A 72,089-nucleotide genomic window follows, 5' to 3' on the forward strand; every position below is an offset into this window, starting at 1 on the left:
ATTTAAAATCCCTGTTATACCATGTATTTCTGCATTTAATTTTATCATACCGTAGCTACTGCCCCATCCACTAATTGTTTTTATTTGATAGTCTCTCTTCTTTTTTATAAATTTTTTATTCAGTAGTTTTGCATTTATTACTGTTATTCTTAAACCCGGGTCATAAAGTCCTTTCACCTCCAAGGACTTTTCTAGATTTACTTTTATTTCAATTAGTGGGGGGAATTTTAGTTTTTGGGTCCTCTTCTGATAGTTCTATGTTTAACAGTGTGTTTACTAGTTCGTTGTGTTCTTTTTTTTTCGTTTTTATACCAACACGTACTTTCAGGATAGAATCTATTCTTTTTCCCTTTTGATTCGCATATTTTACATGGAGTTTTTTCTTTGGTGCCTCCTGGCTTTTGTAACCTTGATTTATTATCTACTGATATATTTTTACTAATATTGTTTTCTTTTATTATGTGTTCTAGTCCTCTTATTTTGTTGAAAAGATCATCTACCTCCTTCAATTCTTCTCTATCTATCTTATCTGTAACAAAGTTTGGTAGACCGACGGCAATAATGTCTATAAGTAGTGATTATTAAAGGGAAATAACAAGGAATATTTAAAATTTTCTTTAATTCTTTTTTCACCAAGTCACATCCTTCGCACCCTTCTGCCTTGTTAACTATGTCATAGAGGCTCTGCTTGCAAGAACTACATTGCGCTTTTTCTTTGAAGAAAGTCAAGTGCAGGGAGATTTTGTGTTAGAGAGATTCGGGTTTGGAGCTAAAGGAATAATTGAAACTTGAAAAAAAAATTATTTTCTCATAATTTATTTGTGTTACTCATTATGATGTACTCACTGCGAGTCACAGCAACTTTGACAAAGGTAGCCTATTTTTCCTTTCTCTGAAACTTCGTTCAGCTGTCCACAAGAGATTTCTCTCCATAGAGAGTTGAAGTAATTTGTGGTTTTCATTGCGGAATGTTCTTCTGCGTTTTCACGAAGGAATGCCTTAGCTAACACTGCCACATTTAGGTAGATGTGTTCTTTAGAATTCATCATAGCAGGGTAAAGGATCGAATGTGAAAGAATTACTTCAACATAGAAAGTTGTTTGTTTGGTGTTAGTCTTCTGTTTTTTCATGAATATTGTTTCTTTCTAGAAACTTCTTCTCTGGAATCGAGTTTTGTGTCAGATAGGCTTTGATTTCTTTTACAATGTGCATAGAGCCACGGTTATTTTTTTTTTGTAAGGTCGATGAGCGATTGCTTGATTTTCATTTTATTAACCCCAAGTGTCAGTTTTTGTAAGCACTTTTTCAGGTTATTTGACACAGCCTTTTCCTTCCAATCTCTCCCGATTCCTGAGGATGACTGGTGGCCTTATTTTAAAGAAATACACGGAAATGATTGAGATAAGATGGTTTCTCTTCTTTTGAATACATATTCAATTTATCTTATTCTTACATTTTCTCAAATTCACTTAGTGAATTTGAATTATTATACCACCACTCACATTTGTCCTCTCAAACTCTAGGGTGTGCTGTTTCTAAAGATGACTAGGATCAGTCACCCATCTATTTCCCTGTTTCCTGTGTGAATTTTCAATAGGGAATCTGCCTTTATCCTGTTTGCCCCGGAATTTTCGGTTCCCGCCTCGATTTTTTCACCCGAACCTGTTTCGATCGGACAATCCTTCATGAAGAGGATAAGATTTCTTTTCGACATCGATCTGGACCGTTGCTGATGTCTTCAAATTCATGAAGATACATAACACTAAACAGCACTTACCTTTATGAAACAAGGCACATGAATTTTTGAAATTACTTAACGCTCAACTATCTGCTCAAGGTTTTCTGTGGTTCACCTTGAGACTGTGGGCAAATGCCAGATGGTGAAAAAGGGAGTCGTCAAATTTTTAGAGTCACAGCTCCAACTCACCTTCGAGCACTGACTGCTAGATCACTTTTTCAATTGTTATATCTTTTCCGAGTCGGGACGACTCTTTTCCTCGGGGGGAGTAGTCTTACAAAGGGTGAAATCACCCGTCTTGCCCCCTTTTGATGATCTAGTAGTCATCATAGATGAAAGACATTTATAAACCTCTTATGTCTTTCAAAAAGAATAAGGTTGCTGCGTCAACCAACATTATTGTAATAACAGTCTTGTTTCAGACTCAAAACGAGAAACACGTATGTTGCTATTAAAGCTTTTTCACGACATTTATTTACGCCTTTGATTTTGGCTTGATAATCAAACTCACGAATCCATATTTATTTCCGTAACGTCTAAGAACGTTACAATATATAATATTTTTTATTATATTTAATTTATTGCATTAAACAGTTACAAAACTTGTTTTTAGCAAGGGGAAATACATAAATAAAGTACAATATATTAAGATATTCAAAATAGTGATCAATATAATAAGCAGTCTTATTAGACGTTTAAAATTTGAGTCCGCTTTGTAAATAAAGGACATAAAAACCGTGTTGGGCTAGTTGATCATTGGATAGCAGCTGGAACGTACAAAGTAAACTTCCAAACAATTATTAAAGCCTACTATTCTTTGATTTGTTATCCCAGATTTAGGGCCCAGTCTCCTAATCTCATAATTGACCCCACATAGTTTGCTATCGCGAGCAGTTCCTTGGCATTTGTCGACGCTAGCAGCCTGTCGGTGGTTTCCAGTTTTTGAAGCAAATCTTGAAGGTGGAATTTTCTCAAGGCAGAAAGTATTGGGCAGGAGCTCATGAAATGGTAAAGGTTGTCAGCTTCCTGTAAATTACATAGTGGGCACTGAGTATTTGGCGAGAATTTAATATAATGTTTGTTCAGAATTAAGTAGCAGTTGTATTTATTCGCGAATCTCAGCTATGTAAGTATACGCTTAGTTGGAAGTGGCATTTTCAATAACAGGTATTAAATGGTGTATACTGGTTAGGTCTTGACACTTGAAACTCTAGCCAACTGGAGCATCTTGATGCGTTTAGGTCTTTGTGTAACAGAATTGCACGATACCGCTGAAAGAAGCTGTCTATTCTTGCTTCCCAAATGAGCGGATCTTGAATATCAAAAACGTCGAGCGCGTCACATTCAGTTGAAAATTCTCTCAGCTGGGAAGCCCAGTTGAAGTGCGAAGGGAATAAAGTATTTCTGGCTAAATTCGAATCAAGCATACTTTATGCAGACAGGTATCTCTCGCTTTTAGGGTTCTGATTAGCCATCTCCACAGACAGAGCATAGCTCTGCATGCAATCGGAGCGAGGCCTAACTCTAGTCAAACAGCCCAGTCAGCCGAATTTTCGCGCAGGTTGAAGAGCTTTTTGAAGTAGAAGGTTTGTACAGGCTCTAATGAATTTCTGTACCAGAGGCCCCAGGCCGAGAAGGCATACAGAAAGACCGACGCTACCATGCTATCGAATATTTTGTTGTAGGCTGCCCACGAGTCACACTTAGCTTTCGCCAATATGGGCATAGCGGCACTAAAGGCGCATTTTGCTTTGTTGAGGGCTGTTGGTAAGGGTAGCAGGCCTTTCGTCGACGATGAGATGTTGACACCCAAATATGGGTAGGTCTTAACGATCTCGAGACAAGCCCCCTCATAGATTCTGTATTGCATCGGACAGTCACAGGTTCTCCCGGCAGCTTTAAAGATGACGATCTGTGTTTTGGATTTGTTGACAGTAAGCCTGTTTGCGTCACAATATTCTTCTAGTACTCGGAGCTTGCGTAACAGGTCTCCCCGGGAGTGAGCAAAGATGACCATGTCGTCTGCGTACAGTAGCATCAGGATGTCAGTTAGTCCATTGATACTGAGCCCGAATAGACCTCTAGATCTGAAGACGCGTTCGATGTCAGCTATGTACATTAAAAACAGATCAGGACTCGGAATTTCACCCTGCAAAACGCCCTCAGTGACCTCGAACGTATCTGATTTGGTTCCATTTATTTTGACTTGTAACGTAGCTTGATCGTAGAGAAATTTGATCGTGTTGATGAATGTTGTGCTCAGTGTCAGTCAGTAGAGCTTCTCCCACAGAAGAGTGTGCGGGACCGAGTCAAACGCTCTTTGAAAGTCTACAAAGATGCCAAAAATCTCTCCCCCATCTTTATGGCGAAATTGTAGTCGGATGGAGCTGAGGAGGGTAAAAATGGCATTAGTGCACCCACGTCCTTTCCAGAAACCCAACTGACCTGCAGGAAGAAGGTTTTCTTGCTCTACCCAAGTGACTAGTCTTTTTTTAAGGACAGTTGTAAAGGCTTTGGTGATTGTGTTGATAAGGGCAATACCTCGATAATTGGCAGGGTCGGACTTGTCTCCCTTTTTATAAATCATAGTCATCTGTGAATTTACCCAAGATCTAGGCACATGTTCTTCGTTTAGTACTTTGTTGAGTAGGCTTCTTAAAACTTCCTTGTGCTCCCCACTTAGTGATTTTAATAGCTCATTTGTTACAAGGTCAGGACCCGGGGCCTTGCCCGCTTTTAGTAATGCGAGTGTGGAGTACAGTTCTGCGAGTGAGATTTCAGTGTCTAGAATATCGATCGCGATCCTTGATGCCTATGGTGATAAGAGATTTCTAGGCTTATAGACAGAAGCGTAGAAATCATTTCATGTGCTTATTGGTATGTTACAGTGCGATGCGCCCTTGTAGCTGAATTTTTTTACCACAGCCCAGAAGTTGGTTGGCACTGAAACATTGGCAAACGCGTTTTTGATACTCTGAATATGGGCTTTCTTTTTTTCTCGGCAAAGATTTTTATAAATGTTTTTGCAATTTGCAGCTTCTTGGCGTGCATTAATGTTGAAATGTTCATTTGTGCAGTTACGGAATGCTTTTCGGAAATTTTTTTCAGCTTCCTTGCATTTATTATCAAACCACGGGTTGCGTGGGGGTTTGCGTCCATCCCCGGATCTTGAGATCTTTATTAAGCCCGCCTTATCAGCAGCAACGTGTATAGAGCAAAGAAACCAATTGTAAATCGACTCCGTTGTGTCTATCGAGGTATCTGGAAGGTCTTGCGTACAAAACAAGGAGTTTTGGAAAGTCAGTGTAGCTTCATCACCAGGTGATTTTTTTATTGTGTTTGTAGTAGCACGAGAAGCACAGGTAACCGATTTTTCAAGGGCTTCAGTTATATTACTCACACAGACGGGACGATGTTCCAAGAGGGATGGTTCTAATATAACTTTGAGGTCCCCAACAAGATGCAGCGCTGAAATGTCGACCCAGACTAGATCAATTATTGAGGTACCAAGATTGTTGTACGTGGGCTGAGCCAGGGAATCTCCAGTTGTTCCTCCGTTTAAAAGTATGAAGTCGTTGTCGAGTATGAAGTCCATCAGCAGGCATCCGCTATCACATACATGTTCATTTGTCGTAGTTGAAAACGGGCTTAAAGAAAGCCCTGTGAAGAGTTCTTCTAGCCAGGGGCTTAGGGAGCCTACTCTAGCGTTAAGATCGCCACCAATAATAAATATGTCATATGAGTGCGATGATTTAATCTTATCTAGAGCTTCTTGTAACATGTCAAGTAAATAGCGCAGTTCAAGACATTTTCTTAGATATACTGAACCCAGGATCAAAACTGTTGTTCCAATTAGGACTTTGTTAGAGATCCACCAGGGGGAATCTACTAATAAGGACGAATTGCAGCCAGCGTTGATTACAGTAATCAGACTCCCGCTGGCTCTTCCTACAGCGTTAGTTCTGATGGCATCCGACCAGAAAAAATTGTAATTAGCGAGGAAAGGTGGAGTGAACTGATGAGTAATCCAGGTTTCGCGGGCTGCTATGATAGTATAGTGGTTGATTAACGATCTGTGTTCGAGATTTGAAAAACCGTGGGGATTCCAAAAAGTTATTTGTGCCAGTTCCAGAGTGCTGCTATTTGGATCTATAAAAAATTTTGTGATGTGTCTATGGCTGAGGTAGACGAGCTTGCAGGTTTCGACTGTGTGATAAAAGCATTTTTGGTGTCATCCCAAGCGTAAACCATCTGACTCGTTGTGATTGTATTACCTCGCCATATAAACTTTGTCACTTCACTCGCCAGTTTTTTAATTGTTGTTCTTATATGCCAATCTATTGTGCTCTCTTTCGCAGTACGGTCCGGGTTGATGAAAATCGAGGTGCCTGCTAATAACGATTTCTTGTGCTGAAGTTTGTAAGATTTTGATTCAGGATCAAACAGATTTCCGATAATGCGTTTGGGGTATTCTTTAATATTAATTTGAGAGCATGTTATTTTGAATTTCGAATCAGGAAAGTTTTTGACTTCGGAGACATGATCGCTAGTGAGTAGATTGGTTATGAGAGTTCTAGATCCAAACATGGCGCCGTGCCCCCCATGCCACCATGCCCCCATGCCCCCCGACCCCCCCCCCATTTTCGATGGTCATTTTTTGATTTTTTTTTTTTGATGGCGGCCATTTTGATTTTTTGGATGTCGGCCATTTTGATTTTTTGATGGCTGCCATTTTGATTTTTTGGATGGCGGCCATTTTGATTTTTTTTGATGACGGCCATTTTGGTTTTTTGATGGCAGCCATTTTGACGGCGACTATGATTTGTTTGATGGCGGCCATTTTGATTTTTTGCTTAGTCAGACGGGTGGCCATTCACACAGCGGCCATTTTGATTTTTACTTAGCCGGATGAGCAGCCATTTTGATTTTTCATCGTCCGACAGTTTGATAATATGATTTTCGCTATGACGTCATCAGCATAATCGACCGATTTTGCCGTCTGCCGAGCAGCCATTCAGACAGCGGCCATTTTGATTTTCATCGTCCGACAGTTTAATAATATGATTTTCGCTATGATGTCACCAGTTGGCTATTTTTTTTTTTGATTTTTGCCCAGTCGGATGGGCGGCCATTTTGATTTTTATCGTCAGACAGTTTGACAATGTGATTTATTTCTTGGCCGGACGAATAGCCATTTTGATTTGCGCCGTTACCCGTAAACTTTCTCGCTAATAGTTTACCTCCAGAGCGAAAATTTTACATTTGAAAAATATTAATAGAATTTATTGTAGTTATATATATATATATATATATATATATTTCAAATTACAGCTGCACTTAAAATGTTGATGGCGATTCGTAAACTTTCACGCTAATAGTTTACCCCCCAGAGCGAAAAATAATATTTTCCATGTACATCGAATACACTCTTTTGTGCTAATTGACCGGATGGTTATGCTACAATTAGATAGGCCGAGAATGTTCACTACAATTAGATAGTGTAGAGAGATATGAGTAGACAGGGAGAAACCACTGGTGTGCGCGGGCCTGAGTTCCTCTCGCCACGCGCCACCGGGCCAGCGAATAAACGGGTGTCGCCAGTTCGGCTAGAGACACACCACCTGACACATGTGCCTCATTTTCATTATACCCTACCTAGATCATAACATGGCGCAGTCGGTAGTAGGGGCCAATACATCGCGAAAAAATTGAAGAATAAAATTAACAAAAAAAAAAAAAAAAAGTGAAGACAACGTGTTAAAATAACGTCTTAGCGCATCCAGGGATTAAGAGACGAATAAACAGCAAAACGATGGCAAACGAATACAGAGGAGTTCCGCCGATGTCGATGACGGACAACGTGGGCGAAAACTGGCGAACATGGCGGGCCAGATTTGAAAACTACCTCGTCGCCTCGGAAGCGAACAAAAAATCAGAGGCCACACAATGTGCTCAGTTGCTCCACTACATCGGTGAGGACGGCTTTAAAATATTTACAACATTCACGATCCCGGACGAAGAAAAGGACAAACTCCAACCCCTTATAAAGAAATTCGAGGAACATTTTTTGCCAAAAGAAAATTTGGCGTACGAAAGGTACCAGTTCTTCTCGTATCGCCAACGTGACGGGGAAACGTTGGAACAATTCATAACGGAACTAAAGAAAAAGGCGAAGAAATGCAAGCTGGGCAGTCTGAACGACGAATTAATCAAGACGATGATTACCTGCGGAGTAGCCGACGGGTCTATAAGGGAGAAACTGCTCCAAAACGATGAGCAAACTCTCCAGGAAGCTATAGACCGCTGTCTCATCATCGAGAAATCCAAAGAGAGATCACAGGAGATGGAGCACGCTCTGACGACGACAGCATCGGTTGATGCAATCAAGGGGCGGAGTCAACGCACCGACACAGCGCAACACACTTATACAGCTAAGTCTATAACTTCGTGTACGAAATGCGGATATACTCACGCGATAAACAGATGCCCGGCGTACAATAAAATCTGTAATAACTGTAGAAAGAAAAATCACTTTGCTGAAATGTGTTTCAAAAAACAATACGGAAACGAGCGCGATCAGAAAATAAACGAAATCAATGAAGATTCAGATCACAGCGAATACCTGTTTATAGCTCAAGTCGAAACCTCAAACGTAAAAGAACGGTGGTACGCGGAGTTAGTAATAAACAATCATAGCATAGAATTTAAAATCGATACGGGCGCTGACGTGAATATTCTGCCCATGCCAATATTTAAAAAGATCAACATAGCGAAAAAAGAAATTCAAAGAACGAACACGAAATTGAATTGTTATTCGGGCGAAACTCTTAACGTGGTAGGCAAATGTAACGTCATGTGCCACAGGAAAGGCCAAAAACATGAAATTGAGTTTTTTGTAATCGACTCTAACGGAACACCTCTGTTGGGTCGAAAAACCTCGGAGGAAATAAATCTCGTTAAAAGAATTTATTCAGTCGAACAGAACAGCTACAATGAATTACGAAAACAATATGAAGACGTATTTTCTGGAATAGGTTGTCTAAGTAAACCGTATCAAATTAAGCTAAAAAAGAACGCCACGCCTGTAATACATCCTACGAGGCGAGTTCCTTTGCCGCTGCGAGACACTCTCAAACAAGCATTGGATAAACTTGAAAAAGACAAAATAATAGAAAAGAAAGAGGGTCCGTCAGAATGGGTAAACGCACTCGTGCTCGTGAGGAAACCAAACGGATCGATTCGTATTTGTATTGACCCGAAAGAGATAAATAAACAAATCGAAGTCGAGCCGCGACAAATTCCGACCTTCGAAGAAATTATAAGCAGAGCTAACGGAGCGACCGTATTCAGCAAACTTGACGCGCAAGCAGGGTTCTATCACGTCCCGTTGGACGAAAAAAGCTCGGAAATTTGCACATTCGGCACGCCTTTCGGGAGATATAAATTCAGAAGGATGCCTTTCGGCATTAAAACTGCACCGGAGGTGTTTCAGGATAGATTCAAACAAATTTTCGATTTGGAAGGCGTCGAAGTGTACATTGATGATATTTTTGTATACGGCAAAACGAAAAAAGAACACGACATTAGACTTAAGGAAGTCCTAGATGCGGCCAGGCAAAACGGCGTTCGGTTCAACATAGATAAATGCGAGTTGGGGAAAAAACAAATTAAATACATTGGTCATATAATCTCCGAGAATGGTATTGCTCCAGACAGTACAAAGATAGAAGCCATCAAAAAACTACCGGTGCCGCAGAATAAAAAAGAGTTACAAAGAATCCTCGGGATGCTAACGTACGTCAGTAAATTCGTAGTCAATTTCGCGGAGAAAACGGCTCCCCTAAGAAATGTTCTGAAAAAAGATGGGGTTTTTGAATGGAACGCGGAGCAACAGAGAGCATTCGACCAGCTAAAAGCATGCCTATCGAGCGCTCCAGTATTACAGTTCTTCGATGTAAATAAAGAGACGACACTTTCAGTCGATGCTTCGCAGGCGGGGCTAGGAGCCGTATTACTCCAAAATAGACTTCCTTGTGCGTACGCGGCGAAAGCGATGACCGATACACAAACGCGTTATGCGCAAATAGAGAAAGAGCTGTTGGCAGTTTGTTTCGGTTTAGAGCGATTCCATGATTATATTTACGGGAAAAAAATAGTCGTCGAAACGGATCATAAGCCGCTAATACCAATATTTCAAAAGCCCCTGAACAAATGTCCAGGAAGACTTCAAAGAATGTTGGTGCAAATTCAGAAATACGACATAGAGATCGTTTATCGCCCAGGCAAAGAACTCTATATAGCAGATGCTTTGTCGCGGGCTTACGATAAAAACGATAAGTTCCTAGGATGGTCACAAGAAATTGAATCACAAGTATGCTCAGTAAATTATGTAAACGCAACTCCCGAAAAGATAAAACAGCTAATTGAAAGTACCGAGAAAGACAGCGAGTTAAAAGCGTTAAAAGAAATAATCCAAAACGGTTGGCCGAACAACTCAAACAAACTGCCAGCAACGGTAAGACCGTATGCTCAATATAAAAGCGAACTTGTTATTGTAGATGGTTTAGTTTTTAAAAACGATTGTTTAGTGATCCCGCGTGAAATGCGAAATGAAATAATCGACAGAATACACTATTCCCACCAAGGAATTACTAAATATCAGAAAATCGCACGCGAATCGGTATTTTGGCCAGGTATCTCGAATCAAGTCAAACAAAAAATCGGCAGTTGTCCAATCTGTTTAAAATACTCGAACTCACAAAACAGGGAACTTCTTCAACCCCACGAAATTCCAGAACTACCATGGAACAAAATTGCGTGTGACATGTACGAGATAAATGGCCAGAAATACCTTCTCGTTGTAGACTACTATTCAAAGTATCTTGAAATAGCCGAGCTACGGCGAAACGCGACAAGCGAAAACGTGATTAGACACCTCAAAACAATGTTTGCGTCTCACGGCGTACCGGTGACCATAGTATCTGACGGAGGTACTCAATTTACATCGCAAGAATTTAAGAAATTCGCGAAAGAATGGGAGTTTGATCATGTAACATCATCTCCAACGTATGCGCAGTCCAATGGCATGGCTGAAAGACACATTCAAACGTTCAAGAAAAAAGCGAAAAAAATAATGGAAGAGAGAAAAGATGTACAAATGGCGTTGTTACAGTATCGCAACACTCCTGTAATCGGGAATCGATCGCCCGCCGAACTATTAATGTCGCGCAAACTCCGAGACAATTTGCCGAAATGTAATGAAAAATTCCTACCTAAAGTGGTACCAAACAACATAAAAAAAATGATTGTCGAAGAACAGAACAAACAAACAGAATATTATAATAGAAGGGGAGCGAAAAACCTTCCTGAAATTCCCGACAACACAGACGTCTACGCACAACTCCAACCTAACAGCCTTTGGCAACCGGCAAAAGTCATATCTCAAACAGGCAACAGACGCTACAGCATACAGACTAAAACGGGGAACATCCTCACGAGAAACAGACGATTCCTGAAACCCTTTAAAAAAACAATGGCAAAAAATAAACCTCCCTCGTCTCCTCTGGTCGCTAACGGCGACAATAAGACCTACTACATTCCTTTGGATGACGAAACAAATTCCCAAACAGATGACACCGAGACAAACTCAGATAGCGAGGGTCCTGAAACCGCACAGGCGGTCGAGCTTAACGATAGGAGCATTGCGGAATCTCAAAACGGTACCGAATCAGATCAAAGCGTAATTATAGTAGACACTTCGACCGAGGCTGACGAGACGTGGTCAGAAGCCGTGGCAATGCCTACCGCAACGATCGCACAAAGCGGTAGAGAAAGTAAACCACCAAGTAGACTACAGATAGAATAAGCTAGTATGTAAGAACATATAGGATAAGCGTGTAAAAAACTAAAAAAAAAAAAATAAAAAAAAAAAAAAAAATGTAATGTAAAAAAAAAACAAAAAAAACTTTTATGTATATATATAGCAACACATAGAATAATTACGTAGTAATTAAACTAGAAAAAGAAGGATGTAGAGAGATATGAGTAGACAGGGAGAAACCACTGGTGTGCGCGGGCCTGAGTTCCTCTCGCCACGCGCCACCGGGCCAGCGAATAAACGGGTGTCGCCAGTTCGGCTAGAGACACACCACCTGACACATGTGCCTCATTTTCATTATACCCTACCTAGATCATAACAGATAGGTCGGGGAATGTTGACGACAATCCGTAAACTTTCACTCGCGCTAATAGTTTGCTTTGACTATCACTCTCCCAAATTCTTACCTTACCCAAGTGCAACACGATTGTCATATGCGCGCAAAGAATTGCCACATTTGCGAAAAGCCGTTTACCCCTGAGGAGAAAAAGTGCCACGACCACTGTCACTTCACGGGTAAATATCGTGCTCCTGCTCATAATCGGTGTAATTTGAATTTCAGAGAGACGCACACAATTCCAATAGTTTTCCACAATTTGTCCGGTTACGATTCTCACTTTTAATAAAATCCCTCGCGTCAACTTTTCCCGGTGAAATTACCCTTCTATAATTCTTGTGAGACGAAAGCGCTAAAATCATCATGATACGTAATAACCAGTTTACCGGCGAAGAAATAATTATAGGATTCAGCGACGCGACTTCGGAGTTTTCGCTCCAAGATCTTCGGCGACTCGTTGAATGTGTCCGGAGAGCTCGTGCGCAACCGCGCAGGCAGCACAGGGTATATGTTCAGGACATAACATTAATCCGGCATTTTCAAAAATGGGGGAAATGAGGTGATCGCGATCTTTTCGGACATCGAACCAGATGACGATGAACGCGAAGCCAATTGGATCGAGCGTCGTCAGATCAGCGAGGAATAAGATACGTCCCGACGTATGATTGTGCGCCGGAAAACGTTCAACGACTGCAGCAGTGTTCGCCCTCAGAGCGAAAATAATATTTTCACCATACTTCGAATACATTCTTTTGTGCTAATCGACCGGGTGGCGACACCGCAATGAGATAGGCTGGGAATGTTGATGATGATCCGTAAACTTTTACGCTAATAGTTTACCTCCTTATTTCCCACTCGATGGGGTATATAAAACGTGGGCCTATTCCGATGATGACGCTGGTCTCATCGTCTCTTCGCGTCGTGAACTGCTCTCACTAGTGAAAAACAAGAAACCGATTGAAACGCGATGGATCTAACAAAAGTTAGCCACGTCGGCCGTCTGGAGAATCCGCCAACCAAGAAGATGTCGGAACTTGAAATTGGAGCGGCGTACAACATCACAGACTTACGGCTGGTCAAAACGAAATTTGGGGTATGTGTTCTGGCGACGATCGATGAAGATTACAACGTCTTCTTGCCACCGAGAATCGCAAGGGTCCTGCAAGAAGATTCAAATCAGCTGGCTGAAATGTGCAACATGGCTGGGCAAAATCGCCTGCAAATGAAATATCTTGGTGGGGAATTCAACAAGCTCGAATTTTCATGCGGTTATGTGCCATAAATAAACTATGCGATCACCAACCACCCACCTCTGCAAAAATTCATCCGCGAGGGGATGAAAGCAGGCGTGCTGGAGATCGAACTTTCGCCAACCGAATCCGAACGGGAATTGTAACGAATCTCGGAAATATCAACCGGTACCAGCCTCTCGCTGCGGGGCTTTCGACATTCGTTGAGCTGTCCAAGGATATTCAGCGGAAAAGGGCGGTGGTGAACGTGAAAAACAACGATGAAAGATGCCTTCTCTGGTCCATCACTGCAGCCCGCCACCCGGCCAACACCCCCACAGATAGAACTAACCATTATCGCCGCTTTATCTCCGAGTTGAACTGTACAGGCATCAAATTCCCTGCCACTCTACATGATGTGAAAAAGCTTGAGATTCCATATTGATACCTGGACAGACCGAGACCCTACCTTGGGGGTTTGTCCCAGCCCCCTGATAGCTATAGGATAAAACTGTATACGTTTAATTATTGCGAATATTTACGCTTGACGCCTCGGGCGATCCGCCATCATGCGGAAACGATTGAGACTGGATTTGACAATGTGAATTCGTATACTTAACATTTATTTATTTATTTATTCATTTATTTATTTATTTATTCATTTATTCATTCATTTATTTATTATCAATATATTGAGAAATTATTCATTCTTCTTCGTTCACCACGTGAAAAGTTTTCTGAAAATGAAAAAAAGTTTTCAGAAAACGAAAAAAAGTTTTCAGAAAATGAAAAAAACTTTTCCGAAAACTTTTTTCCCATTTGATTAACACGTAAAAAAAGTTTTCTGAAAATGAAAAAAAATGTGTAATAATCGTATGGAAAAATTGCAGATTATTATTATTATTATTATTATTTTCATGGCATCGAGTACGGCACATGTGCATGCAAAGGAGATAAGTGTGGAAATATTTGTATATTCAAATCTTTTATTGTAATTCGGAAAATACATACAAATTATGTTACATGGCTGTTTTATTTATCCTGCTATTGTGCGAACTATCAAAACCCAACCACTTCACATAGATCCGATTCCCCCGTTTGCGTAATACTTTCTCCACAAGATAGCCGTCGGGGTATTTTACTTTGCCGAGCTCCTCCTCGTAGAAGCCCCCCTCGATGGGATGATCTTGATAATCGGTAAGTTTGTACGTCGGCGGATTGGTATCTTTCACCTCACTCGCGGTGAATATTTCAGTCGTCCAATTGGGCGTATAGCCTTTTTCGAATACATTCTTGTACTTGCTGATTTAAACTCGATCGCCCGCACTGAAGGTACCGGGATGTCCCTAATTTGGGGGACACGGACCAGCCGGCGTGATACACGACTCAAATCCAGCCGAGAATTTCTTTGCCGCAAGCTCGTCCGACGCATAATTTTTTAATTATAAGCGATAGCGTTAGGCCAATCAGAGTGCATCATTTCATCTGGATTTGCCGCCACGGAAATTGCTGTTTTGTTCGTCTGGGTGAATTATTATTATTCGTTTACGAATTAAATATCGGCACCTCCCCTCTCTCCCTGTTGTACCCCTTCTCGAGCGCTGACCCCGGTATTGTTGCCGCGGCACACGCTGCCGGCCGCACACACACGGACGCACACTCATGTGTGTGAAACATAAGCGAATGCCCAGCTACACAATACTACGAAACACACATCTACAAGTGAAAATAAAAATAAATCCCCAAATAAATCAGCGGATTTAAGATTTAATGTTATAAAACACTTCCAATCATCGATGTACGCATCAAACTAGAGAATTTAGATGATTGATATGCCGGTAGGGTTCATAATTAGTCATTCAATCAATCTGAATTATGGTTTCCGAACATTTTTTGTGTCTTTGCAACATAATTTTTCCACTAGTTTGAAATTCATCATTGACATCCGATTTTTCAATAATGCGAGGGAAAAATAACTCGCTGAATTGGCGTGTCAATAGGTTTGTAAATCAATTACGATTCACCTGAGTTAACACAAAATAACTGAATAAATGAGAATTCACTGAATCACTAAAAATGATAACCGAAATCACGAGAATTATTTGAGATATGCCTCTGAGGGTTTGTCGACGTAACGTACACGTCATTTTCAATCAGACTGCCGTTCAAAACAATTTCATATGCCCACAGCTGTGATAGACTCATTATAGCATCTCGCGCAAGGTTGAAGGACCTCATTTTCTGTCTAAAAGACTATCGTCACACAAAAAATCCGCAAAATTCACTCACCCAAAGTCCTCAAAACTCTGCCTTTGCGACATGAGCGTAAGGTTTATGGGGCATTCGTATGAAGACTCATGTGATTGTCGCAACTCGCCTGACGGCTCGTAGCGACATCTACCACGCACGCTCGGAAAATATTATTTTCGCTCTGAGGGCGAACACTGCTGCAGTCGTTGAACGTTTTCCGGCGCACAATCATACGTCGGGACGTATCTTATTCCTCGCTGATCTGACGACGCTCGATCCAATTGGCTTCGCGTTCATCGTCATCTGGTTCGATGTCCGAAAAGATCGCGATCACCTCATTTCCCCCATTTTTGAAAATGCCGGATTAATGTTATGTCCTGAACATATACCCTGTGCTGCCTGCGCGGTTGCGCACGAGCTCTCCGGACACATTCAACGAGTCGCCGAAGATCTTGGAGCGAAAACTCCGAAGTCGCGTCGCTGAATCCTATAATTATTTCTTCGCCGGTAAACTGGTTATTACGTATCATGATGATTTTAGCGCTTTCGTCTCACAAGAATTATAGAAGGGTAATTTCACCGGGAAAAGTTGACGCGAGGGATTTTATTAAAAGTGAGAATCGTAACCGGACAAATTGTGGAAAACTATTGGAATTGTGTGCGTCTCTCTGAAATTCAAATTACACCGATTATGAGCAGGAGCACGATATTTACCCGTGAAGTGACAGTGGTCGTGGCACTTTTTCTCCTCAGGGGTAAACGGCTTTTCGCAAATGTGGCAATTCTTTGCGCGCATATGACAATCGTGTTGCACTTGGGTAAGGTAAGAATTTGGGAGAGTGATAGTCAAAGCAAACTATTAGCGCGAGTGAAAGTTTACGGATTGTCGTCAACATTCCCCGACCTATCTGTTATGATCTAGGTAGGGTATAATGAAAATGAGGCACATGTGTCAGGTGGTGTGTCTCTAGCCGAACTGGCGACACCCGTTTATTCGCTGGCCCGGTGGCGCGTGGCGAGAGGAACTCAGGCCCGCGCACACCAGTGGTTTCTCCCTGTCTACTCATATCTCTCTACATCCTTCTTTTTCTAGTTTAATTACTACGTAATTATTCTATGTGTTGCTATATATATACATAAAAGTTTTTTTTGTTTTTTTTTTACATTACATTTTTTTTTTTTTTTTTATTTTTTTTTTTTTAGTTTTTTACACGCTTATCCTATATGTTCTTACATACTAGCTTATTCTATCTGTAGTCTACTTGGTGGTTTACTTTCTCTACCGCTTTGTGCGATCGTTGCGGTAGGCATTGCCACGGCTTCTGACCACGTCTCGTCAGCCTCGGTCGAAGTGTCTACTATAATTACGCTTTGATCTGATTCGGTACCGTTTTGAGATTCCGCAATGCTCCTATCGTTAAGCTCGACCGCCTGTGCGGTTTCAGGACCCTCGCTATCTGAGTTTGTCTCGGTGTCATCTGTTTGGGAATTTGTTTCGTCATCCAAAGGAATGTAGTAGGTCTTATTGTCGCCGTTAGCGACCAGAGGAGACGAGGGAGGTTTATTTTTTGCCATTGTTTTTTTAAAGGGTTTCAGGAATCGTCTGTTTCTCGTGAGGATGTTCCCCGTTTTAGTCTGTATGCTGTAGCGTCTGTTGCCTGTTTGAGATATGACTTTTGCCGGTTGCCAAAGGCTGTTAGGTTGGAGTTGTGCGTAGACGTCTGTGTTGTCGGGAATTTCAGGAAGGTTTTTCGCTCCCCTTCTATTATAATATTCTGTTTGTTTGTTCTGTTCTTCGACAATCATTTTTTTTATGTTGTTTGGTACCACTTTAGGTAGGAATTTTTCATTACATTTCGGCAAATTGTCTCGGAGTTTGCGCGACATTAATAGTTCGGCGGGCGATCGATTCCCGATTACAGGAGTGTTGCGATACTGTAACAACGCCATTTGTACATCTTTTCTCTCTTCCATTATTTTTTTCGCTTTTTTCTTGAACGTTTGAATGTGTCTTTCAGCCATGCCATTGGACTGCGCATACGTTGGAGATGATGTTACATGATCAAACTCCCATTCTTTCGCGAATTTCTTAAATTCTTGCGATGTAAATTGAGTACCTCCGTCAGATACTATGGTCACCGGTACGCCGTGAGACGCAAACATTGTTTTGAGGTGTCTAATCACGTTTTCGCTTGTCGCGTTTCGCCGTAGCTCGGCTATTTCAAGATACTTTGAATAGTAGTCTACAACGAGAAGGTATTTCTGGCCATTTATCTCGTACATGTCACACGCAATTTTGTTCCATGGTAGTTCTGGAATTTCGTGGGGTTGAAGAAGTTCCCTGTTTTGTGAGTTCGAGTATTTTAAACAGATTGGACAACTGCCGATTTTTTGTTTGACTTGATTCGAGATACCTGGCCAAAATACCGATTCGCGTGCGATTTTCTGATATTTAGTAATTCCTTGGTGGGAATAGTGTATTCTGTCGATTATTTCATTTCGCATTTCACGCGGGATCACTAAACAATCGTTTTTAAAAACTAAACCATCTACAATAACAAGTTCGCTTTTATATTGAGCATACGGTCTTACCGTTGCTGGCAGTTTGTTTGAGTTGTTCGGCCAACCGTTTTGGATTATTTCTTTTAACGCTTTTAACTCGCTGTCTTTCTCGGTACTTTCAATTAGCTGTTTTATCTTTTCGGGAGTTGCGTTTACATAATTTACTGAGCATACTTGTGATTCAATTTCTTGTGACCATCCTAGGAACTTATCGTTTTTATCGTAAGCCCGCGACAAAGCATCTGCTATATAGAGTTCTTTGCCTGGGCGATAAACGATCTCTATGTCGTATTTCTGAATTTGCACCAACATTCTTTGAAGTCTTCCTGGACATTTGTTCAGGGGCTTTTGAAATATTGGTATTAGCGGCTTATGATCCGTTTCGACGACTATTTTTTTCCCGTAAATATAATCATGGAATCGCTCTAAACCGAAACAAACTGCCAACAGCTCTTTCTCTATTTGCGCATAACGCGTTTGTGTATCGGTCATCGCTTTCGCCGCGTACGCACAAGGAAGTCTATTTTGGAGTAATACGGCTCCTAGCCCCGCCTGCGAAGCATCGACTGAAAGTGTCGTCTCTTTATTTACATCGAAGAACTGTAATACTGGAGCGCTCGATAGGCATGCTTTTAGCTGGTCGAATGCTCTCTGTTGCTCCGCGTTCCATTCAAAAACCCCATCTTTTTTCAGAACATTTCTTAGGGGAGCCGTTTTCTCCGCGAAATTGACTACGAATTTACTGACGTACGTTAGCATCCCGAGGATTCTTTGTAACTCTTTTTTATTCTGCGGCACCGGTAGTTTTTTGATGGCTTCTATCTTTGTACTGTCTGGAGCAATACCATTCTCGGAGATTATATGACCAATGTATTTAATTTGTTTTTTCCCCAACTCGCATTTATCTATGTTGAACCGAACGCCGTTTTGCCTGGCCGCATCTAGGACTTCCTTAAGTCTAATGTCGTGTTCTTTTTTCGTTTTGCCGTATACAAAAATATCATCAATGTACACTTCGACGCCTTCCAAATCGAAAATTTGTTTGAATCTATCCTGAAACACCTCCGGTGCAGTTTTAATGCCGAAAGGCATCCTTCTGAATTTATATCTCCCGAAAGGCGTGCCGAATGTGCAAATTTCCGAGCTTTTTTCGTCCAACGGGACGTGATAGAACCCTGCTTGCGCGTCAAGTTTGCTGAATACGGTCGCTCCGTTAGCTCTGCTTATAATTTCTTCGAAGGTCGGAATTTGTCGCGGCTCGACTTCGATTTGTTTATTTATCTCTTTCGGGTCAATACAAATACGAATCGATCCGTTTGGTTTCCTCACGAGCACGAGTGCGTTTACCCATTCTGACGGACCCTCTTTCTTTTCTATTATTTTGTCTTTTTCAAGTTTATCCAATGCTTGTTTGAGAGTGTCTCGCAGCGGCAAAGGAACTCGCCTCGTAGGATGTATTACAGGCGTGGCGTTCTTTTTTAGCTTAATTTGATACGGTTTACTTAGACAACCTATTCCAGAAAATACGTCTTCATATTGTTTTCGTAATTCATTGTAGCTGTTCTGTTCGACTGAATAAATTCTTTTAACGAGATTTATTTCCTCCGAGGTTTTTCGACCCAACAGAGGTGTTCCGTTAGAGTCGATTACAAAAAACTCAATTTCATGTTTTTGGCCTTTCCTGTGGCACATGACGTTACATTTGCCTACCACGTTAAGAGTTTCGCCCGAATAACAATTCAATTTCGTGTTCGTTCTTTGAATTTCTTTTTTCGCTATGTTGATCTTTTTAAATATTGGCATGGGCAGAATATTCACGTCAGCGCCCGTATCGATTTTAAATTCTATGCTATGATTGTTTATTACTAACTCCGCGTACCACCGTTCTTTTACGTTTGAGGTTTCGACTTGAGCTATAAACAGGTATTCGCTGTGATCTGAATCTTCATTGATTTCGTTTATTTTCTGATCGCGCTCGTTTCCGTATTGTTTTTTGAAACACATTTCAGCAAAGTGATTTTTCTTTCTACAGTTATTACAGATTTTATTGTACGCCGGGCATCTGTTTATCGCGTGAGTATATCCGCATTTCGTACACGAAGTTATAGACTTAGCTGTATAAGTGTGTTGCGCTGTGTCGGTGCGTTGACTCCGCCCCTTGATTGCATCAACCGATGCTGTCGTCGTCAGAGCGTGCTCCATCTCCTGTGATCTCTCTTTGGATTTCTCGATGATGAGACAGCGGTCTATAGCTTCCTGGAGAGTTTGCTCATCGTTTTGGAGCAGTTTCTCCCTTATAGACCCGTCGGCTACTCCGCAGGTAATCATCGTCTTGATTAATTCGTCGTTCAGACTGCCCAGCTTGCATTTCTTCGCCTTTTTCTTTAGTTCCGTTATGAATTGTTCCAACGTTTCCCCGTCACGTTGGCGATACGAGAAGAACTGGTACCTTTCGTACGCCAAATTTTCTTTTGGCAAAAAATGTTCCTCGAATTTCTTTATAAGGGGTTGGAGTTTGTCCTTTTCTTCGTCCGGGATCGTGAATGTTGTAAATATTTTAAAGCCGTCCTCACCGATGTAGTGGAGCAACTGAGCACATTGTGTGGCCTCTGATTTTTTGTTCGCTTCCGAGGCGACGAGGTAGTTTTCAAATCTGGCCCGCCATGTTCGCCAGTTTTCGCCCACGTTGTCCGTCATCGACATCGGCGGAACTCCTCTGTATTCGTTTGCCATCGTTTTGCTGTTTATTCGTCTCTTAATCCCTGGATGCGCTAAGACGTTATTTTAACACGTTGTCTTCACTTTTTTTTTTTTTTTTTGTTAATTTTATTCTTCAATTTTTTCGCGATGTATTGGCCCCTACTACCGACTGCGCCATGTTATGATCTAGGTAGGGTATAATGAAAATGAGGCACATGTGTCAGGTGGTGTGTCTCTAGCCGAACTGGCGACACCCGTTTATTCGCTGGCCCGGTGGCGCGTGGCGAGAGGAACTCAGGCCCGCGCACACCAGTGGTTTCTCCCTGTCTACTCATATCTCTCTACACTATCTAATTGTAGTGAACATTCTCGGCCTATCTAATTGTAGCATAACCATCCGGTCAATTAGCACAAAAGAGTGTATTCGATGTACATGGAAAATATTATTTTTCGCTCTGGGGGGTAAACTATTAGCGTGAAAGTTTACGAATCGCCATCAACATTTTAAGTGCAGCTGTAATTTGAAATATATATATATATATATATATATATAACTACAATAAATTCTATTAATATTTTTCAAATGTAAAATTTTCGCTCTGGAGGTAAACTATTAGCGAGAAAGTTTACGGGTAACGGCGCAAATCAAAATGGCTATTCGTCCGGCCAAGAAATAAATCACATTGTCAAACTGTCTGACGATAAAAATCAAAATGGCCGCCCATCCGACTGGGCAAAAATCAAAAAAAAAAATAGCCAACTGGTGACATCATAGCGAAAATCATATTATTAAACTGTCGGACGATGAAAATCAAAATGGCCGCTGTCTGAATGGCTGCTCGGCAGACGGCAAAATCGGTCGATTATGCTGATGACGTCATAGCGAAAATCATATTATCAAACTGTCGGACGATGAAAAATCAAAATGGCTGCTCATCCGGCTAAGTAAAAATCAAAATGGCCGCTGTGTGAATGGCCACCCGTCTGACTAAGCAAAAAATCAAAATGGCCGCCATCAAACAAATCATAGTCGCCGTCAAAATGGCTGCCATCAAAAAACCAAAATGGCCGTCATCAAAAAAAATCAAAATGGCCGCCATCCAAAAAATCAAAATGGCAGCCATCAAAAAATCAAAATGGCCGCCATCAAAAAAAAAAATCAAAAAATGACCATCGAAAATGGGGGGGGGGGGGTCGGGGGGCATGGGGGCATGGTGGCATGGGGGGCACGCCGCCATGTTTGGATCTAGAACTCTCATAACCAATCTACTTTAGTGAAACAAGTGAAGCCTGTAATGGAAATGTTAGTTTTTTTGCTTTGCTTTACGAGCGAGTTTAGCTTACTGGTGAGAAACGAGATCTCCTCATTCATTGGGTTTGACAGCCAAGAATTGGGATTTGAGGAGGTCGAATCTGTCGGAACAGAGTTTGACTGGCTTATCTTGACCGTATTTTTTTCTAGTTCTTTAATACGACTAGTCAGATCCAACTTCGTCGTATTAAATTCTTCTTCCAATTTTTTCAGCCCAGATTTTAATTCTGTAAAAGAGGCCTGGTCCTCCTTGAAATTTTCTTTAAATTTTTCTTCAATTTCTTTGTACTGTTTATCTTGGTTTGCTCTTAGAGCAGCAATTTCTTCAGGGATTTGATCCATGTTGTCAGGATGATCGGTGGTAACCGGCGTGACAGGACTTAATTGTGTGTTAAGCTTTTTAGGTGTTTTAGACTCGATTTCAGAGTCGTCCGGGTGCTCTGTGTCCTCTAAAGATCTTTTCCTTCTCATCTTTTCCACCGTCTAATTCGTGATAAGAGTGCTGGACTGACTGGCTGTATCCAGGAGTTGCTGATCAGTCGGCCTTCCTGGCTTTGGAGTGATGTTTACTGGAGTATTTATTCGTGAGTTACCGTCGGTTGTAGGTGTACCGGGAAGAGTCGAGGTGTTGTCCACACTAGGTCCCGGGATGGCGTTGTTATCCATAAGACGAGGGCCGTACTGAAGAGTGGGTGAAACACTCTTACCTTAACCTATGAGCTGCTGTCTGGCACAGAAGAGAACGGATTGTTACAGAATCACACAGGTTTCACGAATTACATCGATTCAGAACGATGAAGCTCAATTTTGCGCATTCGGTGATACAGAAAGCTCAAATTACGATAACTTGTCACAACAGGCAAAATACCTAACTTTGAGAGCACTCTGTAATAGCTCTTTTCACTTCCGAGGTTCAGTGGCGCCGCCTATACATATAAATATATATATTTATCGAGAAGTTTATCAAAAAAATCGTAATGAGTGGAATTTTATTTCCTCCAACTTTGGTTCTCACACTTTTTTTACTCCACTATCGGTATTTTCGGATTATATATAAATCCGAAAATATAATAAAAAAAAAATAAAAAATTTCCCATGTTATTTGAATGGAAAATAAAGAAATGGATAAAGACAAACCTTACTATTGATATTGAGAGCTTATATCGGCGCCAAAATTTTTGTTTTTAGGTATACTATCAATTTTTGGACATTATAAGGAGAAAAAAAATTCTTCTCTTGAAACACCCCAATATACATATATATTGTGACGTATATTGGAAAACCCCTGAACTGAGTATACATCCGAAAATATGTATATATTTTTATCAAAAAGTTAATATATAAATATATGTATAATGTTTTTTCCCTTCGTGAAGATCGCCCAAAGTAAAAACACCATGTCGATTCGTCTAACAATATAGAGTTTATGAATAACATGATCATTCTTGATTAAAAAGATATACGACGTTTTGCTAACATCAAAATATAGAGAATCAACAATTAAATGTTTGTACTCCTCTATATTATATTGTGCTTCTCTATAAGTATGCGGTTCCAACTCTTGTAGATTTTTGTACAAGCTCGCACTCTAGTAGTTATCTAATTATCAATAAAGTTTATAATTTCTTAACACGACGTTCTTGACACGATGACTTGCGTCGGGTCTTTCTATTTTTCTCTTTATTATGAAATCTCTTTCTCTGCTTTGCTTCACTGGTCCGTCAACTGACGACCTCTCTTGACGTACAAGATTTATCGGCGTGTACACAAAGCTGACATATATATAAAATATATATATATTTTCGGATGTATACCCAGTTCGGGGGTTTTCCAATATACATTACAATATATATACATGTATATATAAATCCGAAAATATTGTTCGTGAAGTAAAAAAAGTGTGAAAACCAATGTTGAAGGAAATAAAATCCCACTTATTACGATTTTTTTGAAAAACTTGATGTTATAACTCTGCAAATATTGATCCTAGCGTAGAAATAATAATGACCCAACTTATGGGACATTAAATTTCCAACAATTTTGGATTAAACCATTTTTGCTCTAAAGTTGTAAATTTACGAGTTATGTCAGAAAAATGAAAAAATAGAACTCTGAATCAAGATGGCAGCGAACGCAATGGCGGGATTTTCCCAAAAATTGAGATTTAGACTTTCAACCACCTCCCGCCGCGAAGTTTCAAAGGAAAAAATCACTTTCCCTAATTATTTCCATTTAAGGCTATTTTTATGACTATCTCGACTACACTACTATTTACTGATATTTTACGATGCAAAAATTCAGTGATACTAGATGGCGCCACCATTAACTTTTTGACTTGTGGCTGAGCTAGCGAGGCCGGGCCACAGCCAAGCGTAAATTTCCGTGTGCCCCGTCCGCTGCACACGCATACCTATGCACAGCTTGTGTAGTACACTACACATACAGCTTGAGTGGGTTAAACCGCTGTAAGCAGCCCCGAAAGTGTCGAGTAATCCATCCATGACTTTCGACCGATATGAAGAATCGACGCTGAAATATGCAGGTAAGTATTTGAACAAAATATGTGAAATCATTTATATTTATTATAATTTGCCAGATCGTCGTATTGGCCATATGAAATGCATATCAATTCTGAATAAGTCGTGAGAATAACGACACGTAATTTGCCTGTATAACCTCAAACTTTTCATTGTTTACCTCTGATGAAAATCTCCACCGACATATAATTGCAAAACGCCAATGAGATCCATTGACAAATTATTCTGAACTACATTATTCGTTATTCTGCTTTCGACTTCACATAGAATGTTATTGTCAGACTTGCCGTCAAATGTTTGTGGATACATATTTTAGCTCCAATATTACAAAAACAAGGTTTGAATCGTGAAATATGTTACCTAGTGGAAGAAAAACTGGTTGAGGTTACTGCAGTTATAGTTTATAAATCTAATCAGAAACTTTAATTTTATGAATATTAATAATTAAATCAACATTTGCAAAGTAGTATTCCGAAACGCGACAGAAAAAATTATGTCGATTGTGATTGAGCTGGGATTGTACGACAGGATCTCTAAAGCGACTTCCCAACTCAGTTGGCATGCTGAAAGTTTTCTGTATAATGTAAAAATAGTCTTGACCTGAAAAGTTTATGTAAGAAGGATCTTGGATATGTAGGTCATCAAAACAACGATATGGTTTGTATGAACGTTTTGACCCTAATTTCAGGTCATCCTCAGGACGGTTTAATTGAATTTTTTGTATTGACAAACAAAAACCTTATTTTCACAACTTGCTGATAGGCAAAGATGCAAATGAAACAACTTGAAAAATTATTGATAACTAACCTTATAAGCGAAACACCATCACACACGATTCACTTTATTTGAATGGTAAATATATTATATAAAAACATCAACAGCGGGGTAACAATGGACATGCCCGTTATTAACACTTACTTGTATGTATACAAATTAAAAGAAAAGGCAAAGAACGAATTTTAGTCTAAACATTACCAATATTTAACGAATCCGGCTTGAAGAGGGTTTTTTTTCAATTTTCACGCTCTTTCTTTTCCAACTTTCCATCAAACTGAGTTGATCTTTAGTTAAACAACAAATTAGAAGTTGTAGTGAAAGTTGAAAGACACATGTGTTCAAAATCATGCATGATTTCCTTCCTTCACCTATCAGCAAGTTGTAGAAATAGAGTTTCTGTTTGTCAATAGGAAAAATTCAATTAAACCATCCTGAAGATGACCCGAAATTAGGGTCGAAACGTTGAAGCAAACTATATTGTTTCTTTTGATGACCTACATATCCAAAATCCTTCTTACATTTTCTGTACAATTTGACCAGTAACACTGTCGAAAGCTACAATGCTATCGTCAGAAAGTTCAACGGAGGAAAGCGGATTCATTACGAAAGAGGACATTTCTATAACACTCAATCTGCTGGGGATGTCGTACAATTCAACATACCAGAGTCGTACTCAAAGTTGAGTGCTACGATGGAAAAGAATCCGACTACCGAATTCCAAGTACAAGCAATTTTTTTAATCATCCCAATTATGATATGAAATTAAGTAACGCGATAAAACTAAAAAAGCTTAGATGACAGTTTATTTGCATACTTTATATGTTTTGTCTAAAAAATGTTATGCGCTATGTAATATGACACTAGCTGATAACAGCTGTGCTTCCTTGGAAGCGTACTGAAGATTTGTTTTTAAATTTCTAGATGAAGTACCTTCATCTTCAAAAGACTGCTGTGCCAGGTATATACTGAACATGATTGAGATCTGCAACTTATTCGCTTGAACACAGCCTGGAAGATCGAAAGGCACAAAATGAATCCAGCAAGGGCTCCAAGAAAGCACTGAGTTGAAAATGTACAAAATTGTACGAAACGATGCTACAAGACAACTTTGACGGAGTCTATAATGTGTACGGTAACACCTTAAAAATGGTGTGATGTGGGAAAACTACGACCCTAAAGACGATATTCTGCAGCTTAGAAATGCGACGAAGATGATGTGGAGTGAGTTTACAGATCTTAGTGATCATACTGGATGATAGGTAGACATAGCTCAACATACCACATAACTTATTTTCTGTATCTCATTTTCTCAAATTACAACTCATACGAGATATTGGAAAGCAATTTTCGAAATAATCGTTTCTTATTTTACAGGACGTCTGACGCTGAAGGTTGATTGATGCGTTGAGTACACGCTTGATTTCGAAATAGCGATCAGCATGACAATACAAGAAGCAAGGCATGTAGCATTATAATGTAGCAGCATAATTATTAGACTGATCCTTAAAAAAGTCATTGTTGTATTTGAACCGGCTCAGCACCTCCTAGATCGGGTAAAAAGAAATTTGAAAAAATTGGGTCAAAATTTCGGCATTCTAGTTCAATTAAAACGGGTGCCTGTGAGCATAAATTCATTTTGAGTATCGAATTTGGGCAAGAACCGCTAATAATCACCGATGATGAAAATTCTATGTGAAAAATGAACTATTCACATCCGCTATTTTAACAGTATTTCCATTGTAGTGGGGAAATGAGGAAAAAATCATAGCTTTGTATGCTGACACTCTTGAAACAATTTAATCCATGGCAGAAAAATTCTTAGAATATTGAAGATAAAAAGAGATGAATAATTTATAATTTAATCACAAATCAATCAGTCCTTATTCCCAATTCGCACTTATGATTCATCACTTGAAGTTGGCGATCGATCATCGTCATCGAGGGTTTTTGTGCATTTCCAATATTCAAAGAATTTTCTAATTTTTTTTTTATAAGCAATCTTCTGTATCTTTTTCAGATAAGCTTTCTAACGACCACTCCAATGATATATGATATTGAAGACGATTTTTCCTTGACCTTGATGACTTGTTGACTAATGTTATTCTTGGATATGAAGGTCACAACTCAAAACACTTTTTTATAGTGTTAACGTTTCAGCCCTGATGGGGGCGCTCCTCAGAACCAATTTATTTAAACCATCTGTCACGAACAAAAATGATAAAATAGTGTACAACTCCGTTATAACAAAATTAAACAGAAGTGGTTTATATAATAAGCAGGGATGTTTATGCAGATATAAATGAAAGGAATTACCTAGTGTGGGATGACACTTCCAATTACAGCAGACAGGGAACACTATTAAGTAGTGAATGCGTGTTGGTAAATAGAAACAATAAAAAACAAAAACCGAAACACACTGCGATCGCGATACGTAGTTGCCAAGACTTCATCCTTGTTGTTAATTTGATAAAATAAAACACAACAGCCGTTATAGGTTTAAATCAAGAGCACATTTACACATGTGGAACGTCCAGTGTGTAGTGGGGGGAGAGCGATATCGATAGTAGCGGTGAAACAGCGTTGGCATCAGTTGGTGGACAAAATTCCTGTCCCACTTAATGAACTTATAAAAGCATTACACATCTGTTTTAAGGCTGCCATATTCAAATTTAATCAGAATATATATGCTCAAACTTATGGTTTACCGATGGGCTCGCCGCTCTCTCCAATTTTGTCGGATTTGGTTTTGGATGATCTTTAACAATATTGTCTCAACAAACTGGACTTCAAGCCTTCCCTTCGGATGAAGTTGCAGAAATGCTATCTGTCTTCAACTGTCATCAATGTGCAAATGTGCTCTTGATTTAAACCTATAACGGCTGTTGTGTTTTATTTTATCAAATTAACAACAAGGATGAAATCTTGGGAACTACGTATCGCGATCGCAGTGCGTTTCGGTTTTTGTTTCTTATTGTTTCTATTTACCAACACGCATTCACTACTTAATAGTGTTCCCTGTCTGCTGTAATTAAAAGTGGCATCCCACACTAGGTAATTCCTCTCATTTATGTCCGCATAAACATCCCTGCTTATTATCTAAACCACTTCTGTTTAATTTTGTTATGACAGAGTTGTACATTATTTTATCATTTTTGTTCGTGACAGATGGTTTAAATTAATTGGTTCTGAGGAGGGCCCCCATCAGGGCTGAAACGTTAACACTATACAAAAGTGTTTTGAGTTGTGACCTTCATATCCAAGAATAACATTGGTCATCGATATATGATATTTGTGTTGAACTATTTATGAAAACATTTTTCTAAATTTTTGTAACTAATAGTATGTGAAATTAAAAAATTTACAAGTAATTATCCTGTACACTTCGATACTAACATAAATGCGTACTTCTGTTCTGTTTCAAAATATTGTTGAATCTATTTGATAATCCTATTATTTTTAAAGACCAGTGTAAGGCTACGTTATTATGTCGAATAGTGAAATATCTCTGTGTAAGCAATTATTACTATGAATCATCGACAAGTTTATTATTGACTTTTTCTACTGAATTGAACAAGCTGTTACATACGTTGATTGAATGTGAAGTAGTTTTCTGTTCTGGAACACAATACAGAAATGATAGCAAAAAAACTAAACATCATTACAACTGCATCAGTCTTTGATACCAAAGAGTCAATGTCCTGCATATGTCTCGTCAAAGAAAATTTCAGAAATTTGGGAGCCTGAAGGCACCATAAATGATTTTGCATATGTGTACGCTCCTGATCGCGGAAGTTCCTACGTTGGCCACCAGTCAACTCTGCCGTCGACTACAAAGATGGCACCCACGGTGGTTTACTCTTGAGTACATCATCCCAACTGCTTTGGATATTTGCCACTAGTTGGCGTAAAAGTCTATAAGCACGGTCTCTATCAATTTCTAAAAAGTTGGTGTGTCACGATCACGGTCTCACATACAGGTCTCGCAACGAACGTGGCGGGCGGTGGCACGGTCTTACATACAGGTCTGGCAACGAAGCCAGTTTCTTACAGAGCGGCGTGGTTTTCTTGCTGTCCGTGGTTTTTAGTGTTTGAAATAGCCATGTCGCGGCGCTGCTATCTAGGGATGTACGTGGGGCAGGGATGGTAGGGATGAAAATGTGCCAATAATAATATTATTATTAGGTTGGCGCTGCATTGCGCACGCGTTGATTATCCATCGCTCGATCACAACGCCGACCTGGCGGCCACAAAGTAAGATAAAGAACCGGCCGTGAAATGAACCAGCCCCACTACCTTCGTTGCCAGACCTGTATGAAAGACCGTGGGCGGTGGTCCGTTCATGTCCGAAACAAAAGTACAACTTATGGCCACAAGAGCGACGCCACGAGTTATTCATAAGATTATTATTATTATTTGGCGGAACCCTAACCAATCTTTTTGACACTCATACGCAGTCATACATGTATATGAATGTTACGGCAAAATACAGAACTGCTTTGCGCGAAATTGATTACTTTTTTGTTCGAATAATAAATACAAATTTTTATTTCATTTCTGTATTCAGGAAAGCTTCAAACCTCAAGTGAACCTGATAAACATGTATCATTATTTTCACTAATTTCTTGAAGCTTCCTTAGCCGATTGGTTCGGCGACAAGGTCCAGTGATCGGAAATTCGAATCCCATTGATAAGAATGTTAATTTTTTCAACTTTATTTAATTTCTGGTTACTATTATTTGTATGATTTTTCTGTATATATAGATCATGAGGCTTCATTTGTTTATCGAAATGTGATTATAAGTTTTCTCAAATAAATCATTTTAATATTATTTTTCTATAGCTTACCTTGTTCGACGGTTACAGTTTTTAAATTACTTCTTGGTTTTAATTGCAATAATATCTGTACATCACTATTAACTGCGGGACAAATGTGAAAGGACGAAATATATGATACATGATTGAAATTGGTGTTGGACCATTTTATTGATTGGTCAATTTTGACAATTTTTTTTTAACGTCGAATTTCTTTACAAGTTTCAAATTTTGCTGATGGGCATTCTGCCTCATCCGTAGTCGAATATAATAAACAATGGCATATGACAGAATATCGGAGGCGTGCTCAGAACATGGAAATGTGAATTTATAGGAAGACAAAACTTCATCGAGGGTACTATCAAAAACGTCGGCCAGCGACGAATGTTTCGCGAAACAAGACTCTGCGTGAGAAATAAGATTGAAAAATCGCAAGTCAGCGTGGATCAATCCTCCTCTGGATTTCAGGTCGATGAAGTGCGACACAGAAGGCCTAGTTGAAGAATCTAATCTGATCGCTTCCTGGCAAACGGTACATCTATTGTACATTTTTAACACTTGCTTGCATAGATAACCTATTGAGTCCATAAAAGTATGTTAAACAAAACCTGTAAAGGTAAAATGATGCCCAACGATGCCGAATGTCCAACCCAACAATATCTACAAGTGTAACTAAGGGGCCGTCCGTTAATCACGTAAGGCTTGAAAGGGGGGGGGGGGTTGACAAAAATCACGAAATGTCACAAGGGGGGGGGGGGGGGGGGTGTAATAAGATATCACGTGTATTTATTTTTATCATGGTCCTTAATATCAGAATAAGATAAGATTATATTTTATATCTGTACTTAGGATAATATTCTAAGATATTCTGAAAAATTTTAGATTTTTTTTAGATACTAAAAATACACGTGATGTTGGGCGGGGGGGGGGGGGGTAGTCTTAAACCTCACCACGTATCACCAAGGGGGAGAGGGGGTTGAAAAATGCTTAAAAAAAGATCACGTGATTAATGGACGGCCCCTAATACCCATACATGAAAGATTTAAAAGAGGGTAATACGAAAGGGAAAGTTCGTGCAATGCACCTCAAGCAGATTTTATTTACGTTTTAGTGAATTATATACAAAAATAATAAGCTTCGCACCTTCTGTCTGTCAGTGAATGTTTACAAGTGCAACTAATGCATGCATTGGAGGTTCAAAGGAGGGCAACACGAGAAGAATGCAGATACCTACAGCTGATTAGTATTGTTTGAGTGAAATAAATTTAAAAATGAGAGACCTGTCACGTACTCAATAATAATGTCCAGGATGGAGAATAAGGAGTAGTCATGGTCAAGATTATATTCGATGACATCATCTGCATCTCATTCGCTGTGCTCCAAGATATCGTTCAGTTTCACCTGAACCTGCTGTCGATATTCCGAAAGCTCTCCCTCAGACTTCTGGCCGTAAGCTGTCTTCAGATCGTTCAGCGATATAAGTATTTTAGGCGAGTGCTGGTCCGATACAGTGCAATTCCCAAACTTCGGAGGTTTCAAGGTGCTGTACACCGACAACAGTTTGTACAACTGTAAGAATGTTGGGCTGTTCGGGTGTTCATTGCTCCCAGCGGCTTGACGAATGGTTCCAAAGAATTTCTGAAAATATTCCGTAGACATGTAAATTTATGGAATTCCATTGTTTCATTTATAAATGTATTATGAAGAAAAGTACCTCCAAATTATCTTGATTGATTTTTCCTGTCAAAAAATATTGAAAATCAAGATTTTCGCTGAGGTAGCAGCACATATCCAGTGTCGATGTGAGAGATATTCGTAACGCCCTGGATGTTTCCTTTGTTAACGCAACAGAATGTATTCAAAGTATGTGGAAAATATTATTTTTCGCCCCTGGGGCAAACTATTAGCGCGAAAGTTTACGGGGTAACGGTGAAAAATCAAAATGGCTATTCATCCTGCCAAGAAATAAATCACATTAACAAACTGTCTGACGATAAAAATCAAAATGGCTGCTCATCCGACTGAGCAAAATTCAAAATGGCCGCCGTCAGACAGTAAAATCGGTTAATTACACTGGTGACGTCATAACGAAAATCACATTATCAAACTGTCCGAAGATGAAAAATCAAAATGGCTGCTGATCCGGCTAAGCAAAAATCAGAATGGCCGCTGTCCAAATGGCCGCTCGTCTGACTAAGCAAAAATAAAAATGGCCGTCATCAAAAAATCAAAAATGGCCGCCATCAAAAAATCAAGATGGCCGCCATCAAAATAGCTGCCGTCAAAATGGCCGCCGTCAAAATGGCCGCCGTGGGCACGTCAACCGGTTACGTCATATGGTTACGTCACCTGGTTACGTAATGTTTTGGTCTAGAACTCTCATATCCTATCTACTAATAAGCAATCGTTGTTCACAATAATTTCGATAGAATAGAATTAAACGGTAGCTTCAAAACGAGAGACGGTAGTTAACAGAGAAAATGAACGTAGGTTGGGAGAAGCGATATAATGCAAGAATTTACTTAAACTACACGTCACTGGGCGAAGTGATCTTACCCAAGTTGCAAATGACGCTACAAAAATTATTATTCTGTCAATTAAGAACGAGAGAACCTTACTGTAACCAGTAGAAAACAAGGTAACGATAGCACGGTAGATAATACGACGAATTCACCATAGATTACAACCAGTTCGAGAGATTGACATTCATTAACAATTTACAAAATCGGTAAACGATCGACTAGATAACTTTCGGTAGAATTATTCAGAAACGATAGAATCAATAATTTATAATGATTATGGATCTGAGGAATTAAACAATGAATTCCTCAACATAACTTTCGAGAGAATACGAAATACAAAATTATAAGAGAGTGAGAAATTCGGAGAGTTTACGAAATAAAGAAATACACTAAATACACCGCAGTACAAAAAAATCAAGAATAATACGCAGAACTTAATTTAACAAGATACAGAGAAATAAATAACAGGCAAAAATAATATAGAATTGCCAATAGCAATAGGAAAGAGGTGCGGTAATATTTAGAAGATGATTCTACGATCGGTTGTACTCCAAGGAACTCGATATACGATACAATAGGCACAAAAATAAATAAAAATATAATAAGCAATAACAGAAATAAAATATGAAGCACACTACTATTACAAAAAGTATGAAATGAAACGTAAAGCCAATGGGGCTCAAAATACGATAGAAAATACAGAAGCAGGCTAACAGAAATTCACGAATAATCAGAAAAGTCATAAATACAAAACAGTTAATTATTCGGCAGTTACGAGGTCGCTCAGACACGAAAATAATTAATTACTGAAATCATGCAGTCACATGGCGGCTTACTGCAACTTTAATCCGTGGACCATGATTCACACAAAACTGGCATCACACGATGCAAACAAGAAACGATAAATACAATATTAATGACCGAAATTATGCAGTCACACGGCGGCTTACTGCCACTCTAAGCCGTTGACCATGATTCACATAAAGTCGATGAATACCATAAGAAAGAATAGAAATTATGAGCAACTTCGTAACGATACAATACAAAGGCAGAAGCCTTACCTCAATCGGTGACTTCAGGCACACAACACCGAGGTTAATTTGAAATAAAACTTAGAATAATCAAAAGAAAGTTTGAAGGGAGAAAAAAACTTGAATTTATAGGTAGAAGTTAACGGTAGTGCAACGATAGAGGGTGTGGAGAAACGGTAGATAAGATAACGATAGAACGAGAGGAAAAAGGATCGGTAGCTTAAAGCGGAAGGATATACGGAGCACTCTGAGTTGTCGCTCAGCAGGTCAAACGTAGAATAGAAGGAGGTCGGAGTTCGGCTCGCCGATCTCGCGGTTGTCATGAGGTGCTTCTTCTTCCCTTTGATTGGTTGGTTAACCCCCACCGCAAATAGACCATCCCTCTGTGGTGAATATTGGTTACGGTGTGGTCATGCGTTTTCGAAGATTACCGCTAGATGTGGTGTAATGTGCTGCTCGTGATTTCGTCATTGACACCAACTCGTACGATTTAATAGCTGCTTCAGTTTACTGTCCAGGTTTGCTATCATCGGGGACTTCTTTGACAGAGGCATGCACAGGGTGCCTCTCGGTCAGAATTACCGAGTGGAGAATGACGCCTCACTGTTCACTTCCACCGGCTTTTGTACAGGCAGTAGCCGGCTGCCTATACTCGAGGTCGTGCAGTCAGACGGTTGGCCAAACCGTGGACCACGACCCACACAATGAGTCCTTGCCGACAGAAAGGCTGCGTCGATCCTTGGAACGATGGCTTCATCAATCTGAACGTAGTGGTTTGGGGTCGGTCCGGCACCAGGCCGGTAAGTCGGAGGATGGCAGGCTACGGTCTGCCCTTCACGCCATCCTTACGGCATCCGATAGAGCGGGCGGCTGGTTCCTCCTTGAGGAGCGGTGCCCTCGGCCGTCGGGAGGATTTTCATCACCCTGTTCACCGGCAGTCGAGGCGATACGGAAGGTTCGGGTGGATGCTACCCCGGTAGCAAGGGAAGTGCACCAAGGTAGCCAGTATAGTCTGGTTAGACCGTCGGTAGGCGAAGTCGTCGAGAGCTGGAAACGGTAGATATCGGTCCCTCGGTGGTCGGGATCGTTGTCGTCCAAGTACCTTATTAGCGTGCGCCGAAGCGCGAAATAGAGAATTTACAAAGAAAGAATTAGTTAAAAGTAGTTATTGCCTATTTTGTATAGAGTTCGGTTAGAGTACCCTGCTGAGGATGCGTAAACTAGAAATAATAACGGATGTGTGCCCTTGTGACGGGCGACTCTGAAACGCCACGTTACACCACATACTTCCTTCCTGTAACTAAACAATGATTCTCAAAGAGTTGTTCAATAATTTGAAATCCAGAAGTGAGTACTAGCAGGATTATATAAAATCTATCCAGTAATTCTTTATCAAAATCTGTAATTTTTGCAACTGTTCGAATACTTTCGAAAAACTGTTTCGCTGAACAACTTTTATGTGTTCAAATCGCAGATTTGATTGCGCAAAGTCATATAAAACTGGCAGTCAGAACGGTGAGGATCTGAAATTTGTTTACATAATGTATAACGATTATATCTATCTATAAAAATTTGTTTCGTCGCGGGGACTGCGTGGAAATTCACTTATACCATTTTGTAATTGATATTTCAGCAAAAAATGTGCTTACACAATTTAATTATTACTAATTTATTTATTGATTTTTTATTTATTGAATTGAATAGAGTCCTGGTACGTACCTTGAGAAACAAAATCCATTTCACAGAATGAAAATCGGTTGATGTTCTTGTTTTTATATTATTTTGAAACCAAGCGTTATGCTCACTCTCCCGTACGAAAGGCGTCTACTACTTACGGCGCTCGGCAAATGACTCATTTGTACAGATCAGTTCACCTGTTTGTCCTATCTGATGATACATTTCAATGCCTAAGGTATCACATTAGCCAAACCAAAGTTGAAATTTCAAAATTCAAAACTTTTTTTCGGGGGCTTTGCTCACCGATTCTTGATTTGTCAACATAGTGCAACAGCCCAGTGCATACGGCACGAATCGTTCAAAAGTGGTGCGTCGCCCAATCAGACGTAGTCCGTTTCAATTTGTCGGCCAATTCTCCGGACCTCAATCCGATGGAAAGTGTGTGGTCGGAGGTGGTCCGGAGATTTCGGCTGGTTCATGGTGAAACGGTCGAAGAGCTTCGAGCTCGAGTCGGTGCAGCCTGGGAAACATTGCAAGGAAATGTAGAGTACACCGAAGCTTTAATAGCGTCGATGCCCCGACACATGCAAGTGGTGATAGATTCCAATGGTTATCCAATCAACTACTGAACACCATGTAGTTGATAACTTGATAAGGATAGCTATCGGTATCTAGAACTTCGAGCCAAGCTTAGCGTATCATGCTGCTTTAACTTCCATGTGCTCGAGCTTCTTCTTGCCTCGATCTCAGGATCTTCAGTTCGTATTCTCCGTAGTCTGTCATTCCTCTGATTGTGCACTCTGCTGTGAGATTCAACGATTGCAGCCGTTGGCATATTATCTGTGAGTTGAACGGTTACATTTTGGAGACGAACACCATAAATCATAAAATTAAAATCTTCTATCGCATTCATCCCTATGGTAACGAGGAAGTGGGTGGATGGGACGCGAGTTTCGGGGGACAGCTATGAACCACCTGTGCCCAAAACACACGTGCGATAGTTTTTGTCAGTGAGAAATACTTTCTTATTAGTGTAATAAAATGGTCGCGCTTCGCTGTCCGTCGGGTTAGCTTCGCACCCGACAGTGGTTCTTCACTTGTTTTTGAAGTGAATATTTCTTATGCGACAACGGCACGTTCATTGGTAACGCTAAAAAGTGTCCATAAACCGGACAAGGGAATGGAGGAATAGAAGAAAAGAGAGACAGAGTGATGTGTGAGCGAGAGAGAGTGATGGTCATCCATAGCATAGCCGTGTACAAGAAGAGAGAGAAAGAGTTACGTGTAAGCGAGAGAGAGTGATAGGCCATCCATAGCCCGCGTGTACGTATTTTATATGTATAACGACAGCAGCACGCATGCGCGTCGTTCTATCCGTTGTGTGAGAGTCCACATCTAAGTGTGAGTTCATACCGTCTTCGCTTTGTGTCGAGTTCAAGCTTCTGTTTTGTGTTCACTTCAGACGCGTGTGAAGCACACGCACCAGTTTTTTTTTCTTCTATTTTTTTGAATTTCATATCATAAGGTAAAAAATTTCATAATCTGAGAGGCGCCTGAACATCTGTGATTTTACTGCAAGTCTCAGTGTAAGAATTTTCAAAGTTTGGAACGTAATTCTGTGAAAGACGACCAACCGCCGTAGAGAATTTTATAAGTCTTGTCCAAAATAATTTTCAAAGTCTTGTATTTTACATTATAAAAAGCAAGCAGTCGTTTGTGATATTACTCCAAGTCTCACAAAGAAACTGCCTGAGGTGTCCCCATCGATTTCGATCATTTAAGGATATGTTATTCTTCATCAAAATCTAAGTGACACATATTTTTTTTTATCGGCGAAAAAACAGTTTAAAGGGGTGAAATCAGCCCCCAAAGTTGGGCATCCTCGGTGGTTGTTTCATAGTTTCGCATACTTCAAGTTGAGATATTTGAATGAAACCAATTAAAGAATAATTCCTATGACGAATAATGAAAAATGCATTTTGGCCGGTTGCGACGGGGTTGAATAGTCGAAAATTATAGGGGCTGAAAGTTAAAAAATGTTTACAACGGACAAACTATTGTTCGGATTTTAATGAAATTAATTGCATTTGACACAGCAGAAAAAAGTAGGGGATACATGTTTTTGTGTTTTTCGAAATAACGTCACTTAGGGGGTGAACTACCCTTATACACGTGCAGCCGAATTCCCATTAGAATCGCACTATTTTGCTTTAATTCGTCTTATTCAACATTACAAAGCTCTTTCTAAGTAACAATTTACGAGCTTCTTCGTTTCAATAAATTTCGGTTGCATTTATAGCAAAAACCACTCCCACAAATTGCCGAACGGTTTCTGGCATAGTTTCTTTTACGATCGTAAAATCTTTCAGAGACAGGTATTTCAGTAGTTTGCGAGGTTACTGGAATCGATCGCGAGCTTACAATTTTGGAATTAACACGGCTAATGCTGTAAACATTTAGGACTTTGGTTTTTATTTTTTCCAAAATATTGGAAGAAATCGGAAAGTTAACATGGAATGGCTTGTATACCGTTGAAGAAATTCACCCTTCAAGTGACGTTATTTCCAAAAATGCCCGTTTGGGGGCTGATTTCACCCCTTTAAACTGTTTTTCCGCCGATAAAAACAAATTCGTGTTGCTTAGATTTCGATGAAGAATAACATATCCTCAAATGATCGAAATCGAGGGGGACACCTCAGGCAGTTTCCTTGTCAGTCTAAGAAGTTTCAAGTTTAGAATGTGATTCTATGAAAAACGAGCACTCGTCGAAGAGGGTTTTCAAAGTCAGCGTCGAAATAAGTGCTAAAGTCTTGTTGTATTTTACATTCTCAAAAAGTTGTATGTTGTGAGCAACGGTAAGCCGTCTGAGCATGTATTGTAAGCCTGGATTCAAGACATTTTTGATGTTTGATAATTGTACGAATAAAATCCAATTATCTGTACGTCATCATTGTTATCTATTACCAGAGTGTTGTTACGTGCTCCAAAACTCTATTTAACGAATAAAAAGAAATATTGAGCATCGAGAGTCAACAGTCATTACATTACCTTTCGTATCCTCAAAAGCTTTGTGCAATGCGATTCAATCGCCTTTGAGTTGCAACATTTAACATCGTCGACAGGGTGCGGCCGATGCGTCTGTCTTTTGCTGCTACCGTGCGGGAGCAGTAGAAAATCCATGAAGAATCTTGTTTTTTATACATAACTTAACTTGCATTACCCAATTAAATTGTATTTTTATAAAAACCTCTTACCGTAGAATTTCAAGTTTTAATTTCTTTTTTCATCTCTTCGGACTTTATTCCTCATTTCTGTTTTAAACTTCGACAATCACAAATTTTTCTGAGCACTCTACGCGAACTCGTTCATTTTTGCTGAAAATAAACCTTTGCCTGTCTGTATTCTTCGAGAAGGAAATAACTTGTGTTTAATTGAGTGACATGGTCACTTTTCCTGTTAAATTGCTCAGATTCCTTTACTCTAAATCAATCATTTTTACATATAATAATTTTTCAGACTCCAGGTAAATCCTGTTCATTTATTAATTTCGACTTTTGTTCGAATTAACATCAACTTTCGTGATTCATGCGGTCCATCCAATTTTGAATAATTCCCTTAATTTATTATTCGAAATTTATTCATTAAGTCATTATCCTTTCTAAGGTCAGATTCGATGGTCATAAGTTATGTTATGTTTATTGAGGTTGAGTTCGTTTTGCGCTCGGCCGACTAAGGCGCTGTAGGTTTCTTTGTGTTGTCAACGTAACTGTCTAGTGTAAAACATTAGCCGTCTCAGACTCATTGTCCCCAAGTGTACCTTCGATTGTACATTCAGTGCAATCAGAATACCCAGTCCATTCAAAACAAACGACGTTGCCGGAGTATCGAGTAAAAAGAACTTTATACTACACCTGTACAGCGTATCCTGGAACAAAAATCCATTTTCACACAGATCTTGAGCTTCTTGAATAAAATATCGCATGAAGTTGCTGGCAACACCAGATTTTTCATTGCCATAATATGCTTCAATCATGAATACGTCATTAAACTTAATGATTGATCCCAGAATCGGCCATTAAGAATCCATGGACGACTTTGATACAGGGAGACCATCAATATCAATGGCTCACTAAATAACGGTATGTATTTCAGTTAAATAGTTGGAATTGAAGATATGAAGTTGAGCAATGTAAACGATATATATACTGTATGACATTACATGAATATAAGCTCGCCCGCGAAATAACGTACGGTATATTGTATGCAGCATGTAGGTGCGAGACCATTGCACACCAAGATGGTAACTGAATCTAGATCGCTATGGATCTTAAAGGCTACGGCACGAGCATATGTGCTTTCTTATGGTAATTGCACGTCGGCAGAATATGGTACAGAGGGGGTACAGCCGTAATTATGGGCTGGGACGTAACAATACAATTCTAAGAAAAAGAATAAATCAACATTAATTTCTAATCAGGATTTTTCGGTACCGTTCCTGTTCTCAGTTTTACCTGCGTTATTGTAAGAGCATTTCAAGTTTTTATAAACAGTTTATAAAACATGGCACTTTGTCTAAGATTGTTCTGAGTTACGAATTCTTATTCAAAGGCGCTTTGCCGTAAAGATTCTATCTTTTCAAATTCGAATGGCTCGTATATTCCAAGCTTAAGTGACACAGTGGAGCGGTTTGCTATCCAACAGATTTGACAATACGCGTGACTCATTGTCAGAGGTGTGCTTCACTGCCTATTAGTGACGATCGTTCTGGGGCACCTCTATGTATACCAAAAACCAGATAGTCAAGCGCAGTCGCAAATTGCCACGTTCGTGGTTCGTTCTCGTCAGTCTCGATCATTATTGGTATTTCCGGTCTTGTTCGGCAGTGTCCTAATGTACCGGAGTCAACTGTCGGTGTATTGGTATCGGTCAGCTGGTCAGTACAATATATTGTATTCTTAAGCGGGATACCGACCCGGCTACCAGCTATATCATCGCAAAATGCTGTGTCATTACTACGAAATCAATTCACTGTTTTTTGAACTTGCAGTCAAATTCAATTTAAAAAAAGGTCTAGCCGGTTAAGAATGATGAATATGCCCCCACCAAATTTTGTGGCACCGGTTTTTTCCCAAGTTCCTCACCTAAAAAAAAAATTTAGTGCAAAATTACAGCTTTCTACATCGATTTCGAGGGGTTTTTCTGATAAAGAAACGTGTTTTTTCAAATTTTTTCGGTTATTAAATACTAAAAGGCGACCGAAAAATCTGAAAAAATTCTGAAAAATCAAAAACATGTTAACATTTATGGAAAAAATATTTGCAACTTTTTTTATGCTAAAGCCTATTATTAATTATCGAATCTTCCTCTAAAAAATATATTTTGTAGTGTATATATTCTGCTACTATTATGACAAAAATTGACGTGATTCTATTATTGATTTCCTGCGAATTAAAAAAAAGTCCCAAAATTCGGCCTGCAACACATTGAAAAAAGAAAAACGACAATATTTCACATTTTTTGATGAGAATCTATACATAAATCGTTCTTTGGGTTTAATTGTTGGGTGATCATGGTTGGAGTAGTTGTGAGACATAACAAATAGATGTAATCAGTAGGATTATATTGCTAATTGGAGTTTATTAATAAATGTTATTAGTATAATAAGTGTAATTTGAGTTTCCATAAATGTCATTGATCAAGCATTAACTCCTACTATTTATATTGCTACATATTTAATCTTCATCTCTATCACTGTTGATTACGGCATTGACCTCTTCTACATCAAAAAGTCCTGTGAGGATTTCAGATGGTCTTATGATTTTCGATAGATATCGAGCATTAGATAGATAATAAACGATCGCAGCAATGTGTGAACAGCAACCAACGGTTCGTTTGCCATTTGGACAATCACAAACATAACGGCGAATTCCAGAAGATCCTTCGGAATCACGAGTATAATCGCTGTAGCATTTATAAGTTTTGCTATTAATGTGTCTCGACCTCACAAGAACTTGAACGATTGCGTGATTTGCATCTTCTAATCTCTTCAAATGATTGAGTGCAATATTTTCATCCTCGTCCATCATTTCAGCAAGGTAAGATACTACTTGAGATAGCTGGTATGAACCAGTGAAGAGTATCTTCAATTCCTTTTCGGTCAGCTCCGGGCAATCAAGCAAATCAGCTGATGCTAATTGTTGAAATTGCGTTTTTCGGCGATTCCAACGCTCCAACTCTGCCTCTTGTGCCAATGAATTCTCGCTATCACGCCTAGACTTCATTTGCTCAATAATATCATCCCTGATGCCAACATCAGAATTCAACCTCTTTCCAAAGATATTATTCAGATAGCAAGCAATCCTGAAGAGTGATTTTGGGAGAAGTTTATTATCTAAAGAGTGATGCATTAGCTTATATTTCTGGTCAAGGATGCCGTGAACTGTTTCGACCACCCAACGAACTTTTGTGACCCATCGAGAGTTGTCCGACTCTTCAGTTGTGAGCTGACTACGTTGTCTTTTTAATGCTGGCATGAGTACTTTATATTTTCTCTTTTCTAATTGCTGCACCACATCTCGGAATCCTCGATCAACTATACAAATGTCACCTAGCCTCATGATTCTTTGAAGACCATTCGGATTGTCTAGCAGTATTTTAATTATTTCGGCATCGTTTTGAGTAGCGTAAAAAGGCCCTTCCATCTCAACAATGTACCCATTCATCGTGCAAATAGTAAAGGGTTTACATAATGGGACCTTTTCCTGTCCAGAATACGATTTTCGTTGATAGTTGTTGTTCGTACTCTTCTGATGCCGAATGTAAGTTCCATCAAATATTAGCACTAATTGGTCCTTGAGCTCATACAGTTTCTTAACTGTATCCGAAGTTTTATGTTCCACAAGATCATCCCTTGATTCGCTAAAATATTCAAAACCCTCTGGTAAAATATATTTCTTAAAAGAGTTTACGACTTCTGCACAATAATCTGAAACTTGCTGGTCACGATCAAGTCCTAGTACAAATGCAATTATAGTATTCGAATTCCCAGTCCTCATTTTGAAAAGAAACACTACCAATGCTTGCAAAATGTTACGGGTCTTGGAATTCCTCATCGATTTCATTTTCCCAGACAGCTCATTCAGATTTGCGTAACTAAGACCAGTCAATACTTCCAGACGTTGATCAGATAGAGTACCATCCCTAATTTGATGCTTTAATTCTTGGCCATTCGACAAGTCATTAAGGAAAAACGTCAAGTCTGATACTTTAATCATACTGTTACCAGCATGTATTTTCAACGCAGCTAGGTCATCTGAATAGAATTTTTTTTTCATCAGATGAGTTGGGCAACAACGATTTCCCTGAGGAATGAAGATCTTTCTTTCCTGGAATGCTTGCAATCGAGCTTCAGAAGGGACAGTGACGATTGGTGATGATGAGTAAAAAGAAAGCAGTATTTGTGAGTTGACACTACCCGTGGAAAAGGCAGTTCTACCAATTCGACATTGACTGGCTCCTGCACTACAAATGATGGGTCGCCAGTAGACGATTGTGATAGAGTGTTTGTGGAACTTTGTGAAGGTATCACTGTAGAAGATTGTTGTGAAGAAGTCTTTTGAGACGTGTGTAAAGAAAGTAAAGATGTCTGCGTTGGCAACTCATAGAGGTCTGAATGTTCATCATCAACTTCTGGCATAGAACATTGGCGAGATCCACCAAACTCTGTTGCTTGTTGTGATCCTGATGCTCTTGAGCCAGATATCGATAATGATTCGGTGCTATGTCTATTACTTTTGCTGTATAGAATCAACCTATAATGATCGCAGAGAATATCCCCAAGTTTCAAGACTTTGCCTATTCTTACAGAGTATTCCGAACATTTTCCATTATCGTTTATTCTTTTTCGCTGTCCCTTTAATGCGCTAAGCATACGAGAACAGTATGCACATCTCGTCGAATCTGTTGTTGAATCCGAGCTTACTTGAGGCGTTAACATAGTGTATTACTGATGTTGATCAATCGCTCATAAGTTATTCTGAAACCAATAACTTGAAATTAAGATGTTGTGTGGGTGCATAACTTCTAGTATGAAAATCTAGTTTTCACTGCGAGACCCATGCTTAATGATGGACGAAACATTGATAAAATTCTTACCAACAGCACGGCTATTTGTGTTTCATTCTTTGTCTCGAGTATCGTATAGTATGGATAGAAATTCATACATTTGTAGCTAAGCACTGACTAGGACTTACACTGAATATTCTCACTGAGCAGATCATAGTTGACGAGTTGAAATCGTGAAGTGAAATGACTAAGCAGGCGCGTGAGCGCTCCGCTTATGTGTTTGTATTTACGTTCGGAAACATATGCGGCGTTTCGCTGAGTGATGGGGGATGCACAACACGGCGTAACACAAGTCCCCTGCGTCTCGCGCTCACCCGTTACGTCGAGAAGGTTTGCGCACCTCGTTTGCGCTGTTTGGGGAATAGAAGTTTCTTGCGCTCAGTTGCGCGCTGTATCCCGAAAAGTCGATGCGCATACCTTGCGTGCACCACACATTCAATTACGACGTGTGTCAATTTAGTTGTATAGGATAAGACAAATGATTCACTCTGTCACGATGGAGAAATAAATAAATAAGTAGGAAAATGGGCCTGGTGTCCGAAGTATCTAGATCGATTTCGAGGTTCAATGCCGTTCAATACATTTACACTAGCGGCGCCACTTGAGCTGTGTAGCTTACCGAGAGCCATGCTGATTTTTTTATCCATGTTATTGTAAAAAATCGGACAAACTCCATTTCAACCTTGTTAATCGACGTCGAAAATTTCAACATATCCAAAATCAGCGTGAAAATCATATTGTTTACATCTGTTTGTTATGTGTCACAACTACTGCAGCCATGATCACCCGATAATTTAACCCAAAGAATGATTTATCTATGGATTCTTATCGAAAAATGTGGAATTTTTGTCGTTTTATTTTTTTTCAATGTGTTGCAGGCCGAATTTTGAGACTTTTTTTTTCAATCTGCAGAGAATTCATAGTAGAATCTCGTCAATTTTTGTCATAATAGTAGCAAAATATATACACTATAAATATAAAATATATTTTTTAAAGGAAGATTCGATGATTAATAATAGGCTTTAGCATAAAAAAAAGTTGCAAATATTTTTTCCATAAATTTCAACGTGTTTCTGATTTTTGAGAATGTTTTTAGATTTTTCGGTCGCCTCTTAGTATTTAATAACTGCAAAAATCGAAAAAACACGTTTTTTCGTCAGACAAACCCCTCGGAATCGACGTAGAAAGCTGTAATTTTGCACAAAATTTTTTTTGTAGGTTAGGAACTTGGGAAGAAATCGGTGCCACAAAATTCGGTGGGAGCAGATTCTCCATTTTTATCCGGCTAGACCTTTTAAAGCAAGATTCATGGTTATCCTCGAGACGCGAATGAACAAGACCTGTGTAATTCAGCTGTGCACTTCACAATCAGACTGCCAACGAGTTGACCGTCGACGTCCTATTTATACCGATCTTCGCTGTTCGTCGATTGTCGACGTTGCATGCCGCTCGTTAGAATTTCAGGGTCACAAACAAGCCGTTGGATATTGCTCCTCATCCTTATTGATGCTTCTCACACCTGCTGACTGGTACTAATCTATGTAAGGTCAGCAGACCGTTACAGTACATACTTTAGGTTTTCGTGACACCTACGCGCCTTAAAACCCCCCAACAGTACGTGATTCGTGGCAAGTTGGTAGCATTTATCTGCCGCACTCGGCTCATTTAAAAATTAAGCATGTCTTAGCGCAAGCGCGCAGCGCCGCTTGAAATGGCCCGATTAAAGAAAGATTTACAGTATTGTTCATCACACTTTATAAAGGTGGAAAAGACCACGCATGAAAATGATCGAAATCCTGATCATTTGTGGGTATTTCCCTGACGTAAACCTTCATCAAATGACATGGCCCGAGTTATTCTGCGATAAATTTTTCTGGCACAACGATCAACAAAGCTCGTGAACCGATTCGTGTTTTCATACTAATTGTTACATGTTTCCAGGTCTTGATCTTTTGATTTAGAAACTTTTCTCGTTTTCACCACGATACAAAAAGAAAATAACTGAGTGATACAAGAAAAAGGTTTTCTCGTGTTTCAGATATCGCTGGTGGATACCTGTGCTTTGTTACAAGCATAGTTGGCATCGGTCTGGTGACAGCAATCATCGGAGATGTCGCATCCTACTTTGGCTGTACCCTAGGCATAAAGGATTCAGTCACTGCAGTAGTCTTCGTGGCCCTAGGTACCAGTATCCCAGGTAAATTGTCACATATTCATCTGTATCTGTGATATTGACACAACAGAGTTAATTTCAGAATGTAATTTTGATAAGTAAATTAGGATTAAGAAGGATTTCCGACTTTCACAATGCCTGTCTTCGAAATATCACTCATACATGCGTTTTCAGCGCAAGAACATTCTTTTTTTTTTTAAATATTGTTGCGTGTATTTGTTGTGCTTGACATGAGTGTGAGATATGAACTCTAGCGCTCATGGAAGGATGTTGCGATTTACGTACCCTTCCGTGATCGCGTGTCAATAGGTCACGAGGATTAGCAGATCAGCTTTCCTCGGTGTCAGTCTTCGAGTGTACCTCTATCGCGATACAACGTTGTGTATCGTCTAGAGTCACTCTATGTACATTGATAATAAAGTTTATTTTCTGTCCGCGTTTCACGCATCTATATAACGTGTGCAACGTTTCTTTATAGAACCTCCCCTCTCGCGTTTAATCAAGATTACAACTTCATATCGCAACAAATGTGAAACATTGTCTTTTGTTACAGGTGTAGAAAATTAGTAATTTCAGATAATTGTGAAGTTTTCGGTGTGAGGCGCAGAGGCAAGTGTTCATAAGAACACAAGAGCGAAATTGGTGGGACAAGCCGATGACAAGTGCTGCAATCGCACGAGTACTATTTTGATCCATTACGATTTAGTGATAAAACTGAATTTCTGTAATTTTTAACCCCATATTACTCATGAAAATTATTCTCTTAGTTCACTCTTGTGTGTTTATATCATATGAATTTCGGATGTGTTATTATTGAGTGAACGGAAAAAGTTTATTTCGTTAGTTTGCTTTCATGCCATCTAAATTTAAGAAAATTCAAGAATAGTGATGTATTTACGGTTGGCATAAGCCGTTAGATAGTAGAAAAATCGCCGCTTGACTGTTTGGCAAATATACTGCAAGCCTGGTAATAAAGTTTAGTAAAAATGTACAGCATTCCAACCAACTTATATACAAACATGACAAAGATTTGGCACTTTTTCCGCAGCTGAATCGACTCTCCGGAAAATAATCCCAAATTTCAGATACTTGCCGGCCGCGTAGGCTTTGTTGGACCAATGATTTTTACTTCACCGGCAAGTCAGATCTATCATATCAACGCATCCTACCTCACTGACTGCGGGTTCACTGATCGTTATAGCTGCTCTGTTACAATACATCCTTTGCCAGATGTGACTGAAATCTCTACGACGCCCGATACAAATGAGAGCACGTTTTGAATTCCGGGTGAAAAAGAACACGTTTCAGATTCCGGGTGAAAAGAGCACATTTCAAAATCCGGGTAAAAAAGCGCACGTTTCAGATTCCGGAGAAAAAAGAGCACATTTCGGGTCGACTTGAATACCAGCACGTTTCGGGTTGACTCGAATACTAGTAGAATTGAGGTCGACTCGAATATCAGCACAATTCAGGTTAAATTAAGGCAGTAGTCTGCTTTAGGAGCCGAAAAAAAAGCGTTTTTTCAACAATTTTTTTAAAAGGGAAGGAAATGATTGCGGTAAACGAAATTTTGAGACGATAGTATATTATATTCAAGCTTTAAAAAACAATTTTTATTATTACAAATTATTGAAATTTAGTTTTTATAAGTTCTTTTTCTATATGAACTAAAAAAATACCGAAGAAATGACGAAATTCCAAATTTTTTCGAAGTTTGAAAAAAAAATTCACTTTAAGTTGCAAAACAAGTAATTTAAAAAGTACTTTTGTCCAACTTTTTTAGTTCAAATAGAAGATAATTCAATACTGAAGCTAGATCACTTTGGTTTTTTTCGATCGGACATATATTGTTTTTACTATCGCCGGCACCGTTTTCCAAAACTTGTGAAAATGAAAACTCGAGAAAACGGGCTGTAAAGTTTTCGGTCCAAAAAAATGTAAGTTTTTGGATACTTACACTAATTAGATGTTTAATCGGCTATCCCCGGGCCATACAATAATCCTTGCTCTTTTTCAAAAAACTCGTTTTGACGGAGGCTTTCCGATCTTCGAGCTGTACGAGCCTCCTTGCTGGAAAGTGATGCGCGCCGGTTCTCCCGCGTTATGCGCTCAGCATCGACGGTGTCAGCAAAATTTTTGCATTGCTGCCCGATGACAATATCGAGGAGCTGCATGGTAGAAAGCACAGCTGAATAACCTTCGTTGAAAATGCCTGTAGCCATATTAGCTGCTATTTCGACGATTTTATAGCCGTTTTTCGTCACTGTGCACTCGTCCCCGTAAGGATTGCTATTTAAGATTCCAGTAAAAGTTTTGGAGTCGCCATCGCCGATATAATTACTGTACATAACTCCGAATTTCTCGACGGATCTCGAAAACATCTCTGTTATGGAATCCACCCCCATCTTCCCAGACGAACCTGTATGATTTGAGGAGCATGATTCTTTATGATCCTCATACCACTCCTCAAATGCATCTTCATCCAAACTATTTTTATGTATGGTACACGAATGACAATAACCACTTTTTACAATGAGATCGATTACTTTGCCACTGTAGTATCCGATAAGCGTTGTGACACCGTACAAAGAAGTATAACCGCGCTTCTTCCACGATCCATCGCCCGAAACCTTCAAATGATTCGCAGGTCTTCCATGTTCAACCTTTTTTTCTTTCTCTTCCGTGACGGCTTTTTCGCAGGTACTCTCGAACAGTGTCTTCGACGCTGCGTACAAATGCTCAACGATTTGTTGATAAGTAGATTTTGTAAAACCTGCAGAAATATCCATAGGGCCGCAGAACACGTTTATTCCTTCTCGTCCGATACCAAGAAGCCTCATAACAAAAACAATCCGTCTGTTGATTTCGTAGCCGGTATTTATAAATGGTCCTGACTGGATTTCGCGTCGACCACACATACACTGAACAACAATTTTAAATCCTAGGCCTCGATGACTGCTTTCTGCAAACGTTAATTTTTGTTTGCATGATCTGCAAATTGCGATTTCCGAAAGAGCGAGAAACACCGATATGAATTCAATAATGCGGTAGCAGTGCGATGAATGAATAATGATATCATCGCTGCTTGCTGCCTTCAACTTTTGCTCACTGCGACTCGTGTGTCCGTCGTCCGATGATACACTGGTAAAACGATTGCCGTGAAATTTTCGCTTTCGCGGTTCCGCAGCACGCTGTCTTTTACATCGATCACCTTTCGGGTAGCTTGACATTTCGATGTGCGCTCGGCAAAATCAAAAATGAAACTGAAAGCTAACGCTACAAATAGCAGTGTAGAAGCCGATTCCGAGAGCTATAGTTTACCGATATATTGTATACCGTTATCCCAACAACTACTCAACACAGACCTTCTAGAACCTCCAAATAATATTTCAAAGGACCGTTCAATCGTTTCAGGTATATACGAGTATAGTCAAACAATAGAATACACGAAGGGGCGGAGCGCGCGCGCTCGGGTCTGCCCGAGCATTCGCACCTGCTCGACGCTCGGCCACTAAAACTGATCTAGCTTCGAAAATATGTCGAATTGGCCTCTAAAATTTTAAACACATATTCTTGGATAGTTTTGGAATAGATTTAAGACAAAAACGAAAAATCGATTTTTTGAAGCCTGTAAAGCAAACTACTGCCTTAAATATGAGGAAGTTTCAGATAGGTTAATTATAACTTTGGAAATTTATAATTCTCTAAAAAACCTGATATAATTTTAATATTCATGTTGAGACTGATTTATTACCCAAATCACCAAAAAGACTGTTGATCTTGATGAATAATATACAGTATAGTGAAAATTTAGAACAATTGGCAAAAAATTTTACGCATCATGTTATATCATCATTGTATAAAACTATGTAAACTATGTATCAGCAAACAGAACGATTTGTTTCAGAATAATAATAGCCATCGTTAAAATCGTTAGATAGAACATATTTTAGGTGAAAAAATTAGTAATTCATACGTTGTTTTTTTTTTTTATTTTGTATTTCTTTTTTTTCAGTCAATTTGAATTTATTCGCTAATACGGAAGGATTATTTTAAATACTGATGTGATTGAATAAATTCACATGAAATTTTTATACGAATAAAATTTTTTTTTTTTTTGATCGTTATCAATATGATTTATCCAATTATATTGTCATGAAAATCATGAAATTCGAATAGTATCAATATACGATTGCACATTGATTACAAGTAATTTTTTTGTTTTTTATCATTTACTTCCAACTTGGAATCGTAGGCTTGTGGGACTTCGTATTCATCAAAATAATTCAATGGATATTTTTTTTTCAGTACAACCAATGTTTTTGCGATATCATCTAAACTATACTTCACAGTGTAACGCTAAATTCTGTTACCCTCAGATGAGGACTTACCGTTGACACTTTGGCGCGATTCTCCACTTACTCAAAATCAAAAAAAAAAAAAAACAATACGAAACAATACGGAAAATAACTATAGAACTCATTGTACGGCTGGCTAGGCTCAGGTATTCACACGAACTGGTAGAGTGGCGGTATTCAAGGCAGCTGACAATAATTAAAGAAATAAAGAAAATAAAGAAATGAAGGATGAACTCAAGTCAGGGAAAATGGACAGGTCAATCAGTTATATATTGTCAAGTAGGTTACAGGTTAAAGATAGACAAATTATGTAGCAACGATAGTGGAAGTTAATAAAACAAGCAATAGTCGTCCACAGAAATTTCGATAGAATTGAATCAAACGGTAGCATTGAAATAAAAGACGATAGTTAACAGCGAAATATGAATGTAGGTCGGAAAAAGCGATATAATGCAAGAATTTACTGAAAACTACACGTCACTGGGCGATGTGATATTATCCAAGTAGCAAAGGATGATGCTACGCGAATTATTATTCTGTTACTTGAAAACGAGAGTGAAAACTTTATTGTAATCGATAGAAAACAAAATGAAGATAGCTCGGGAGATAGTAACGGAAGAATAATATAAATTTGCTATAGATTCTGACCAGTATGAAAGATTGACATTCATTAATATTTTACAAAAATCGGTATCGTAGACCAAAGACTAGAGTTAACGGTAAAGTACAAGAGACAATTTACGAGGAAGTTATCCATAAACGACAGAATCAATCAGTTACAATATTCAAGAATTCGAGGAATCACACACAGAAATCTCAGTAGTTAGGATACACCGGTTCTAACTCACGCAGCGAGTTAGAACCGGCATTGTATCCAGATTCCTACCTTACCGACAGTCGGTATGTCACCACCGCGATGGTAAGACTTACCCGCGATATTGTTACCGAGTGTTACCATAGATGGCGCCACCTGTATTTTTGCCCGATTTCATCGACAGACAGTTTGACAGTGAAATTTTTTGCTAGTGAGATGGGCAGCGATTTTGATTATTGCTTAGTTAGATAAGCAGCCGTTTTGATTTTTCCCCCGTCAAACGCTACCCACTACCTGCTGTTGCGTTGACCGATTTTTTTCCCATCACATGCCACGCGTTGATTAGGGTTGGGTGTGCAGGTTTTTGATTTTTGCCTAGTCAGATGGGCAGCCATTTTGATTTTTCTCCCGTCAATCGCTGCCCACTACCTGCTTTTTCGTTGACCGATTTTTTTCTCGTTGCGAGTCCCACGCTAATGGGGGTTGGAGGTTTGCAGGCTCGGACCTATTTGCCATAAACAGTCGTAAACCCCAAAAACGGTATGTGCGCAAATCATCCGGTCAAGAGTTGGCAAAACAAGATTTTTCCTCCATCAAACACCGCCCACTACCTGCTTTTCGTTGACCGATTTTTTTTCCCATCACAGGCGTTACGCCGATTAGGGATGGGGTGTGCAGGTTCAAACTTGTTCGCTATCAAATTTTTTTTATTCCCTGATGGCTGGAGGTGGTACAAAGCTTGGACCTCCCACCAGCCCCCGCCGCCACACCCAAATTCGTGCGATCTATGGATATATTAAATCCATGCATCCGAATACTCGTCAGTCTTCTACGATACGTGCAAGTGAAAAGTTCTACAAAGTTCTGCTTATATCAACATCAAAGTCATGGGCTCCGAAACATACTCCAATCTCGTCAAGATGATGAAGAATGTGCACAATTTGTTGGATGAGCAGCACTTTTCTGTTACCCTTCGCCGCGGGGGCTTCAACATTTGTCGAGTTGACCAAGTATATTCAGCAGAAGAGAGCGGTGGTGAACGTGAAAATCGAGGATGCAAGATGCCTTCTCTGGTCCGTCACAGCAGCGCTCCACCCAGTCTACGCCAACGCTGGGAGGACTATTCATTATCGTTACTATATTTCCGAGTTGGACTGTACAGATATCAAATTCCCTGCTACTCTACATGATGTGAAAAAGCTTGAGAGATTGAATAATTTGCAAATCAATGTATATGGGGTAAAATCTGAAACCGTCTCAGCCCATGCTAGAGCTGAGAAAAGCGTCATCGTGCCAATTTATTTGAGTAAAAATTTGAGTACCGCGAACATTAACACGATTCATCTTCTAATGGTAGAGAGTAATCCGAAAGACGAGATGACTGGCGAGTTTGCACCGAGATCCCACTTTGCTTGGATTTAAGATCTTTCTCGTTTAGTGAGTAAACAATTGTCTGTTAATGAACACAAAACATTTTCATGTGACAGATGCTTGTGTCACTTTACGGTGAAACACACCTACGACAACCATCGACAAGATTGCATTATGTTAAATAAAGTGCACATGGAATTTCCCAAGTCTAGAGATTTAACATTTTCAAATTTTCAAAACAAAGGTACCGCCCCGTTTGTCCTTTACGCCGATCTTAAATGTATATTAGAGTCTGTACCGCTTGATGAATTCCAGAATCACGTCTCAAACCGTAAAACACAAGATATTCAAAAGCATATCCCGCACAGTCTACCATACTACGAACATTGTTCGTACGACGAAACTTCATCAGAGTTCCACGGTAGACGCGATGCCGATTATATAGATTGGTTTGTCCGACTGCTCAAGGATTTATCGATTCAAATAGAGTCACGCATCAAAAACATAATTACGATAAAGTTTCTCACCCAAAAGCAACGCGATCGTCACATGCGTGCAAAGAATTCTTATATTTGCGAAAAGCCGTTTACCCCTGAGGAGAAAAAATGTCACGATCACTGTCACGTCACGGGTCAATATCGCGGTCGTGCTCATAATCGGTGTAATTTAAATTTCAGAGTCTCCATAACAATTCCCATAGTTTTTCACAATTTAACCGGTTGCGATTCTCACTTTTTAATAAAATCTCTTGCTTCAACTGTTAAAGGCGAGACTGATCTGCTACTTATGAATAAGGAGCAATATATATCCATCACGATGCTGATCGAAGGGTCGATGATGAGCTTTAGAATTATCGATTCCTTTCGTCTTATGGCCAGCAGCATCGATAAACTCTCGTCATATTTCGCCGATGCCGATAAACATATAACACGTAAATTCGACAATAATCCGACTCAGTTCAGTTTGATAACTCGCAAAGGCGGTTTTCCCTATGAATACGTTGATTATTGGGAGTAGCTTGATGAAACTCAGCTACCCGCAAAGAAGCATTTCTACTCTCAACTCACCGATTCGAATATTTGAGACGCTGATTACGAGCACGCGGAAACTGTTTGGAATGAATTTAATTTAGAGACATTAGGTGCGTATTCGGAGTTACATTTGAAGACGGATGTTCTTTCGCTCGCAGATATTTTTGAAAATTTCCGCGCTAGCTGCTTCAAAACATATGATTTAGATTCGTTGCACTACTACACAGCGCCGGGACTTGCCTTTGACGCGATGCTCAAATACACGGGAGTGAATTTACAACTTTTAGACGTCACAGAAATGATATTATTCATTGAAAGAGCCATTCGAGGCGGCGTAGCGCAGTACTCTAACCGCCATGCTCGGGCCAATAATAGATTCATGGGTGAAGATTTTGATCCAAACAAATCGGAGTCATACCTCATGTATTTTGATGTGAATAATCGGTACGGTGCAGCTATGAGCGTGCATTTACCAATCGGCTCGTTCAAGTGGGAGTATGAGCATGTCGATATAGGAAACCATACAGACGAGTCACCAACCGGTTACTTTCTGGAGGTAGATTTGGACTACGCTGTAGAACTTCACGAGGATCACAAAGACTTACCTCTCAGTCCGTAGCCAGGTAGTAATATCGCCAAACTCGCGACCACCCTTCACCCCAAAATAAGATATATCCTACACTATAGAAATTTGAAGCAATGTTTAAGTTCAGGCATGAAATTAACGAAAGTACACAGAGTTTTATAGTTTGCACAATCTCCATGGCTCGAGCGTTACATCATGCTCAACACCGACATGCGCAAGCAGTCTAGGAACGAATTTGAGAAAAACTTTTATAAACTCATGAATAACGCGGTGTTCGGCAAGACTATGGAGAATGTACGAAATCGCAAAGATGTTAAATTGGTCACAAAATGTGAGGGAAGAGGTGGTGCGAGAACGCTTATTGCCAGACCAAATTTACGTAGCTGTACCGTATTTAACGAGGATATAGTTATTATCGAATTGGATCGCGTCAAAGTTCGCTTCGATAAACCTATTTACTTAGGTGCATCAATTCTAGATCTATCAAAAATCATTCTCTATGATCTTCACTACAATTATGTAAAAACCAACTTTTCGAACAAACAGGTCAAATTGTTGTATACCGACACAGACAGCCTTATTTATCAATTTAACGTATCGAACATCGACGATATTATCAAACGGGATGTGGATGCAATGTTTGATACCTCTGACTATCCGCCCGACAATGTCAATGGTGATTCTCTTAAAAATGAGAAACGACGAGGGTTATTGAAGGATGAGAATAACGGTAAAATTATGACCGAGTTTGTGGGGCTGCGAGCAAAGCTGTACACATCACTACTAGGGATGAGGATAGGAAAAAATATGGCAATGGCGTAAAAGTGAGTAAACGTGCCAAGGGTGTAAAAAATTTAACAATAAATGGCATCACGTTTGATGATTACAAGCGCTGTCTGATGGCTTACCAAGAGTCGACCCTTTCCCAGTGTTTAATAGGCAGTAAAAAACACGAAGTCAGCATGATCATACAAAAAAAATTGGCTCTGAGTTGGCAAGATGACAAGCGGCGAATGATACTTGGACAGACCGACACTGTACCTTGGGGGTTCCCGCAACTCCCCAATAGCTACAAAATAGAACTGTTGTAAATATCTGCGTTTGACGCCTCGAAAGATCCACAATCAGGCGGAAACGTTTCACCATCAATACGATATTGAATAAATCCGGAGTTTCAAAAAGTGAATACATATACTTGACAATTATTCATTTGTTGTTGTTGTTGTCGTTGTCGTTGTCGTTGTCGTTGTCGTTGTCGCTGTCGCTGTCGCTGTCGCTGTCGCTGTCGCTGTCGCTGTCGCTGTCGCTGTCGCTGTCGCTGTCGCTGCCGCTGCCGCTGCCGCTGCCGCTGCCGCTGCCGCTGCCGCTGCCGCTGCCGCTGCCGCTGCCGCTGCCGCTGCCGCTGCCGCTGCCGCTGTTGTTGTTGTTGTTGTTGTTGTTGTTGTTGTTGTTGTTGTTGTTGTTGTTGTTGTTGTTGTTGTTGTTGTTGTTGTTGTTGTTGTTGTTGTTGTTGTTGATATGTTACACATGTATCCATAAGGGAAGAGAATGTGGAGATATTCTGTATAATTTAATATTTTATTGTAATTCTGAAAATACTGTGACGTGGATTTTTCCCGCTCCTCGGTCACTCGGAGAAAATGACCGAGAACTCACTGCGTGAACAATAATTTGGCGTCCACGATGTACCCTGGATCCAAAAACAATATCGCGAAGTTTTTTGAGGCGCCTGGCGTTATTAACACGCCTCGAAATCGTAAATGCGCTATACCTCGGCAATATACTAGGTAGCTCAGGAGCGCGGAGAGGGGAGGGGTAATTCTTGGGTAGAGAGAGAGATGCGAAATACGCAACTCCAACACGTTATTTTACTAAGCAATGATAGACTCAAACTAATATATATTTTTTGCCAAGGATAATACAAACAAAACAAAATAAAAAAAAATAATAGGTCAAACGTCGCTCTTCGCGATTCAAAATGCCAAACAATGACGACACTAATTCATAATTCGCTATTCGCGATACGTACTCAAAGGCTCAGATTAAACAAAAAACAATAAATAACACAAAAGAAGAAAAAAAATAACTAAATCTAGACAGCTTCTCATGCCTACGTGCGCAAGCTGCTGCTTTGACGATAACAATAACTCAAAACTAAAACAAAATTTGACTCGACGCGCTAACCGCGTTTGTCCTCTACTAACTACTGCGCTAATCGCCAACTTAACAATAAACCGCTAGACAAAAACTAAACCAAAATCGAAATCGGCGCGCTAATCGCGATCATTAATGAATCTAGAAAATTCTTTTAGCTTACGTGCGCTTATCGCCACCTTACTAATAAACAATAATTCATAATCTAAAACCAGAATTTGGTTCGACGCGCTAACCGCGACCAATTAATAAATCTAGAAACCTTCTTATTCGTGCCTAACTATAACGTATCATTACGCATCCGAGCTCAAGTCGTAATCGCCATTCCCGAAAAGTTCGCAAACCGTCTCGCTAATCCGAGCGTCTACGCACGATGATACACGACCTACTCCAGAGGTGACACTTTTTACATACGCAAACTCGACGAGACCCTGTGCAGCGGAATTTGGCTACACTCAATTTCAAGCCGAAATTGACTCAACGCGAAACCGTGACTCCACGCGAGACTCTACAGGAACCAAATTGACTATACGCGTTATCGCGAAAACTCAGGCTACGGCCATCAACAAGGAGATCGGAAAACAAATTTCGAGTGCCATTCTAACTCAACAAGGGATTGACCAACCGTTTACCGATGCGCCGCTCTAAATTGCACTCGAAATGCGTTCGCAAAGAATTGATAGCGCTTACCACTTCGCAACCACATCAAAAAGTCTCCAACCCCAGTTTCAGCCTTGACACGCACTACTAAAATCTTTTCCTTCTCTCTTTTTCGGAACTTGACTGTCTCGATCTGTCGCCAGGACTCAAGTGACGAGCTTCGCTAATCGGAGCCGCAATTCGAACGTGCCTCGAACACAGGCGCTATCCGTCGTGAAAAAAAAACTTCCGCTCTAATTGGTGTTCTCTTTACGAAATTTTTATAGCCTAACTTATCGCTATCGTTAACTCTCGCTGTTGCCGGGTGCTGATTGGCGGTCCAGTCGCCGATATCCCGTAGTTGAACAGTGGCGTGGTGACGACTTTGCGAGGTTGCCTGACGTCAGCGTGGTGAGGGGAGGCTACGGCTGGCTGGCCACCAACGGGAGTCTCTTCCGCCTTGGGTTCCCTCGCGGCAGAGCTCTACGTTGACGCTCTTTCCGTGGCCTCGCGTGAGACCCTCCTTTCGTCGCTACCCGTCGCGACTGTGGTTTTATAATGCTTTTGGAATTTGCCGCCGATCTCGTGTATGATGCCGCATTTACTCGAAACAAAAAAAAGTAACAAAAATCCTGAAAAATCGTCTTCGCCAGAACGAAAATTGTCCTCTCTCGGAGTATCGGATGCGTGACCTTTGCCCTGGCGCTCTTTTTCAGAAGGATTAGCGGTCTGATCCGCGGGATCCCTAATTTTGAGTCCCATCTAGGGTTCGGGGAGCCGTTTAAAACGCGCATCCGAAATGCCACGTTACAATACATACAAATTACATTACATGTCTGCTTTATTTATCCAACTATTGTGCGTACTATCGAATCTCAACCATTTCATATAGAGCTAATTTCCCCGTTCGCGCAATATTTTCTCCACCAGGTAGCCATCGGGGTATTTTACTTCACTGAGCTCCTCCTCGTAGAAGCCTCCTTGGATGGGGTGATCTTGATGATCGGTAAGTTTGTAGGTGGGTTGATTGGAATTTTTCACCTCACTCACAGTGAATATTTCAGTCGTCCAATTGGGTGTATAGCCTTTTTCGAATACAATTTTGTACTTGCTGATTCAAACTCGATTGCTCACACTGAATTTCCGCGCCCATCACTTCGTTTGATTTGCCGAGGCTTGTTCACGCTACGATACAGCTGGTTTTTGTTGTCCACGTTGAAATTCACCAGCTTCATCAGTATCGTGCGATGCTTCGTATTGTTGTAGGATTTCATCAAATCGCTCAAAATATCAATCCACTTCTGAAATCCTCGGAGAGTAAACCGCTTCCACATTTCATTTTTCAACGTTCGGTTGAAACGTTCGCATATCGAAGCCTTCAGAATGCTAAATGTCGAATACATGTTGATATTGTGCTGTCTTGTGAGAGCCTTGAATTCACTGTTGTAAAATTCTTTGCCCTGATCGACGCGTAGATGTTTAGGTATGCGGTTTGGCATCAGTACCGTTTTCATGGCAGCAGTCACATCTTTCCCATTCTTGGATTTTATAGCCACCGCCCACGCATACTTGGAAAACATGTCAATGATTGTGAGCAGGTATTTGTATCCCGTGTTGTGTGAACTGTATGCGGTCATATCGACGAGATCAGCTTGCCAGGTCTCATCCAGTCCACGCACATCTACAAATCGGCGCGGATAGTTGCGTCGAGCCGGTCTGTGAAGTTCAGCAGCTATTACCGCCTTCATTGTTCCCAACTCTTTATCTTCCAGTTTTTCGAATTGTTGTCCAACCGCTTTTGATCCTAAATCGATACAAATTCCCTGCTGGCTTGTTCCAGCGTCGGTGTTGCTTAAATCCCAATATGTTTGATGCGACTCAGCGCAATATCAATCATTCTGCTATTTATGCGTAGTTGTTTCAACTCCTCGTTGTGATTATGCATGAATCTCCCAAAATTTGATTAAAAAGTATCCACAATATCCACAGCCATAGACCGTAAAGCAGTATTGAGAACTTTTAAGGAAACAGAATCGGTGGGGTGCTGCGAATCAGCTATGTTATATGTATAATCGTTCACCATCCAGATCGTACTGATTGTCAGGGGTGATTTTGAATCCAACACCAGGTGGCCCACGAACGAATTTCATATCACCACGTTCCAAATGATGTCCGAACATGTCTATGCTCATCGTTAGACAGTCACTGAACGAATGACGATTTTATGCTGATCTGCTGCTAATAAACGATTCCGGCTTCCCGCAACTCTCCAATAATAGCCACTATTCCGTTGGTAATACTGGTATTACCTGCAGCCTGTGACGCCATAAGCAGCCGGAGACGATCTACAAGTTCATTCGGATCATCCCAGTAAACGTAATCAACATCTTGCCCCTCCTTTCGCGCAATCTTATAGTCGGGTAAGCCTTTACCTCATTTTTTCGGCGAGCTGACGTGTTGTGCAATAAAATTTCTACACTTTGTGCTTTTTAAATCGTCTCTAAGGCTACCATCGGCTTGGTAACGTTTTCGATGCGCATTTGTTATCGTTACAATTTTTATGTAATTATTCTTGTCCGCGTCATTTACGATCGATGCATCGGGTGATTTTTCAAACAATAATTTGACTAATACTGGTGTCTTCTCATAACTTTTATCACCCACATTGATCAGATTATCAATGAAATTAATTGGCGTATCACCTATCATTATACCATTTGTCAACTTTCGAACACCGTATGTGGTATCCAAATCCCTCTTTTCGTTTGTCCCTGACATTTCCAAATATCGCGCCATGGAATCCGTTGTTTTCTTCATCGGCGTACTTGTAATGGAAATTTCACCAAACTTCAGTGTTTTATCATTCGCATCTATGAAATTCCCCTCGTTCATATCCTCATCCTCCTTATCGTCGTTCCCGGTACTCTACTCATCTTTTTCTTCTCATTTTTCCATCGTGACATCCAGTAGTTCCGTTTTAATATCCTGTTTAATATGCTGCTGCTGTTGCTGCTTCGAGGTATCCACCAATTCTTGCAACGGTGTTACTAAAGGCTTGAATACCTCTCCCATAAACTGTTCGGCCTGGCCGTGTCTATGTCCAACTTGATCATTTTGTGCTTCCGACGAATCATATCGCTAGCTTTAGATATTTTACTCAATGTATCGCTATGCTTTCAAATCTTGGAGCTCTCCATGTTGACGACTTCATGACCACGATATAACTGTACGAATTTCAGTTAGTTTATGCTCATAAAGCAGTAAAACCCCTTCCTATATCTCCCCCCATTGATTTCGCTATCCTTGTCAATTACGGTAAAACTGTCATTACCGTCATTCCAGCATGCCAGGCACAAGTCCTTAAATTGCTGATAAGTCATGTCTGTATCCACATGAGCGTTGTAGATATACTTCAGATTCATTCCATCCTGCCCTAATAGCACCAATAAGTTTGCATTGTCACGCACTAGGTGTTTTGGAATGCGCGCATACGTTTGACTTAGATAAAAGCTCTGAATGTCGCGATGTCCACCCATGCTGAAGTATGCTCTGCTATTGTCTTACTTTTCACAGGCCAAATCATCGAAAATCATAACAGAGTTGGGGCGAACATTTTCCGGTTTTACAACCTCATCGTTCTCACGGAACGGGAAATAACCCACACCCCGCACGGGTTCCAGTAACTTTTACAAAAATGGATACTTTGGTTGGATGAGAGATTTCGGATAGACGTAGACATTTTTGAAACGCAATCCATTGCCAAGGGTGATGGGTAAGAAAAAAGCGTTAGTTTTACCACAATTCGATGGCCCGCAAAAAATTGCTGTCACGGTATTTGGCAAGAATTTTCCATTTTGTTTTTCTACCTTTCTCTTTCCACGTCGAACCATTTGATCGAAATTCGCGACAGCTAGTTTATCGGGTGATCTTGAAATCTCATGATGCTTCGTTAGCATGACAACGAGTACTAAGATGACGGGATATAAATTATACCTTTTATAGAAGTCTCGTTAGTTATTGCCCGACTATGAGGACGTGCACACGAAAGAAACGCGGTAGTGATTTGTTAAATAAAATCATTAATCATCTCCCAGTTGAATTGCACGTGCCGGGGTATCAGTACTGCGGACCCGGAACGGAATCAACCAAGAGGTTGGCTCCAGGTGATCCAGGTATCAACCCTTTGGACGCTGCGTGTAAAGACCACGACATTCCATACGCAAAGAATCGTAATATCGCAGCGTGAAATCTTGCCGATAAAGTGCTCGCTGGAAAGGCTTGGAATCGCGTCGTGGCTAAGGACGCTAGTGTGGGTGAAAAGGCGGTAGCCTGGGGAGTCACCAACACCATAAAAGCTAAATCTAAACTCGGAATGGGCTTAGCTGCGAAGCGTTCGATACTTGAAGTGGCTGCGAAGAAGAAGAAAAAACTTGGAGCTAGTGCGCAGAAGAAGAAACTTAGAGCGGGCGCACAGAAAAAGAAATTCACAATGGGCGTAAAGACTAAACAGCAGAAGAGGGCAATAAATCTCAAATCTATCATTAACGCTGCAAAGGCAACAATGCATCCGGGTTATAAAACCATCAAGTCGGCATTGGCGGGTGCTCGTGCGGCCGCGCGGTGGACTGAGAAAAATGTTTGTATGCCTCGCGTTATACCTATGCCTGATAAAATCGGCGGCATCCTGCCGTTTCTCATTCCAATTCTGGCCGGTCTAAGAGCTACTGGGAATCTAGCGGGTGGTGCTGCGGGTATAGCTAAAGCCATCAACGAAGCTAGTGTCAACAAACATCGGTTGAACGAAACCAAACGGCACAATACAACAATGAAGGCGATTGCGTTAGGCAAGGGATTATACCTGCAACTCAACCGCAGCGAAACGGACCTGTACTCACGTCCGGCAAAAACTAATGAAGCTACCACACCGAGCTATCACTAACATTGATTTACACAAATATGCTAAGGAAATGAAGATTTCACATTTTCGTAGTGTTTTCATGCGGACTGATTTGCCAGAATCTGAACCGAAGAAGCGAGAAACTGCAATTATTAATCTCGATGATGAAAACGGGCCTAGAACACATTGGGTTGCGTATAAGAAAAATGGTGACGATGTTGTGTATTTCGATAGTTTTGGTGATTTGCAACCGCCTAAGGATTTGATGAACTATCTCGGTATCGGTAACGTCGAATATAATCATAGAAGATACCAGGAGTATAATACTATCATTTGTGGTCACTTGTGTCTCAAATTTCTCAGCCAACGGATATAAAAAGACAAGTGTCATATGAGCAGGCATTGGTCATGCCGAAATCGTTGACGTTCACACTGTCAGGCACATCCTCCGTGCTGGAAGCTCAATATTTTCCTCGAATCGAGCTATCATCTAACAAGTGGACCTTACAGGTTGTCACTTACATATTTGAATGGGTTTCAGATATGTTGTAGAGGGACTCACCCTAAGTACCTGAGTACAGGGATTTTTTTCAACGACTCATAGTTTTCGAGAAAAATCGTACGGAAATTTAACTCGTACCTATTATACCGGTAAAGTACTACAATTTCCAAGCAAGCGAGCGCAGTCCAGTGGGCAAGGTTCACGGCTCCGACTCTGGCGGTCCCGGGTTCAAGTTCCGCGCGATACTTTTTTTTTTCTCACGAAATACAAATAAATTGAATGAACTGTGCAAAATCGTCTAATTATTAGTTATTATTTCATTTATCATTATTTTTAGATTTTTTTTATTTTTTTTCATTAAAAATTTTATTCCTTCAATTTTTTTCATTGTTACGGGGTAGATTGCGTAGGCTCCGATGAGCGGTAATCAGAGTTTACTCCACGCCCAGCTAAGGTGTCATTTGGCTATTATAGGGTCCGTTCACGTCGACTATGCACTCGCGTGCTACTACTCCCAGTGCAGGAAGTGAATGGAATAGAAAGGGATCGGTTTCAAGGGAAGGTAGACGATTTAAAGTATATGATTGTTTATGAGTAGACAATGTCCCGTTTCCTCGCGACGTTGGTACGATACCTGACGAGGGTATAAGTCTCGTCACCCCTTTGGTGGAGAAAAGGGGATGTCACGCCAAACGGGAACCCGCGCGCCAACTTAATATTGCGTGGTGCTTTATTTTGAGAAACTTAACGCTTTATTCACGTGTATGGTTGTTACACCGAAGATTTAGAAGGATGAAGAAGTTAATAAGTCAAATAGTGGATGTGATGTTACTCGTTCTGTGGTTGTTGCTAGACTGGCTTCCGGGATTGACAATTTCGAGATCCTTGGAGAAGAAGGCGTTGACGCTTACTTCATTACTCGAATATTATGAGACCGATGATTGGTCAAGCAGACTGGAAAACCCAAGAAGGAGGTCAAGAGATCACCGATCACGAAAGAGTGGTAATTTAAATTGCCAGATGGAAAATCTGGCGAACATACCAAGAACATAAAAAATGTGCGTAGCCTCAAAACGAGGATGCACTCTATAATAAAACTATATTGCTGACAGCTGGCACGCAGACTAAAAAAGCAGAAGTTGTTGGATATAGTGTGCCAGCTTATCAGACGAAGGGTTTATGTCCTTCGTTTATGGCGGTCAGGTACAAAAGCATGTTTCGCATCTGACCTTCCATCGGGTGAACATTTGGATATAAACAGAAATCATTGGAAGACCTTACAAAATATATTATGCTAACTATAGTCTATTTAGCCTACATGCTGCTTGGTACGCAACAGACAATGCAACGGAGTCGGTCAAAGGAAAAAGGTACGGTCTTGGTTTAGAGGGATAGGTGTCTTGTTTGAGCTCTAGGATGGATCTGCTAGTTTAGCGGGATGTAGAAGGCAAGCTAGCCGCGAGTTACAGAAGAATCTTCTAAATCGCGGACGATAAGAGTAGACTACAGAGCGTAAGGTAACTGAAAGTGTGGGAAAGGAATAAAAAGTCTGGAGGACGTAACATGCCCCCCCTTGGGGCAGAGCATTCGGTGAGGGTACGGAATAGGATGTTCGGAAGGAAGTGGAATGCCATGAAACGTACTTACTCACTTACAGAATATTACAAAGAAAGGTCTTGAAATACAGCGCCTAGATGTTAGTGCGCGTTTAGTGGGTTAGTATACATTTGAACAAAGTTTTTTTAAATGACATCTTATAAATGTGGTGGTATATATGATAAATATTGAGGAGAGTACAAATTTCGAAATTTTTAGGTGAGTTGAAAAATTAACGACGGAGCCAGGAATCGAACCTGGTATCTAGAGATGCTTTGCCGGAGACTTACTCCACTAGACCACCTAGCCGCCCTGACTACACTGTCATTAATTTCTCTCATCACCTGTATTTCGAAATTGTTTTTGTTTTCGTGTGCCATTGAATTTGTTTACATTTGAGATTCGTCGCAGAGACACATTTTAGACTTGTGTGTGAAGCTTGTTGGTATGTACACACATATGCTGTAAGTGGCTATTAATGTGAAATTAAAATTCACTTTAGCCATTTACTTTTGAACGGCTGCGCGTTCATTTTGGCGATATGAGCTACGCATATCATATTTTTAGCGAGAAAAATTTGCTTGAGGAGAGTACAAATTTCGAAATTTTTAGGTGAGTTGAAAAATTAACGACGGAGCCAGGAATCGAACCTGGTATCTAGAGATGCTTTGCCGGAGACTTACTCCACTAGACCACCTAGCCGCCCTGACTACACTGTCATTAATTTCTCTCATCACCTGTATTTCGAAATTGTTTTTGTTTTCGTGTGCCATTGAATTTGTTTACATTTGAGATTCGTCGCAGAGACACATTTTAGACTTGTGTGTGAAGCTTGTTGGTATGTACACACATATGCTGTAAGTGGCTATTAATGTGAAATTAAAATTCACTTTAGCCATTTACTTTTGAACGGCTGCGCGTTCATTTTGGCGATATGAGCTACGCATATCATATTTTTAGCGAGAAAAATTTGCTTGAGGAGAGTACAAATTTCGAAATTTTTAGGTGAGTTGAAAAATTAACGACGGAGCCAGGAATCGAACCTGGTATCTAGAGATGCTTTGCCGGAGACTTACTCCACTAGACCACCTAGCCGCCCTGACTACACTGTCATTAATTTCTCTCATCACCTGTATTTCGAAATTGTTTTTGTTTTCGTGTGCCATTGAATTTGTTTACATTTGAGATTCGTCGCAGAGACACATTTTAGACTTGTGTGTGAAGCTTGTTGGTATGTACACACATATGCTGTAAGTGGCTATTAATGTGAAATTAAAATTCACTTTAGCCATTTACTTTTGAACGGCTGCGCGTTCATTTTGGCGATATGAGCTACGCATATCATATTTTTAGCGAGAAAAATTTGCTTGAGGAGAGTACAAATTTCGAAATTTTTAGGTGAGTTGAAAAATTAACGACGGAGCCAGGAATCGAACCTGGTATCTAGAGATGCTTTGCCGGAGACTTACTCCACTAGACCACCTAGCCGCCCTGACTACACTGTCATTAATTTCTCTCATCACCTGTATTTCGAAATTGTTTTTGTTTTCGTGTGCCATTGAATTTGTTTACATTTGAGATTCGTCGCAGAGACACATTTTAGACTTGTGTGTGAAGCTTGTTGGTATGTACACACATATGCTGTAAGTGGCTATTAATGTGAAATTAAAATTCACTTTAGCCATTTACTTTTGAACGGCTGCGCGTTCATTTTGGCGATATGAGCTACGCATATCATATTTTTAGCGAGAAAAATTTGCTTGAGGAGAGTACAAATTTCGAAATTTTTAGGTGAGTTGAAAAATTAACGACGGAGCCAGGAATCGAACCTGGTATCTAGAGATGCTTTGCCGGAGACTTACTCCACTAGACCACCTAGCCGCCCTGACTACACTGTCATTAATTTCTCTCATCACCTGTATTTCGAAATTGTTTTTGTTTTCGTGTGCCATTGAATTTGTTTACATTTGAGATTCGTCGCAGAGACACATTTTAGACTTGTGTGTGAAGCTTGTTGGTATGTACACACATATGCTGTAAGTGGCTATTAATGTGAAATTAAAATTCACTTTAGCCATTTACTTTTGAACGGCTGCGCGTTCATTTTGGCGATATGAGCTACGCATATCATATTTTTAGCGAGAAAAATTTGCTTGAGGAGAGTACAAATTTCGAAATTTTTAGGTGAGTTGAAAAATTAACGACGGAGCCAGGAATCGAACCTGGTATCTAGAGATGCTTTGCCGGAGACTTACTCCACTAGACCACCTAGCCTCCCTGACTACACTGTCATTAATTTCTCTCATCACCTGTATTTCGAAATTGTTTTTGTTTTCGTGTGCCATTGAATTTGTTTACATTTGAGATTCGTCGCAGAGACACATTTTAGACTTGTGTGTGAAGCTTGTTGGTATGTACACACATATGCTGTAAGTGGCTATTAATGTGAAATTAAAATTCACTTTAGCCATTTACTTTTGAACGGCTGCGCGTTCATTTTGGCGATATGAGCTACGCATATCATATTTTTAGCGAGAAAAATTTGCTTGAGGAGAGTACAAATTTCGAAATTTTTAGGTGAGTTGAAAAATTAACGACGGAGCCAGGAATCGAACCTGGTATCTAGAGATGCTTTGCCGGAGACTTACTCCACTAGACCACCTAGCCGCCCTGACTACACTGTCATTAATTTCTCTCATCACCTGTATTTCGAAATTGTTTTTGTTTTCGTGTGCCATTGAATTTGTTTACATTTGAGATTCGTCGCAGAGACACATTTTAGACTTGTGTGTGAAGCTTGTTGGTATGTACACACATATGCTGTAAGTGGCTATTAATGTGAAATTAAAATTCACTTTAGCCATTTACTTTTGAACGGCTGCGCGTTCATTTTGGCGATATGAGCTACGCATATCATATTTTTAGCGAGAAAAATTTGCTTGAGGAGAGTACAAATTTCGAAATTTTTAGGTGAGTTGAAAAATTAACGACGGAGCCAGGAATCGAACCTGGTATCTAGAGATGCTTTGCCGGAGACTTACTCCACTAGACCACCTAGCCGCCCTGACTACACTGTCATTAATTTCTCTCATCACCTGTATTTCGAAATTGTTTTTGTTTTCGTGTGCCATTGAATTTGTTTACATTTGAGATTCGTCGCAGAGACACATTTTAGACTTGTGTGTGAAGCTTGTTGGTATGTACACACATATGCTGTAAGTGGCTATTAATGTGAAATTAAAATTCACTTTAGCCATTTACTTTTGAACGGCTGCGCGTTCATTTTGGCGATATGAGCTACGCATATCATATTTTTAGCGAGAAAAATTTGCTTGAGGAGAGTACAAATTTCGAAATTTTTAGGTGAGTTGAAAAATTAACGACGGAGCCAGGAATCGAACCTGGTATCTAGAGATGCTTTGCCGGAGACTTACTCCACTAGACCACCTAGCCGCCCTGACTACACTGTCATTAATTTCTCTCATCACCTGTATTTCGAAATTGTTTTTGTTTTCGTGTGCCATTGAATTTGTTTACATTTGAGATTCGTCGCAGAGACACATTTTAGACTTGTGTGTGAAGCTTGTTGGTATGTACACACATATGCTGTAAGTGGCTATTAATGTGAAATTAAAATTCACTTTAGCCATTTACTTTTGAACGGCTGCGCGTTCATTTTGGCGATATGAGCTACGCATATCATATTTTTAGCGAGAAAAATTTGCTTGAGGAGAGTACAAATTTCGAAATTTTTATGTGAGTTGAAAAATTAACGACGGAGCCAGGAATCGAACCTGGTATCTAGAGATGCTTTGCCGGAGACTTACTCCACTAGACCACCTAGCCGCCCTGACTACACTGTCATTAATTTCTCTCATCACCTGTATTTCGAAATTGTTTTTGTTTTCGTGTGCCATTGAATTTGTTTACATTTGAGATTCGTCGCAGAGACACATTTTAGACTTGTGTGTGAAGCTTGTTGGTATGTACACACATATGCTGTAAGTGGCTATTAATGTGAAATTAAAATTCACTTTAGCCATTTACTTTTGAACGGCTGCGCGTTCATTTTGGCGATATGAGCTACGCATATCATATTTTTAGCGAGAAAAATTTGCTTGAGGAGAGTACAAATTTCGAAATTTTTAGGTGAGTTGAAAAATTAACGACGGAGCCAGGAATCGAACCTGGTATCTAGAGATGCTTTGCCGGAGACTTACTCCACTAGACCACCTAGCCGCCCTGACTACACTGTCATTAATTTCTCTCATCACCTGTATTTCGAAATTGTTTTTGTTTTCGTGTGCCATTGAATTTGTTTACATTTGAGATTCGTCGCAGAGACACATTTTAGACTTGTGTGTGAAGCTTGTTGGTATGTACACACATATGCTGTAAGTGGCTATTAATGTGAAATTAAAATTCACTTTAGCCATTTACTTTTGAACGGCTGCGCGTTCATTTTGGCGATATGAGCTACGCATATCATATTTTTAGCGAGAAAAATTTGCTTGAGGAGAGTACAAATTTCGAAATTTTTTTTTTTTTAGGTGAGTTGAAAAATTAACGACGGAGCCAGGAATCGAACCTGGTATCTAGAGATGCTTTGCCGGAGACTTACTCCACTAGACCACCTAGCCGCCCTGACTACACTGTCATTAATTTCTCTCATCACCTGTATTTCGAAATTGTTTTTGTTTTCGTGTGCCATTGAATTTGTTTACATTTGAGATTCGTCGCAGAGACACATTTTAGACTTGTGTGTGAAGCTTGTTGGTATGTACACACATATGCTGTAAGTGGCTATTAATGTGAAATTAAAATTCACTTTAGCCATTTACTTTTGAACGGCTGCGCGTTCATTTTGGCGATATGAGCTACGCATATCATATTTTTAGCGAGAAAAATTTGCTTGAGGAGAGTACAAATTTCGAAATTTTTAGGTGAGTTGAAAAATTAACGACGGAGCCAGGAATCGAACCTGGTATCTAGAGATGCTTTGCCGGAGACTTACTCCACTAGACCACCTAGCCGCCCTGACTACACTGTCATTAATTTCTCTCATCACCTGTATTTCGAAATTGTTTTTGTTTTCGTGTGCCATTGAATTTGTTTACATTTGAGATTCGTCGCAGAGACACATTTTAGACTTGTGTGTGAAGCTTGTTGGTATGTACACACATATGCTGTAAGTGGCTATTAATGTGAAATTAAAATTCACTTTAGCCATTTACTTTTGAACGGCTGCGCGTTCATTTTGGCGATATGAGCTACGCATATCATATTTTTAGCGAGAAAAATTTGCTTGAGGAGAGTACAAATTTCGAAATTTTTAGGTGAGTTGAAAAATTAACGACGGAGCCAGGAATCGAACCTGGTATCTAGAGATGCTTTGCCGGAGACTTACTCCACTAGACCACCTAGCCGCCCTGACTACACTGTCATTAATTTCTCTCATCACCTGTATTTCGAAATTGTTTTTGTTTTCGTGTGCCATTGAATTTGTTTACATTTGAGATTCGTCGCAGAGACACATTTTAGACTTGTGTGTGAAGCTTGTTGGTATGTACACACATATGCTGTAAGTGGCTATTAATGTGAAATTAAAATTCACTTTAGCCATTTACTTTTGAACGGCTGCGCGTTCATTTTGGCGATATGAGCTACGCATATCATATTTTTAGCGAGAAAAATTTGCTTGAGGAGAGTACAAATTTCGAAATTTTTAGGTGAGTTGAAAAATTAACGACGGAGCCAGGAATCGAACCTGGTATCTAGAGATGCTTTGCCGGAGACTTACTCCACTAGACCACCTAGCCGCCCTGACTACACTGTCATTAATTTCTCTCATCACCTGTATTTCGAAATTGTTTTTGTTTTCGTGTGCCATTGAATTTGTTTACATTTGAGATTCGTCGCAGAGACACATTTTAGACTTGTGTGTGAAGCTTGTTGGTATGTACACACATATGCTGTAAGTGGCTATTAATGTGAAATTAAAATTCACTTTAGCCATTTACTTTTGAACGGCTGCGCGTTCATTTTGGCGATATGAGCTACGCATATCATATTTTTAGCGAGAAAAATTTGCTTGAGGAGAGTACAAATTTCGAAATTTTTAGGTGAGTTGAAAAATTAACGACGGAGCCAGGAATCGAACCTGGTATCTAGAGATGCTTTGCCGGAGACTTACTCCACTAGACCACCTAGCCGCCCTGACTACACTGTCATTAATTTCTCTCATCACCTGTATTTCGAAATTGTTTTTGTTTTCGTGTGCCATTGAATTTGTTTACATTTGAGATTCGTCGCAGAGACACATTTTAGACTTGTGTGTGAAGCTTGTTGGTATGTACACACATATGCTGTAAGTGGCTATTAATGTGAAATTAAAATTCACTTTAGCCATTTACTTTTGAACGGCTGCGCGTTCATTTTGGCGATATGAGCTACGCATATCATATTTTTAGCGAGAAAAATTTGCTTGAGGAGAGTACAAATTTCGAAATTTTTAGGTGAGTTGAAAAATTAACGACGGAGCCAGGAATCGAACCTGGTATCTAGAGATGCTTTGCCGGAGACTTACTCCACTAGACCACCTAGCCGCCCTGACTACACTGTCATTAATTTCTCTCATCACCTGTATTTCGAAATTGTTTTTGTTTTCGTGTGCCATTGAATTTGTTTACATTTGAGATTCGTCGCAGAGACACATTTTAGACTTGTGTGTGAAGCTTGTTGGTATGTACACACATATGCTGTAAGTGGCTATTAATGTGAAATTAAAATTCACTTTAGCCATTTACTTTTGAACGGCTGCGCGTTCATTTTGGCGATATGAGCTACGCATATCATATTTTTAGCGAGAAAAATTTGCTTGAGGAGAGTACAAATTTCGAAATTTTTAGGTGAGTTGAAAAATTAACGACGGAGCCAGGAATCGAACCTGGTATCTAGAGATGCTTTGCCGGAGACTTACTCCACTAGACCACCTAGCCGCCCTGACTACACTGTCATTAATTTCTCTCATCACCTGTATTTCGAAATTGTTTTTGTTTTCGTGTGCCATTGAATTTGTTTACATTTGAGATTCGTCGCAGAGACACATTTTAGACTTGTGTGTGAAGCTTGTTGGTATGTACACACATATGCTGTAAGTGGCTATTAATGTGAAATTAAAATTCACTTTAGCCATTTACTTTTGAACGGCTGCGCGTTCATTTTGGCGATATGAGCTACGCATATCATATTTTTAGCGAGAAAAATTTGCTTGAGGAGAGTACAAATTTCGAAATTTTTAGGTGAGTTGAAAAATTAACGACGGAGCCAGGAATCGAACCTGGTATCTAGAGATGCTTTGCCGGAGACTTACTCCACTAGACCACCTAGCCGCCCTGACTACACTGTCATTAATTTCTCTCATCACCTGTATTTCGAAATTGTTTTTGTTTTCGTGTGCCATTGAATTTGTTTACATTTGAGATTCGTCGCAGAGACACATTTTAGACTTGTGTGTGAAGCTTGTTGGTATGTACACACATATGCTGTAAGTGGCTATTAATGTGAAATTAAAATTCACTTTAGCCATTTACTTTTGAACGGCTGCGCGTTCATTTTGGCGATATGAGCTACGCATATCATATTTTTAGCGAGAAAAATTTGCTTGAGGAGAGTACAAATTTCGAAATTTTTAGGTGAGTTGAAAAATTAACGACGGAGCCAGGAATCGAACCTGGTATCTAGAGATGCTTTGCCGGAGACTTACTCCACTAGACCACCTAGCCGCCCTGACTACACTGTCATTAATTTCTCTCATCACCTGTATTTCGAAATTGTTTTTGTTTTCGTGTGCCATTGAATTTGTTTACATTTGAGATTCGTCGCAGAGACACATTTTAGACTTGTGTGTGAAGCTTGTTGGTATGTACACACATATGCTGTAAGTGGCTATTAATGTGAAATTAAAATTCACTTTAGCCATTTACTTTTGAACGGCTGCGCGTTCATTTTGGCGATATGAGCTACGCATATCATATTTTTAGCGAGAAAAATTTGCTTGAGGAGAGTACAAATTTCGAAATTTTTAGGTGAGTTGAAAAATTAACGACGGAGCCAGGAATCGAACCTGGTATCTAGAGATGCTTTGCCGGAGACTTACTCCACTAGACCACCTAGCCGCCCTGACTACACTGTCATTAATTTCTCTCATCACCTGTATTTCGAAATTGTTTTTGTTTTCGTGTGCCATTGAATTTGTTTACATTTGAGATTCGTCGCAGAGACACATTTTAGACTTGTGTGTGAAGCTTGTTGGTATGTACACACATATGCTGTAAGTGGCTATTAATGTGAAATTAAAATTCACTTTAGCCATTTACTTTTGAACGGCTGCGCGTTCATTTTGGCGATATGAGCTACGCATATCATATTTTTAGCGAGAAAAATTTGCTTGAGGAGAGTACAAATTTCGAAATTTTTTTTTT

At 40.0% G+C, this 72,089-nt stretch overlaps 3 protein-coding genes and 1 long non-coding RNA gene across 4 annotated transcripts; 2 read left to right on the forward strand and 2 right to left on the reverse strand.

Moving 5' to 3' along the window:
* The first annotated feature begins 7,550 nt into the window (after positions 1-7,550).
* Positions 7,551-11,603, forward strand: LOC124295452 (uncharacterized protein K02A2.6-like). Its single transcript, XM_046745477.1, has one exon. The coding sequence runs from the start codon at positions 7,551-7,553 to the stop codon at positions 11,601-11,603; it is 4,053 nt and encodes a 1,350-aa protein (XP_046601433.1).
* Positions 11,604-16,673: 5,070 nt separating this feature from the next.
* On the reverse strand, positions 16,674-20,726 carry LOC124295453 (uncharacterized protein K02A2.6-like). The gene has a single exon (XM_046745478.1). It carries the CDS (start codon positions 20,724-20,726, stop codon positions 16,674-16,676), a length of 4,053 nt encoding a protein of 1,350 aa, XP_046601434.1.
* A 3,759-nt stretch (positions 20,727-24,485) lies between these two features.
* LOC124295346 lies at positions 24,486-27,509 on the forward strand. Its single transcript, XR_006905262.1, has 3 exons — positions 24,486-24,547; positions 26,241-26,540; positions 26,694-27,509. It is a non-coding gene; the product is annotated as an uncharacterized LOC124295346 (long non-coding RNA).
* A 3,678-nt stretch (positions 27,510-31,187) lies between these two features.
* Positions 31,188-31,968, reverse strand: LOC124295363. The gene is made up of 2 exons (XM_046745069.1): positions 31,846-31,968; positions 31,188-31,769 (listed from the first exon to the last, which is right to left on the reverse strand). Exons 1-2 carry the CDS (start codon positions 31,918-31,920, stop codon positions 31,497-31,499), a joined length of 348 nt encoding a protein of 115 aa, XP_046601025.1. The 5' UTR covers positions 31,921-31,968; the 3' UTR covers positions 31,188-31,496.
* Positions 31,969-72,089: the final 40,121 nt, after the last annotated feature.

This window comes from Neodiprion lecontei, chromosome 7, assembly GCF_021901455.1.
Source record: "Neodiprion lecontei isolate iyNeoLeco1 chromosome 7, iyNeoLeco1.1, whole genome shotgun sequence".
NCBI classification, from domain to species: Eukaryota; Metazoa; Arthropoda; class Insecta; order Hymenoptera; family Diprionidae; genus Neodiprion; species Neodiprion lecontei.

What these genes read in the sequence shown, in the direction of transcription:
- LOC124295452 (XM_046745477.1), top strand. Translation starts at nt 7,551, where the DNA reads ATGGCAAACGAATACAGAGGAGTTCCGCCGATGTCGATGACGGACAAC.
- LOC124295453 (XM_046745478.1), bottom strand. Translation starts at nt 20,726, where the DNA reads ATGGCAAACGAATACAGAGGAGTTCCGCCGATGTCGATGACGGACAAC.
- LOC124295363 (XM_046745069.1), bottom strand. Translation starts at nt 31,920, where the DNA reads ATGTGCTGCTACCTCAGCGAAAATCTTGATTTTCAATATTTTTTGACA. An exon ending in TCAATCAAGATAATTTGGAG is followed by an intron (nt 31,770 to 31,845) that starts GTACTTTTCTTC and finishes GAATATTTTCAG; the next exon opens with AAATTCTTTGGAACCATTCG.